The sequence below is a fragment of the Capsella rubella genome, unplaced genomic scaffold, assembly GCF_000375325.1.
Source record: "Capsella rubella cultivar Monte Gargano unplaced genomic scaffold, Caprub1_0 scaffold_4, whole genome shotgun sequence".
NCBI classification, from domain to species: domain Eukaryota; kingdom Viridiplantae; phylum Streptophyta; class Magnoliopsida; order Brassicales; family Brassicaceae; genus Capsella; species Capsella rubella.
Genome location: NW_006238920.1, coordinates 1773649 through 1844610, shown reverse-complemented (window position 1 = coordinate 1844610; position 70962 = coordinate 1773649). Strand labels below are relative to the sequence as shown.

At 32.8% G+C, this 70962-nt stretch overlaps 8 protein-coding genes, 2 long non-coding RNA genes and 1 pseudogene across 27 annotated transcripts in view; 5 read left to right on the top strand and 6 right to left on the bottom strand.

The window, feature by feature from the left end:
* The window catches only part of LOC17888217 (probable cyclic nucleotide-gated ion channel 14), a 3534-nt gene extending 1858 nt beyond the window's left edge, over nucleotides 1–1676 (bottom strand). Inside the window, exons 1-4 of the mRNA XM_006293305.2 lie at nucleotides 1386–1676; nucleotides 621–1167; nucleotides 217–429; nucleotides 1–53 (exon numbers count right to left, since the gene is read on the bottom strand). The exon at nucleotides 1–53 is cut by the window's left edge and continues 249 nt beyond it. Coding sequence (XP_006293367.1) covers nucleotides 1–53; nucleotides 217–429; nucleotides 621–1167; nucleotides 1386–1414 — 842 coding nt within the window. The 5' untranslated portion in view covers nucleotides 1415–1676. The remainder of the gene's footprint in view (nucleotides 54–216; nucleotides 430–620; nucleotides 1168–1385) is intronic.
* A 2076-nt stretch (nucleotides 1677–3752) lies between these two features.
* Nucleotides 3753–6154, bottom strand: LOC17889621 (serine/arginine-rich splicing factor RSZ22A). 2 transcript variants are annotated; one of them, XR_002834359.1, is made up of 7 exons: nucleotides 6064–6154; nucleotides 5804–5907; nucleotides 5611–5699; nucleotides 5227–5479; nucleotides 5012–5134; nucleotides 4601–4849; nucleotides 3753–4492 (listed from the first exon to the last, which is right to left on the bottom strand). XR_002834359.1 is itself a non-coding variant. In XM_023784800.1 (6 exons), exons 2-6 carry the CDS (start codon nucleotides 5890–5892, stop codon nucleotides 4813–4815), a joined length of 591 nt encoding a protein of 196 aa, XP_023640568.1. In that variant the 5' UTR covers nucleotides 5893–5907; nucleotides 6064–6154; the 3' UTR covers nucleotides 3773–4812. The 2 variants fall into 2 exon arrangements, 1 of the variants encoding a protein (XP_023640568.1); XM_023784800.1 differs by having other exon boundaries at nucleotides 3773–4849.
* A 5322-nt stretch (nucleotides 6155–11476) lies between these two features.
* Nucleotides 11477–12946, top strand: LOC17890053 (probable sarcosine oxidase). Its single transcript, XM_006294231.2, has one exon. It carries the CDS (start codon nucleotides 11572–11574, stop codon nucleotides 12820–12822), a length of 1251 nt encoding a protein of 416 aa, XP_006294293.1. The 5' UTR covers nucleotides 11477–11571; the 3' UTR covers nucleotides 12823–12946.
* Nucleotides 12947–13922: 976 nt separating this feature from the next.
* On the bottom strand, nucleotides 13923–15950 carry LOC17889047 (putative F-box/LRR-repeat protein At5g54820). The gene is made up of 3 exons (XM_006295585.2): nucleotides 15009–15950; nucleotides 14515–14688; nucleotides 13923–14424 (listed from the first exon to the last, which is right to left on the bottom strand). Exons 1-3 carry the CDS (start codon nucleotides 15948–15950, stop codon nucleotides 14131–14133), a joined length of 1410 nt encoding a protein of 469 aa, XP_006295647.1. The 3' UTR covers nucleotides 13923–14130.
* A 4008-nt stretch (nucleotides 15951–19958) lies between these two features.
* On the top strand, nucleotides 19959–21885 carry LOC17888250 (putative F-box/LRR-repeat protein At5g54820). Its single transcript, XM_023784803.1, is given in 3 exon segments — nucleotides 19959–20914; nucleotides 21177–21350; nucleotides 21441–21885. Coding segments are annotated over 3 exon segments (1416 nt in total). The 5' UTR covers nucleotides 19959–19966; the 3' UTR covers nucleotides 21735–21885.
* Nucleotides 21886–22634: 749 nt separating this feature from the next.
* Nucleotides 22635–29664, top strand: LOC111831255. Of its 17 annotated transcripts, none has more exons than XR_002834496.1 (22): nucleotides 22635–22770; nucleotides 22957–23006; nucleotides 23203–23266; nucleotides 23894–23923; nucleotides 24022–24100; nucleotides 24306–24500; nucleotides 24564–24631; nucleotides 24737–24905; nucleotides 25204–25350; nucleotides 25481–25565; nucleotides 25663–25729; nucleotides 25807–25846; nucleotides 25926–25987; nucleotides 26078–26106; nucleotides 26269–26295; nucleotides 26518–26574; nucleotides 26846–26869; nucleotides 26965–27347; nucleotides 27478–27579; nucleotides 27762–27897; nucleotides 28149–28205; nucleotides 29277–29470. It is a non-coding gene; the product is annotated as an uncharacterized LOC111831255 (long non-coding RNA). The 17 variants fall into 17 exon arrangements; XR_002834495.1 differs by having other exon boundaries at nucleotides 25803–25846; XR_002834492.1 differs by having other exon boundaries at nucleotides 25481–25846; nucleotides 26965–27020; nucleotides 27123–27181; nucleotides 27275–27347.
* A 7349-nt stretch (nucleotides 29665–37013) lies between these two features.
* LOC17889298 (probable WRKY transcription factor 17) lies at nucleotides 37014–38667 on the top strand. Its single transcript, XM_006293434.2, has 3 exons — nucleotides 37014–37747; nucleotides 38061–38189; nucleotides 38286–38667. The coding sequence occupies exons 1-3, from the start codon at nucleotides 37098–37100 to the stop codon at nucleotides 38473–38475; spliced, it is 969 nt and encodes a 322-aa protein (XP_006293496.2). The 5' UTR covers nucleotides 37014–37097; the 3' UTR covers nucleotides 38476–38667.
* Nucleotides 38668–43489: 4822 nt separating this feature from the next.
* Nucleotides 43490–44862, bottom strand: LOC111831010. The gene is made up of 2 exons (XR_002834298.1): nucleotides 44659–44862; nucleotides 43490–44189 (listed from the first exon to the last, which is right to left on the bottom strand). It is a non-coding gene; the product is annotated as an uncharacterized LOC111831010 (long non-coding RNA).
* A 6260-nt stretch (nucleotides 44863–51122) lies between these two features.
* LOC111830937 lies at nucleotides 51123–57369 on the bottom strand (annotated as a pseudogene).
* A 1532-nt stretch (nucleotides 57370–58901) lies between these two features.
* On the top strand, nucleotides 58902–60965 carry LOC17888284 (probable pectinesterase 56). The gene is made up of 3 exons (XM_006295745.2): nucleotides 58902–59128; nucleotides 59806–60070; nucleotides 60162–60965. Exons 1-3 carry the CDS (start codon nucleotides 58955–58957, stop codon nucleotides 60854–60856), a joined length of 1134 nt encoding a protein of 377 aa, XP_006295807.2. The 5' UTR covers nucleotides 58902–58954; the 3' UTR covers nucleotides 60857–60965.
* A 6127-nt stretch (nucleotides 60966–67092) lies between these two features.
* Nucleotides 67093–68107, bottom strand: LOC17887589 (GDSL esterase/lipase At2g24560). Its single transcript, XM_023785064.1, has 2 exons — nucleotides 67472–68107; nucleotides 67093–67392 (listed from the first exon to the last, which is right to left on the bottom strand). The coding sequence occupies exons 1-2, from the start codon at nucleotides 68105–68107 to the stop codon at nucleotides 67093–67095; spliced, it is 936 nt and encodes a 311-aa protein (XP_023640832.1).
* Between the last annotated feature and the right edge of the window lie 2855 nt (nucleotides 68108–70962).

Sequence of the window (70962 nt, the reverse complement as noted above, 5' to 3'; positions counted from 1 at the left end):
CAACACGTCGCTTGGCGTTCTATTGACAATAGATACCACGCCGAACCTAGAATCTACACAACACAAATGTGAAAACATAAGAAGAACATAACATAACATTAAACTGAGCCTCAAGCTCACTCCAGTTCCATAATTTCAAGAAAACATAACATAGCTACTTAGCATCTACTATATAAGCTGGTAGCCTAATACTTAATGTAGCATTAATCAACTCACATGGCTAGCAAGCATATACTGGAGGAGATTGTAAGCAGCACCGGCCCAAGCAGTGGTTGTAACAACTCCAGTTGCTTTGATAATCTCGGCGCTAAGAGGGAAAATAAGATAAAGGCGAGGAATGTATTGAACAAGAACTATGAGCACAAGAGCATTTGTTGTATGATCTGAATGCGAGCTTCTGATTGATGGCAAAATAAACCAGCTAACAATCTGCAACAATAGAGACACCATCAAACTCTTAATACAAACAAAAACTCTATAAAGAAACTAAAACCATGTGGCCCCGGTCTTCGGTCCCAACTAGTTCGTGGGTCTACCACGGATTAAGCATTGAGACCAAAGCTCAAAAGTGGCCACACGGGTAATGAAGAATCAAGATTTGCATAACTTTATATATATACCTGAGGAAGAGGCAAACAAGCGATGAGATCAACAATGAAATCTGATCTCAAGTATCTTCTAGCAATCAACTTAGGATCTTTAACAAGTTCACCACGACCAAACACTCTAGAAGTACGAGAAACATAAGCTGTTCTGAATTTGATAACAATATGCAAAACATAGAACAAATCTGCTAGTGTTCTGAAGAAAGTAATAACGATCCCAAGCTTCAAATCTGTAGTCATACAAGAAGACCGACCATTGCGTTTGACTGAAGAGAGAAAAAAGAACAAAGGGTCGACGTAAAGTGCAACAAGACACCAAAAGAGAAAAATCCTGTTCCATTGAAGCACAGCATCACCACCAGGATCTAGAATCTTGTCTCTTTCGATCTCGAAGTTCTCTGGAAACACTTTGAATCTACCAAATCTTGGGATTTTCAAACGTGTCTTGCTCTTCTTTTGTACTACTTCTGGTTTTGTAAATTGAGCCGTTGTTGATTTGAACAATGGCACTACTCGCTTCTCTCCTACTTCTATGGTTTGTTGTTTCTCGTCTCCATAGAATCTGTAATTAACAAAAAAATAAGATCAAGAACTGATCATTACAAAACAATGTACTAATGCAATTAGAAAGACTTATATAAAGATATATAAATTTAGTATAAAAGAATGTGAAAACAAAAAAACTTAAAAAGGATCAAAACTTTATTGGGATTGGCCAACTTTTTTTTATACAATCATCATATTGAGAGAACCCAAAAAAGATGAAAAAAATTCTAGAACCTGACAGTATTGTCTCTTTTGAACTCCATCTTTTGTGTAAGTTAAAGACTTGTCAAAACAAGAATCAAGAACAGATTCTATCTTCTTGTTTTAGACAATGAGAAAGGAATCAGAGTATGAGAAGAAGGTTGTGTTCATGTTTCAAGAAAATGGCAGAGAGAGAGAGAGAGAGAGAGAGAGAGAGAGAGAGGAGAGATGGGCTGTAACAGATTTATTGGGTTTGACTTTACGTGAAAGAACAAAAGATGAAGAGAGAGAGAGAAGCAGAAGAAAGAAACAGCTAATGTAATGCTGCTAGAACTAAGTCTAAAGACTAAAGAGAAGGTTAAAACGAGTGAAAGAAACAAGTTAAATTAGTATTACTAAACTTGTTTGTTGTGATTTATTTTAATGTTTTCTTGGAAATTGTAAAGAGAGAGACAGAGATGAGAACGTGGCTTCCATTAAAGCTCTTTTATATAATTTTGTTTTAAGGAGATGACCAAACAAAACAAATTCTCAAGGACAAAGACGACGCGACGACTCTTCTCTCTTAGCTAGCTCTCTTCCTCTCATACTATCTATCTCTCGTGTGTTGCGTATAGGATTCAGTATTTTTGCATTTTTATATATGATTTGTTAGAGACCATACAATGTGTATCATTTAATACCAATCACAAAATGTTAAAAAAAAAAAAAAAGAACTCTCTAGAGTGTATCATTTGAAGCTTGGGATCGTCATTTATTTTCTTCAGAATTCACTAGCAGATTTGTGAATATTAATTATGTGTATGAAGAATATTATGTGTTACTAATCCGAATGTTTAAAATTTTATTAAGGTGCTAATTGGACGATCGGATAACATCTAACGTCAAATTAATTAAGCAAAGATAATGTTTACTTACAATGTGGGTTATTTATATACCTTGCTTTGAAGAGAAATGAGTTATACCTTGGTCTTGTTTTTAAACATGGGTTAATTTATAAAAGGCCGTAGCAAATTAATGTAGCTATATTTCATTTGTTTTGTTATATAAAATGGTATTCAAAAAAATTATTTCATATATTTGATAGATTCGAGTTTTTCTACAAATTTTAGATTTATTTGATATTTTATTGTAATAAGTAATCTCTCTATTATGGCTCTGTTAGTGACTCTTCTATCGTTTGGAGTTCGATTCTTGACAACACAGACGACTCAAACTCAGTATGAAATTAATGACGAATGATTGGCGACAAAAATAATAATTAGAAATTGACGACGAAAAATACGTCAAAGGTGTTTGAAGATGAGTTTAGAATTGCAAAATGTTAGTACATTGTTCACTTTTTGTACTAATAAGAAAACAGTTAATGGCATAGGACATCATTTTTATGTATTAGCAAGCATCCCATAATATGCTTTAAGGTCTTAGTTTAAATGAACTCACCTTCTACAAATTATCTACATGACTTGTTTACTTCAAAACCTAATTATATGTTTTTTTGGTTACTACAAGCCTTATTTTTTCTTGGTGCAAAAGATTTTTTTTTTTTTAAATCTAAAAATTTATTAGTTACGATTTATTATAGAGTATAAGAAATTGATTAATTAATACATCTTTATATTATTTTTCAATTCAAAAATACTTTTGTATGGCTTCTATTATTTTTCAATTTACAAGTACTTTTAAAGTTATTAGCAGAAACATTTCTTAATAGTATATTTACAAATCCAATAACTAACTATAGATGAATATATTATAACTATCGTTCGGTTCTCGCCTTAATTTAAATGGATTGTCGCTCTTTTGTTTGAAATTCAGAAATGTTCACATTACAGAAAACAACAACTCAAGGGTTCAATATATCAAAATCAAGGTTTCTAAAGATTGTGTAGTTGAGCCACCACACAAATTATATATATATATATATATATATATATATATATATATATATATAATTACTTAGATACAATTCAGCAGTTTTATGGTTGTGCTGTGCAAACTAATATCATCGTACGTGATAGATTTATGAATAGTGTAAAGTGTTCATAATTTATGACGAACCCCACCCACCCTCACCCATCCTGCCCACGTCCAAAGTGGGACATTTCAAGTCTTCCTAAGACAAATATGCGACTATTCATTTAATTTCTCAAATTTGTTTTTAATAAATAAAATATTTCAAAGTAGCTTTTTATTACATACTCCAAGTGACTATGGTCTTTTTTTTTTTTTGTCGACCAAGTGACTATGGTCTTTGGCATGACCAAGTATCAAGTTCGAATTGCTTGAAAAAATAGATTGTGTAAGCTCAAAAGGTGAACATTTTGGTTCTGAGGTTTATATGTAATTGCTACGAAACTGAATAGGTATTCTTATCTTACGTAGTTACGTTAAAAAAAATTGCAACAGTAAAGTGATCATTACGAAATTTAAAAACACTGAACTGAACCATCTGCAGTCATACATAGCAAGACCTGAACATAGGAGAACATCAAAAATGAAAAGGCCCATCTTAAACCTAGCAGAGACATTCTACATCCTCTACATTATTATCACAGGCTGTACTGGAGACAAGTTTCTTCAAAGCCTAAAAGGAAATAAGTACCTGCCAGAGTGCATATGCAGCTCCTCAGCCAATTTAAGTTTGCGAAAAAGAATGACCAGAGAGGTTTTGAAGACAACATCAGTTTTTCAAACATAAGAGCATATAGAAGCAGAAGCAGAGTAGAGGTAAACTATAATGAAGATCCCAATGCAGGCCGATCAAGATAACCAAGAAGCCAGAAGCAGATAAGCAATGGAGCAGAAGTAGAGGTGTAAACTATTATGAGATCCAAAGCAGGCGATCAAAATGACCAGGAAGCCAGAAGCAGATAAGCAATGAAGCAGAAGAAGTTGTAAACTATAATGAAGATCCCAAAGCAGGCTGATCTAAATGACCAAGAGCCAGAAGCAGAAGTAATGATGGTAAACTATTATGACGACACCAAAGCCGATCAAAATAACCAAGAAGCCAGAAGCATATAAGCAATGAAGCAGAAGAAGTTGTAAACTATTATGAAGATCCCATAGCAGGCCAGTCAAATTAACCAAGAAGCCAGAAGCAGATAAGCAATGAAGCAGTAGAAACCCGAAGAAACCTCGACACAACAGAACATAACACATAGAAAAACAAAGAAACACATAGGTTTTTAGCATAATTCTGTTTGTCTTTTAAGAAGTTGGGTAGATATTTAAAAGTACTTTACCTAAAGGCAGATACAACTACGGCCAAACGCAAAAAGAAGCATCCCAGCAATTCAAAAGTAGCAAGCACATCAAACCCACCCCACAGCTAAAACATGTTCTCTTAGTGAAATTCACAGATACTAATCTCCCTTAAGCGTCCTCTTGACATCACAAGCATACAGTCGACTCCTGAATCCTGATCCCATTACTTGCTATCTAGACAAGTAAACACTCAGCTCCGGCTTCTACGCACATCTTTCAGACCATTACTGCAAATAAAAAAATTATCAGCCACATTCTATGGAGGAGAAATATGAATGTAAATAGAATGCCACTATCACTTAATATAAATAACAAGTACTTTGACATCACTTCAGTTTCAATGACTTATTAATCAAGATAGCATATACTCTAGAGTAAAGGGAGTTTACCCATTAGCATATGGCACCTCATCACGTGCTCTATAAGGTGGTGGTGACCTACTGTACCGACCACGAGGAGAAGGACTGCGACGCCTTGGAGGAGGAGGAGATCTTGCACGAGGGCTGTAACTCCTGCAAAAACAAAAGACTAGTTAGTTAATCAATGAGCTAGAACAATGGATTCTAGTTACAAGTCTTCAATCAGAAAGAAGAGGGACAATAACCTCCGTCCACCATAAGTTGGGCTCTTTCTGTATCTTGGAGGACTGCGACTACGGCTACGGCTGCGACGCCTCCCAGAGCCACCACGTGAGCGACACTCACGCGCAAAGTGACCAGACTCACCACACTCATAGCACTTCAAATCAGAACCACCACGGCCACGGCCACCATCACCTCCACGACCACCACCGCCTCCTCCACGACCACCACCACCACCACGGTTATGAGACTGTTCTACCCTCCACCCATTCTTGCCTAACACAACAGTACAGAGCATACATATATTAAACTCTTAAACCCCCTTAGTAACTCATACATCAGACCATCTGCACCGTAATAATTCAAAAGGATCACACTTTCTTCTAAAATAGGAAACCAATGAATACCATCTAGTTCACGGATGGCGTCACGGGCATCCCTTGAGTCTTCAAAATCAAGAAACGCGTAACCAGGTGGTCTTCTAGCAACCCAAACACTGCACAAACACCAAAAGAACAATGAAGAGTAAATTCAATATTACACACACTTCACATCAATCAAAGCCCTACAAATTAGCTTAAAGGAATCAAAATTACATACCTCCTGATCACACCATAGGTACGAAACTCATCCTCGAGTTCACGCTCAGTAACTCGCGGATCCAAATTACCCACATACACACGCGACATTATTTCCCAAGTTACCTATCAAATTCAACAACTCATAACTCAATTCTCTAAACAAGATTACCAAAATCAAAACACCAAAAACTTCAATTCAAAAGCGATGAATTCAAAAGATCAAATCTCTTGATCGAAGAACAGACGAACCAAGAATGAGACAACAGAGATCGCGATTACCTGAAGAAACTAGGAGTTGTGTGAGAAACGGCTTCTCTCTTTCTCTCTCTCTCGCTCGTCGTGGGAATTAGGGTTATCGACTCGAGATTGAAGATGGAAGTTTTTTTAAGTATGGGTCAACTTTAAAAGTCCTCAAAAATTATTCTTTGTTTTGGGCTTTATATGGGCCTCATAAGATTATGTAACAATACAGCCCAGTTAAACTTTATGTCGAATGTGCGTAACTTCAACATAAAGTTACGAACATGCTGCTGATTCGTTATTGTAGTATTGGGCTATTGTTGGGCCGTAACTGCATTAGGCTCTTCCACTAATTTATTCTAGATTTTTCGTTTTTCAAATCTCAACCGTTCATAGAGTAAAAACGGTTACGATCATTAGGATATCAATAAGGGGTTTTTTTAATTTTGTATCATAGAAATATTATAGTAGTACTAAAATTAAAAATTTAATTGGTAAAAGTATTTTAGACATGTTTTGTATCTTATATAAAAAACTTTCTTACTCATTAAACTACTTTCTACATTTAATTTAATTACAAATTTATCTAAGAAATCATCTAAGATCTCTCTATTTTTTATGGCCTTAGCCTACTCAAAGCGGGTTACACAATAAACTTCCTCTTAAAATTTAATTATCACAAGAATTTAATTCGCGGTACACCGCAAGGGTAATATTTATGTTTTAATTTTTATATGTCAGTGGAAGTTATACTATGATGGTTCGTCTCAAATGCTATTTTACTATAAAATTTTTTTATCATAGTGATATAGAACTTGATCAGCTTGAACAGAATAATTTTGGTTGTAGTTGTAGAAGTTTATGAAACAAAAAGTTTGGTTCCTAATGTTAACAAATGTTATGAATTATTAATTTAGAGGTTGTAAAAAAGTTTAGAGTTGAGAATTTATGTGCGTATATATAATTTGATAATGTACTTTTATTTGTTCTTTTTAAGGTTTTAGGCATGTTTGAACATTGGTTTTAACACGCGACGTAGGTTTTTATGTTTTTTAATTTAGGAATAATTTCAATTAATGTTAATGGCATAACAATGTAAATATGTTTAAACTCCAAGGGGTTTTTCAAATAGTGTTGCAAAAATGTTATAGTTGATGTTCGTTTAACATAATTTAGAGAGGGTTGGTTTAGGAAAAGTTGACTAACTTAGCTGAAATGTGGACTAAATGACTTTATATTTAGTTAAGTGACATTGTTAACTCTATAAATAATTAATACTACCGTTAAGATTTGAGGCTTATATTTAAAACATGAACATTGTTTTATAATGAAAGATGAATAACAATGTTTATCTTCTTTTCGTCGCCTTTGTCTACGATTAGGCGCATAACTTCAGTGATAAACCGAGACAATCATCATACTTCAAAAAAAAAATTTGGGGCCAACATTTGGAACTCAAGGTAGATTATTATTTGTAGTTTCCCTTATACACCATGCCATTAATTTAAGTGAAGTATTTATGAAATATAGTGTTCGTTTCTTTAGCAGTTTGTGCAAAATTTGGAGACTTAGTCACTAATATGGACAAGATTTTGATGAACCTGAATAGTAAGTGCCATGATATGTATAAGAAGAAAGTAAGTGAAGCAATGGTGATTTTGTAAATACAAAGGAATACCTCGAAAGCAAAACTTAAATATTAGTCAGTTTTTATGAATTTAACATAGACTGGAAAAGTTAGGTGATTTGAAATAAGAAAATAAAAAATTATTCAAAACATCACAAATACAAAAAAAAAAGTACTTTATCGAATTATGAAAATTATGTAATAATAATATTTTGAGAATGCAATCTGAAAATTAGAATAGTAATAGTAATGGAAGATTGAATAGTTTATAGTCATAAATGATGCAAAATAAACATATTTTCAAAGCTAGAATCATTTTCATGAGCTTGTAAGCTACATATTTTAGGAAAGCTAAAATTAATAATACTATCTTAAATCATAGTAATATACATCAAATTATATATGATTCATCCGTTTATGAAAAAGATTTTTGCACTTTTATCTCGTCATTGTTTTGTTGAACCAATCTTGTCACAGTCATATAACATTCTAGTTTTCAGACATTTTGCGTAGAACGCGCGCATATGGATGTTGTGAGATAATATATCTTTCCTCCTATAGTAAATTATACAATTTAGCCATTGCTGCAAAGAAAATAAATAATATAATAGGAATTCAGCAATTTATCAATAATTTAGATGAAAAAAAACTTTTTGATACTGATATCTATATTAACATTTTTGAAGTACCTTTTGGAAAATAACCTTTTATTTTGTATTATTTGCATAATAAATCCCTGCCATTTAAATAAATAACAAACTTTTAAGATAAAATTTGTAATTAAATTACACCAGAATTGCAAAATTAGAAACTAATATTTATTATATTTAACAAAATTTCCTAAATTGTCTCCCTAATAAATTGAATATCTCTCCAATATCTGTATATGAACTTATTTGTTTTAAATTTTAAATTATTACATAAAACATAAGTATAATAAAAATACAATTTTTTTTCACATATGTAGCAATTTGAATTTTTGAAAACGGACGTATATTACTCAATCAATAAAAGAAAAAACATATATGTATAACGTCCCACATCGGGTATAAAATTTTAGACAATGGTGCAGAACCATTATAAATATGACTAATATGAAACTTAAACATCCAAAATCTTGAATGAAAGATTACAACAAAAAAGGTTTTACTAAATTTTAGGGAATCCAAAATTTCAAAATCTTGATTGGTTAAAATGAGTTTTTGGAAAACAAAAACCAAAATCTCTCTCGAAATCTATAAAACGTTCAAGGTTTGTATTGTACATAAATATGATTTAACGGGTTTGAGTTTTATGTTTTTCTTACGGGTTATCTTACGGGTTAACATAACAAAAAAAATAACAAATATAACTTAAACATATTCTTTAAGTCCCGCCAGTTACAAAAAAATATCTCGCGAGTTAAGTAATAAAAATAACAATCAAAAATACAATTACACAATCTTAAACACTAAAAAGGTAATAAAATTAACAAATATAATTTAAATATATATATATTTTAGTCAAAACAATCATCCCGCGGTGTACCGCGGGTTAAAACCTAGTTTCTAATAATTGTCCACGTGCAATGTAGGATATCTAAATGTAAATATAATGTAAAATATTTGTGGAGATCATTGAAATATGGTGTATTCATTCACGTTGTTGTTGTATACTAAAACAAAAACCCTAGTCTATTTTTAAAGAAGAGGTTATTCACGACATGATCATTGTCAAACATTTAATATAAAAGAAAATTTTCATTCTCCCAAATTCCCAATTCTTTCATATCTATTTACCTAGTTAAATCACAATATTTAAAATAAACATTTACCATATAATCCAATCCATGGTTCTAGTCTGAAAAGACGTAAGGCTAATTCGTAGTTTCGAACTTTTATCCGATTTTTAAGATTAGTTTTAATGGCAGAATCTTAGAGGCAAAAACTACATTATAAAGTAAGATTCTGCCATTAAAACTGGCCTAAGACCATAATTAACAGAGGACTTTTAACTTAAATTTTTTTGTTAAGAAAAGCTTTTATCGATTAATCATGCTCTAAGTTTCACTTTTCAGATAGGTTCACTTAACAACAAAAAAACACTGACGTGACAATGTATAATATTCAGATATTAGTTTGGGATTAAACCAATAATATCCAAGCATTCCCAAAAGCAATTATATTTTATTTCTTTGTAGTTATTTATTTATGATTTAGTGCGCACCTTCCTTGAACCAAGACTCCATTCATTGAGAGGATTAGATTATTTTGTTGTGTATTATTGAGATGTCGTCTTCAAGTATCCACTTGGAGTTTGAAGTATGACGACAACAAACAATTATTCCTTTTCTCCTTTTTTCTATTGAGATGGTGACAAGTTCAATTGATGATTTTAAAGATGGCACTCAATAACGACCTATTTCCTCGAAATTGCTATATATATAAATTATTATGATCGATAAATTTTTAGACAAATTTTTATTTTAGAGAAAAAATTCAGAGCGACAAAGAAGAATTTTCTGCTTTTTTTGATAAACCGCGTTATTTTTTGTATGTTCGAAATATTCCACAAAATTAGCTTATTTGAAATAAATTAAGTAATTATTTTGTCAAAAACAGAAAGACCGATCTATAATATTGTTTTTATATAGGTCAAGAAATGAATCATGCACTACTTCTATGTTTAGTATTGACATCTTATACCAATTATAGTGTAATTAACCGACCCTCTTACAAATGACATAACATAAATCATACAAGTAAGAAACATTACTTTCGATTTTTATTCTACTTTATTCCTAAAAGATGGACAAAAGAAAAAGTGATTCAAATAGGCAACATGTATGATTTTATAATTGTTACAAGTGGTTCCAACAAATTGCTAAATATATTCCATTTTTGAGCGTCCATAATGGAAATGTTAGATTTTAGTAATTAATAAACTAATAACCAATGGATAAGAAAAGAAAAAACGAATGGTGAGAGCACTAAGAAAAAAGAGCGAGGTGACTCTTATATTTATTCCACCATATTCCCTCTAAGAATACAATATTGGTCAAGAACTTCACCATCACATTTTCATGATCTCTATATGTCATCCTTATCATCCCTTCATTTTACTTTAATTTTTGTTTTAAAGATCGTGAAATTGAAATGTCTAATATAGTGACAACCATATTAGTTTCATGACTTTATTTATTGACAAGTTTTTTTTTTTTGCATTTTATTGAAACTTAAATTTCCAACTAGTTTTATCTATATTCCATTGGCGAATAATTTTTTTTATATATATTACTCTATTATATATAAGTATAGAACACGTTTGTCTTCGCTTATCTGATCTGAAACTGAAAATATCATCATGTGTCACTCATTCATTGGTTTGTATATTTTTTTTCTTCTAACATTCGAGAACATAGAATACGTTGTTTCACCCAATAAAAAACAAAAAAAAAAATATCTTTTTACAAAAAAAAAAAAGTTTTGGAATTAATATCTTATTATTTCTGAAGAAAAAAAAATAGAGAGAATTGGAATAAATTAGGTTTATTTAGGGATCCCTAAATTATTTAAGGCTTATTTGGTAGGTAGCCAAAATTAGGTTTCTTTTGGTAGCTAGATAGCAAAAATATTGAGGTTTATTTGCAATTGTAAATAAATTAGATGTTAATTTCGCAAATATATCTTACAAATAACGTTAATTAACTAGCATGTTTTTTGCATAGTATATAACGCCGTCTTCTAGTTAATATCATATGAAAGTTCAGTAAGATAGTGACACGAGCAAAGGGGGCAGAGCTGTGTCGTGAATCTCGTGATTACAAAACTGGCTTTTTAAAGAGCAGAGGAACAATAAAAACCATATGCTTCTCTCTGACATCAAACTCAACTCTCTTCTCTATCTCCCTTTTATTTGTCTCCTTCTTCTCTCACTTCCTCATGGAATATTCCGGCGACCAAAGATTCGACGTGATTATCGTCGGAGCAGGAGTTATGGGAAGCTCTGCCGCGTACCGGCTGGCCAAGAGAGGTCATAAGACTCTCCTTTTAGAGCAGTTTGATTTCCTCCACCACCGTGGCTCTTCCCACGGCGAGTCACGTACCATACGTGCTACTTACCCGGAGGATTACTACTTCGCCATGGTTACGGAGTCGACTCGGTTATGGGCTGAGGCTCAGTCCGAGATTGGATACAAAGTTCATTTCCCAACTCAACAGTTTGACATGGGTCCTGCTGATCAGCAGAGTCTTCTCTCTGTTGTCGCTACGTGTCAAAAACACGGGTTAGCTCATCGGGTTATGGACTCTCGAGCTGTTTCCGAGCATTTCTCCGGGAGGATTAATATCCCGGAGAACTGGATCGGAGTTTCGACGGAACTTGGTGGGGTTATTAAACCCACCAAGGCCGTCTCCATGTTTCAAACGCTCGCGTTTGGACATGGAGCCGTCTTAAGAGACAACACCAAAGTTGCAAACATAAAGAGAGACGGTGAAAACGGGGAAGGGGTCATAGTATCCACGGTGAAAGGAGATAAGTTCTACGGTAAAAAATGCATTGTTACCGCGGGTGCATGGATAAGTAAGCTGGTGAAAACTGTGGCCGAGATAGATTTTCCCGTGGAGCCGCTTGAGACGACGGTTTGTTACTGGAGGATCAAAGAAGGCCACGAGGAGAAATTCACGATCGACGGGGAGTTTCCGACTTTTGCGTCATATGGAGCTCCGTACGTGTACGGAACTCCGTCCTTGGAGTATCCGGGACTGATCAAAGTGGCGGTTCACGGTGGGTACTGGTGTGATCCGGATAAGAGGCCATGGGGACCAGGAGTTAAGCTAGAGGAGCTTAAAGAGTGGATAAAGGAGAGATTTGGAGGGATGGTTGATTCGGAAGGACCCGTGGCGACTCAGCTTTGTATGTATTCGATGACCCCGGACGAGGATTTCGTGATTGATTTTCTTGGAGGGGAGTTAGGGAGAGATGTAGTGGTCGGGGGAGGGTTTTCCGGCCATGGGTTCAAGATGGCACCGGCGGTAGGGAGGATACTGGCGGATATGGCGACAGAGGGAGAGGCCAAAGGAGAAGGAGTTGATATGAAGCAGTTTAGTCTCCGGAGGTTCGAAGAGAATCCTAAAGGGAATGCAAAGGAGTATCCTGACCAAGTGATACTTGATATCCCATTGAAACATTAGAATTTGGTTACAAAATGTCAAGTCTTGAATAAAAATAAAATTTTAAATTCGTTATATATATGGTTTTAAAGTTTTTCTCAACTAGTAAAATCATAATGTGTAACGAGACAGACACTTCAGCTTTGAGAGTAAACAAACTTCAACTAGATCTTTTATTCAACACTTCATTATATTGTATGGTTTTACAAATAATGCTTCATTAAAGAAAAGAAATAAATTTCATCACGATATGTAGCAATAATATTATGATGCATTTTGACATTCAAGTAGGTACAACGTTTAGAACGTGATGGATGGATACATAGAGAAAGTATGAGTCCAAGACAAAACTACACAAAAAGTTTAAAAAGTTGAATTAGATTGAAGTGATTAGATTGCGTTGCAACTAGATTTGATGAATGTTTGTGATATATCATGGCTTAATTAAGCTAAGCACAAGCAGATCAAGAGTCACTTGGACTATGTCTTCTTCTATAGTGTAGGACTTAATTATATGCTCTTTTCTCCAAATTAGTAGAAAGATTATGTTCTACAGTTTACTTTAATTGGAGATTGCTGTAATCATCTTCTTTAATGTTTTAATACTTTGGGTTGTGAAGAAAGATACAAACAAAAGTACTTTTAAAATCAAATTTGCTAAGTTATAAAAGGACGAATTAATTGCTTACAAATGTAACTTGCAAATGATAAATAAGTTCATCTTCAATTACATTAAACTTTTGGTCTTAAACCCTTTGATACAACCGATTCTTGAAACTAATCTTGGCAATGACAAGTAAACTTATCTCTTTCGCATTATGTTCTTGAGTAAATACGAACCTTAAATTTGTTCTTTTCTTAAGTCTAACATGAAGAATAACACAAGTATAGATGTAGTCTCCCTTTTTCTTAAGTCTAAACTTAACCATAATTCATTTTCCGCGAATAAAAGTAAACTCTTTAGCAATGTACTTAGTCCTATCATGATGTACCGAGTTCTAACCTAGCAAAAAAAGCACATGAGTCACAATTTAGCTTAAAACTCCCTAAATCAAATTCCAATTTACTACAAAATCTTCACAGAAAGTAGAAACTAGGAGACACTAGCACAATAGAGAGAATTGGAATAACAAAAGTTATCATTTATTTGGGTTCACATAGATAAATTCCTCGTTCACCGAGGCTCCTAAACAGAAATCAAACAAAGCAAAGCAACGGAAGACTCACTTCCTTAATGTTCAACAAAATAAAACTCAAAAAAAATCCCAAAATAAGCAAACAAAATCCACTGGTGAACCAACTTTTGAAAAAGGTCGAACTTATCAAGCATCAAGCACAAAGAACTTGAACATGCTTCGAAATGCTTTGGAGCATCTTCGCTTTGGCGGATAGTACCGTCGCTTCACCTTCCTCCATCCCATCCGGCACATACAACTCCACCCTTTTCAGCACACCTCTAGGCTCACTGCCCTCACGAATCAAATACCTCAGTATATTCAACTCATTCACAGTACCACCAAAGTTCCTAACCACCACGAGCTTTAGTGACCTCCTTATACACTTATAAGTCACGTCTTCCATCCAAAATGTGTCTGGATTGATGCCACCATAGTTCAGAAACTTCTACAAAATATATAAACAAAATTAATCATTTGCATTTTTAAATAAACGTTACTATACTCATTTGATAAAGTGCATATATAGAAATCATACCGGGACAGGGTTTGGAGGAAGCATATCCAAAGTTACACTCTCCAAGTTAGGGCAGTTCCTTAAAAGCATCCTAATTCCATTGAACTCCTTCGTATGCAACTTTGTTCTCAAGACCAAATGTTGTGTTTCCACAGGATGGAGGTAATAGTATGGATTGTCACATTCCGGAATAGCCTTCCATAAGAAAAGAAAAAAACATATTAAAATATCAACAACACATCAAAACCTTCTAACGTAGTAACTTATAAACCTAAATATTCACACTTAGCATGATAAATATCTTTCATCTATTCTATACAACAACTATATCTTCAACATATGTTCTCTTCACTAGACTACAACAACTATATCTTCAACATATGTTCTCCTCACTAGACTACAACAACAACTACTACCATATCGCGAAGAATATTAATATACGAAGGATTCCTTAAATGAACATACAACTTACTATGAAAATGTAATCTAAAGAATATAAACACTTAAAAACATACCTGAAGGAGATAAGGACACACAGTCAAGGTTTGAGCATCTCTAAGACCATCATTGAAGTAGCCAGAGATAACTGCACCCATTATACGCGAGGTTCGATTTGGTTTGTTGTACTCAAGCTCTCCCCCAAAATCTAAATACACATTTCTTATGACCGCAGGCATTTTCTCGAAATACAAGTCAATGATTTGGCCTGTGTACTTGAAGCTGAGTATCATTGGCAGGTTGAAAGAGATATGCATGTGAAAGAAGTCGGAATTCTCAATGACTAGCTCTCTTAAGTACTGCCCGGCTATCAAAGTGATATCAACCTCCCAACATTGTTTGATACTTAGACTATAGAGGGAAGGATAATTAGATAAGAACACGTAGAGGTCTTCAAGCCTCATCCAACCAACGGATAGGCTTCTTAACAATCCCTTGGTTGTGAGTTTAGAGGGATCGAACTCACACCCGTAGATTGTTAGTGACTCAAGGCTTGTTAGACCGTAAACACATTCTGGCAATTTAAAGAAGAAAAAAAGATTTGATACATCACCGTAGCCTCTCCACGCAGGATTGGTAAAGTCAAGAACTAGCTTCTTCACACGCTTGGAGACCGCGAATTCGATTAGATCCTCGATAGCATTCGGGAAACCCAGCGGACTAGGGAAACAGAACTCGATACTTTCCACGACTTGATGATGAGGAACTCTAGAGATCCAAGTATCAATGAAGCTAAAGAAGGAGATCCAAGCGCTGTATCTTGAAAACGGATCGGTGATAGAACTGCTCACGTACTCGGATTCCTTGAATGAAATGTCCTTGATCTGGTAGCAGATATACCTCCACCTCCTGGAGATACCACTGGTTCTTACACATTCCTTGAACGACAAGTAAGAGATTATCGTAAGTAAAAGAACGTCGGGAAGACAATCGAATATGTCTTGTCCATTTGGAGCCATTGCAAGAGAAAGGTAGTGAGTTTCAAAAGAAGGAGATGTGTTTGCGAAATGATCCAAATGGCTTGAACCTGACAGAGACTGTTAGCTTCTCTATATATTCTAAAGGTCTTGATATTTTATTTTTTTGATATGGAAGGTTTTTATCACTTGTTGAATAATACTTATCACAAATGTCGTAGTAACTTTGAATAAGGGCGAACATAGAAATATATAAACCCCAAAATGGAAGTTAATCTAAATATTAGAATATGACAGTGAGAAAACAACTGTAAATCAATCCAGTGACATAGTTTTGGGTTGATACAAAATTAATGAATTTTTGACCTCATCTTATAGGATTAGGTTTGCCACATAGCCACGACTCATCTCTTCCAAGATATTATTTGGTTCTGACTTAAGTGGCCACTATTAATTTTCAAAGAATAAAGAAAATTTATTAAATATATTTAAATTTAAATATGTATTTAACATCTTATTGATACTATTATCTATGGCTCAAATGAATAATATGTTAGTCTCTTAATAGTCTCTTAATCTACGACATACAAAAGTACCCACACTATGTTAGTCTCTTAATATTCTTCTTAAAATGCTTTAGAATAAGGATGCATTTCATCTTGACTGAATCAAAAACTTTATACATTTAGCTCGTTAAAATGACCTAGTTAGAAAATATATGAGCTAGGACTTAGACCATCATTATTGGAAGCCTCTTAAGCAAATCTTAGCGATGCCCATAGCGTAATGCAATATAAATGATGAGCTTTTGGATGAAAAAGACATTCATAACAATGTGACTATTCTTTTCAATACTATATACTAAGCTTCTCCTCGATTATTTTGATATGCTACGTCGAAGCATTTTCTCGGAAAGATTATACTATAGAGTATTGAAAAGAATAGGTCACATTGTTAGTGAAAGATTATTTTCCTAAATCTCATCATTTATATTAAATTACGTTAAGTCATATGTTTTCTAGGTCGTTTATGTATGAAGTTTTCTTATTCAGTCAAGATGTGACATTGTTGGAAAGAGTTAACCTTTATAGCAGAAGGATGGAGCCAAGATATTACACGATCCGATCCTTGAATAAGTTTTGACCTATTCAAGACTTCTCACTATCGAGTTTTGTTTATCTTTGTCTTATATATAGTTATGTTCTCCGTTTTTGTTCTATTTACAAATAACTTGAGCCTAGGTAATAAGGAGGACTTGTACGTAATGATGTGAAATGTGAACCATAGATAACAATAAGAGAAAATCGGAAAAATATTCCTGTTGTTATTTTTGACATTAATACCTGAATTTTATAGTTAGAAGAAAAACAACTTATACTATTTAAATATATTTATTTTACAAAACTTTATTTTTGGTGGATTTGAAGCCACGGTATAATAGCCGTTGAAAAGGGTTACAAAATTCATAAACGACGTAACTTTTTAAAAATACTCATTTTAGTGACATTTAAGAAAATTTCTTTTAAAGTGCTTTGGTAGTAACAAATGAATTACCTAATTTGTAGAATCTCTCCACTTTTACGCAAACCCTTTTCCATCTCTGAACTAGTCTACTCCATGACCGCGGAAACAACGAATCCATCGCCGCAGTCATTTTTGTTTCCAGTGTCGGTCCTTGCATTCTAGTGGCCTAAATCATAGTTAAATAATATGATTATTTATATAAAGGTTAATGAAAAAATTTATTAAAATATTGAAATATTTTTTTAAAAAATTAGGAAACATTAGTAAATACTTTAATAATGTAAAACAATCTTAAAATCAACTTTTTTACTTTTTATCACAACAAATTCATCGTTTAACTTTTTTTTGAAGAAGTTGAATATTATAAATGATGAAATATTTGAAAATTTTATTGTTGAAAAGAGAATTAAACCAAAAATAATGAATAAATAAAAAAGAGGAAAAACATATGTGAAAGGAAAAAAAATGGAAAACAAAAAAAACTATAGATGTATAGACTCGAACACAGAAATTGCCGCTCATAGTCACATAAATAACCAACAACCCTACCTAAGAGCACCTCCAACTATGAGAGCTCTATAGTAGTTCTTGAAAAACAAGAATATTAATAAAAGAAAAGTGTCTTTAGGGTGTTAGAAAGAATATCTTAGTTGGTAAAAATCTAAGGTATTAAACGTCCAAAGAAAAATTAGATAAGATATTTTCAGGTTTTTTTTCCATAAAACTTTGACGTTGTTTACGGATTCTGTAACGCCCGTTAACAGCTTTTAAAGCATGGGTTGGCGGTTTTTTCCCGTTCATTTAGCTTTCTCAGCTTCTCCTCCCTGTCCCAAATTTTATGGCTCTGACTATAACTACACAAACTCAAAAACATAGGTTTGAATTCACCAACAATTTTAGATTAAATTATTTTTAAATCAAATATACTTTCTTCAAACAAAAATTGTTCATGTATTATAAACAAAATGGCTAGGAAAAGAATAGATGATATATTTTTATGGGTTTTTCCTGATAATAACACCAGTAAGATGTTAATAGTACACATTTTTTAACACTGCAATACTTTATTAAATAGAACCAATAACATCGTTATTCAAAGCAGAAGAGATACATTAGGAACATAGGAGAAAAAAGAAAAATTATAAATATTCAATCGTCGATATTTACCAAATTTCATTAATTTTGAATAATTTTTTTATTTTTTTTTATTTTATAAAAGTGTTTGCAATTATTTCCAGAAATAGGCCCATACTTATTATTTCCAGAAATAGGCCCATACAATAACCCATTAGGACTCGGTCTAAAACATCAAACCTAGCTAAACCAATCAAAAAACAAAACAGAACCGATTTTAGAAAACCAAATCTAACCGATTACTGCAAAACCCTAATATGCAAACGTAGAACACGTTGCAGCCGCCGTTCAGATCTGTCGATCCACGTCGGAACAGGTTCTCTGGTGTGCTTGGACGTCGCGGATAAAACGGAGGAGGTGATCAAGGATTGGTTTACCTCTTTGCCACCGTAGAGAAGTTTTAAGAAAGAGGAAGGACCCAAGTTGTTTGTTGTCGAGAAAATTTCAGGTTTGACTGTAAGATTGAAGGCAGTTGGGAGTAGATCTGGAATCTATCGATAGTGGTTTGGCTTCACCGGGCCGGAGTGGACCTCCCCCATCGAACATCAGCCTCATGAAGCCTCTAGGATCTCTAGTCCCCAGATATAACCGTCTTCTTCCTCATTCCTCGCCGTGAAGTCTTCCTCTAGCTTCCACTTTGCGCTGCTACACCACCGAAATCATGAATAATGTCTCACAAAAGCTTCTCATCTCCACTTCTCCCTTGGTTGTGCTTGGTTTGTTTAGAAGAGAAGATGCAGCAGATCATGATTGAAGTACCATGAGCCATAGAGTAATCATCATCGCTCGAATCAACGGAAGACCCCCACCGACGGTGCAAGAGATTGTGCTTAGAAGAAGAAGAGATTTGAGAGAGAAATCGCCGGGAGGTGGTCTCACGCGCCGCATGTTGATCTCACGCACCCAACTTCTCTCTTATTTTTGTTTAGGTACAAAACTAAAATCAAAGCTGAGCTAAACCGGTGTAAAAGTAACCAAACCAAAACATAGGAAGAAACAAAGTAACCAAGCCACTTAAGACAGAACCAAATAATAACTATAAGATGAGGTCAAAGATTCATTAATTTCGTATCAACCAAGCCAATGTTTCTGGACTGATTTATTACCGTTGTTTTCTCAATGTATGCTAATATGTATTTATTTTCTTAAGATTATCTTCCTTTTTTGAGATTTTTATCTTCACCCTTTAATTCAGAGTTACTAAGACACATGTAAAATTTTTATTCAACACGTCTCTCTCCCTTTATAAAAAACATTCCATATCAAAAAAAGAAAAATATCAAAGACCCTTTACAAAGATTATATAGAGAAGCTAACACAGGCTCTATCAGGTTCAAGCCATTTGGATCATTTCACAACACACATCTCTTCTTCCGAAACTCACCACAATTTCTCTTACAATGAATCCAAATGAACAAGACATGTTCCATTGTCTTCCCGACGTTCTTTTACTTACGATAATCTCTTACTTGTCGTTCAAGGAATGTGTAAGAACCAGTGGTATCTCCAGGAGGTGGAGGTATCTCTGCCATGAGCAAAAGAACATTTCCTTCAAGGAATCCGAGTACGTGAGCCGTTCTATCACCGATCGGTTCTCAAGATACGACGCATGAGTTGCCTTTTTCCGCTTCATCAATAAATGGATCTCTAGAGTTCCTCATCACCAAGCTGTGGAAAGTATCGAGTTATGTTTCTCTAATCCGGTGGGTTTCACGAATGCCATCGAGGCTCTAATCGAATTCGCGGTCTCCAAGCGTGTGAAGAAGTTAGTTCTTGATTTTTCGAACCCTGCGTGGAGAGGCCACGGTGATGTATCAAAACTTCATTACTTTTTTCCTTTGCCAGAAAGTTTTTACAGTCTAACAAGCCTTGAGTCACTAACACTTTACTGTTGTGAGTTTGATCCATCCAAACTCACAACCATGGGATTGTTACGAAGCCTATCCATTGGTTGGATGGATTTTAAAAACCTCTACGCTTACGTATCCAATCACCCTCCACTATATAGTCTAAGTATCAAACAATGTTGGGGCAAATGTTTGGGCTTGAAGGCCACTTTGATAGCCAGGCAGTTAAGAGAGCTAGTCATTGAGGATTCCAACCGTTTTGTGTTTTTCTTGCTTGAGCTTCCCAATATACACAGCTTCAAGTTCTCAGGCGAAGTTACTAAGATGGTCTTCGAAATAATGCCTGCGATCATAATTAGAAATGTCTATTTAGATTTTGGGGCAGAGCCTGTGTACGACAAACCAAGTCTAGCAACAGAAGCAAAAGGTGAAGTTATCTCTAGTTACCTCAATGATTTTAAGGCTGCTCAGACCTTGACTGTGTGTCCTTATGTCCTTCAGGTATGTTTTAAGTGTTTTATTGTAAGTTATATGTTCGTTTAAGGTTCCTTCGAATATTTAAAATTCTTTGCGATATGGTAGTACTAGTAGTTGTTGTTGTTGTTGTCTAGTGAAGAGAAAATATGTTGAAGATATGTAGTTGTGAATATTTGAACTATTTACCCACTAATAGTTACCTATGCTTGAGCTCTACTATGCAAATTCAGGTTGTTATGATGTGTTATTGATATTTTAAAACATGTTTGTTCTTTTCTTATGAAAGGCTATTCCGGAATGTCACGAACCAGACTATTACCTCCAACCTGCAGAAACACAACATTTGGTCTTGAGAACAAAGATGCATACGAAGGAATTTATTGGAATTAAGATGCTTTTAAGGAACTGCCCTAACTTGGAGACTCTAACTTTAGAAATCCTTCCTCCAAACCCTGTCCCGGTATAATTTCTATATATGCAATTTATCAAAAGAGTATAGTAACGTTTATTTAATAAAGCACATGATTAATGTTGTTTATTTATTTTGTAGAAGGTTCTGAACTATGGTGGCATCAATCCAGATACATTTTGGATGGAAGACGTGACTTATAGGTGTCTAAGGAGGTCACTAAAGCTCGTGGTGGTTAGGAACTTTGGTGGTACTGTGAATGAGTTGAATATACTGAGGTATTTGATTCGTGAGGGCGGTGAGCCTAGAGGTGTGCTGAAAAGGGTGGAGTTGTATGTGCCGGATGGGATGGAGGAAGGTGAAGCGACGGTACTATCTGCCAAAGCGAAGATCCTACAAAGCATTTCGAAGCATGTACAAGTTCTTTGTGCATGATGCTTGACAAGTTAGACCTTTTCAAAAAAGTTTGTTCACCAGTGGAGTTTGTTTGCTTTTTCTTGATGGGCCTTATCGAGTGCTTTCTTGCCCATCAAGTTATTAGGTGTTTTGCTTTCTTTTCTTCTTAATTTGTTCGGATTTTGGATAATCTTTGTTGCATTTGGCTTTTATCGTTTAGAGTCTATCGCATCTCTATAATTAGAGGTTGCGAACATCTTGTAAGATACATTGATTTGCATTTATTAAAAAACCAAAAAGAGGAAGTCTTAACTTCCCAACAAGAGCTTTGTATCGCTTCTTGGAATCGATCCCGACCTCTCTACACTCCATCTTCTCTTGCGTTTCACCATATCTCTCTGTTCTCACTCTACCATCTTCCGTCAAGTCAAAAACAGAGCCTTGCGTCCCTGTTTTATACGTCGCCCCTTCACCATTTGTTTGCTTATTGATAGGACTAAGTACGTTGCTAAAGAGTTTAAATTTTATTCGCGAAAAAATGAATTATGGCTAAGTTTAGGTAACCAGAATTTACATTATCCAAAATCTAGATGTTATGTTAGCTAAATGGTTACCTGGAAATGCGTTTGAGAAGTGTTTTGTAACAAACCCAGTCATCTTCTTGACTTGAGTAAGACGCACTGTGAAATAAATGAACATGATTGACTTTTATTACACAACCGTAGAAAGAAAGTATCGGTTATGTATGACTTTTAATTTAACCGAAGATTGGTTTGGTTTAACATGTTTTTGTGGTTTACTTTAAGTAACGACACGTCATCACTCTTCAAAAAAAACGGTCATATCTCGTGGACGTGAAACTTTATTTAAATCCAAAAAAGTATCCAATTTTGACTCAGAGAAACAAGTCTCTTCACAACGCAACGGTCATGTGGGATTCTAATATAGAATACGACGGAACTTGTCGACGAAGAAGAACCGACGACACGGCGACAGACGGCGGAGGAGGAACTCTAATCGTGAAGATAGATCAGAAGTTGAATCGTGAAGGAATTGAACCCTAACGAACATATTCGTAAGTAACGTAAATCATCTTTGATCTTCCTAGATTATGAACTTGAACCTTAAGAGTCTTTGTGATTCTTTCAGTGTTACGCTTACTTACGTTATGAACTTGAACCTTTCGGTTTTAATTCAAAGGTTTGATCGGTTCTTATATATGTTTGAATTGATCTAGGGTTTTGGTTTTGGTTTGATTCAGGCACGAAACTGTTACAGTATGTTTGGGTTCTTCTTCCTCGTGGTGATCTGGTTAGGTTTCTTCCTCCAATCCTCTTTTTTATTTTAGGGTTTGCAGAATTGACTAATCGTACAGATCTAGGGTTTTTGAGGCACAAACCTGAGAATAGAGGCATATATTTCTCTTAGTCTATTTATACACTTCTGATTGATTTTGTTCATCATCTCTTTGTGCATGTTATGTTGGTATCTTGAATTACTTTTGAAGATGAACGTGAAAGAAAGTGCTTCATGGTCTAAAACGAAGCGACAGTGGTGGAGGATACACAGAGGTTATGGATCTTTGTTAACTATTTTACTTTGCTTCCTCAATTTTCGTTTGTCACCATTCCTTAGTTCCTTGCGTGTTGTTATTTCTTTTCTTCTTTGATTCTTTGTATATTTACTTGTTTACATACATACATTCTTGATTCCTTGTTTCCTTGTTTCCCTGTTTCTCTGATTCATTGTCTTCTTGGTTGTTTCCTTTGCTTCTCTGTTTCTCTGATTCATTGTCTTCTTCCTTGTTTCCTTGCTTCTCTGTTTCTTTGTTTTCTTCCTTGTTTCCTTGCTTCTCTGTTTCTTTGATTCTTTGTCGTCGTCCTTGTTTCCTTGCTTTTCTGTTTCTTTGTTTCTTGATTGTACACTTTCATACTTTGTCTTCTTCCTTGTTTCCTTGCTTCTCTGTTTCTCTGATTCTTTATCTTCTTCCTTGATTCTCTGTTTCTTTGTTTCTTGATTGTACACTTTCATAATTGCTACTTGCTTCCTTCTTTTGTTTCGTCATCCATTGTTTCATTACCATTTACTTTCCATGTCCTTAACTTGCGTGTGCTTATTTGCTCACTAACTGTCTCAGTCTAATTTTACATATAACAAATTATGTATTTTGCTTTGATAGTTATAATAATACTTTACAGATGGAGACTCTTGAGAGCGTGATCTGTCAAGTAAAATTCCGCATCCTCATTTACTCTTTTGTGTGTATGTGGGAACAACTGTTATACGATCATTCTTCTCTCTAAATATTTTATTTGTTGGTTTTTAGTTTTCAGGGTTTGAGTACTGTGCTTTCCCCAAAATATACAGCAGTTCGATTCCATGTTATAGTTTCTATACCAAACCAGGTAACGTATAACTGTCTTAACTAGGCTTAGTCATCAATATAAAAGTCAGACAAGTTAGATTCTATAGATATGGAAAGTTAATAAGTTCTGTATTTTGTTCCTCAAATCTGAAGCGCTTAGTTAATTTTGGTATTTCGTAGTATGAATTTTGTCACTAACTGTTTCAGGAAATCATTTAAAGAATAATCCTGCTTTTGATCTGCAGATTCAGAGAAGATGAAACAAACTCCATGGTTCTAATGCTCTGTAAGTGACAGCTGAATCTTACTTTAATTCTTGTATATCTTTCTGGCCATGTGAAGTCAAAACTTGAGAAACAAAGGCTATGTTACTGCCTTGCTGGTATGGATATTGTTGGAAGTCAAAGACTTCAAAGGAGGTCTGAACAAAAGATCAAAAGGTGATACTTAAATTTTGTAGTCTTTAGAAAGGAACAAAGAGCTGACATGATCCATATTTGCAGTGTGAGTATCGTGTAGGATAAATTTATCCAAGTTTGAGGAGTTTCATCACAAATTAATGAACTAAAAGGTATTCTTTCAATTGTCCTCTCTCACCCTTAAAGATTACTAGTGTACGGTGCCACAAAGTTTTCATTCATTAGCTAAGTAATGAACATGTGATTCTGCTTGCTAGACTCTATTTCCAAGTTTGAGGAGGACAAGGAGAAGCTCTATATACGATATGAGCAACTAAGTAAGCCAACAAACTCCTTTATGAAACCACTGTTAATAAGATGACAAAGAAGCCTGAATAGGAGAGGTTCTACAAAGAAAAGCTTGCTCAGTTGGAAGAATCACTCAAGGTAAGTAATAACCTTACGTCTATTCATACTTTCTCTTTTCTTTGTATGCAAATTCTGTGGAAACTTCAGCAAACATTGTGGAAACTTCTCGGCTCCTTCCTAGAGGAAAAAAGCCTAAGATGAGTGATAGATAATTTTTCTTCATTTGAAACTAGTGAAAAGGTCTTTAGTGTTTCAATACTTTTGAAATTCACGAACATGTCCCTTTATGCTATATAGTTTAAATGAAAGATTAATTGCATTTTACTAAGATCCACTACAAGTTAACTTATCTATATCTGCTTCTTTACAATGTTAGGTTTGACTGAATGATCAAAAAGTTGCCAAGTGTTGTAGTTAAAGCTCATCATTCATTTTCTAGAGCATGTAAGCAGTTCTAGACGTTTCTAGAATAACTTCATCGTGGAGAAAAACAAGGCGATCCAACCAGCCAAGAAATCCACTTGTAAGTTGTAATTTGTTTTATTGCTCTCTTGATTATTTCTAAGTCATAGGGCAATTTAATTTTGTGTAATGTTAGTCAGTACTGGTGTATACTGCCACTGATTGCACTCTATTTCATTTGTATACTGCAGTCCCTAGCTAAGAAAGATGAAGTTCTAGAGAAAAGACAAAAAACTGCAGCAAGAAACAAATATGTGGAAAAAGCATTCGAAATCAGTAAAAACACGTTTGTCTCTTGAGGTTTTGATGGTTTATTGTGTTCTCTAACTGGAACCATATAATAGCACATACCTCTTAGACGTTTTTATTTCAGGTCTATTGCAACAGCTGAAATGGTTGTGCATTATCTTCTTTTTTCTTAAGTTGAATCCTTCTCCAAAGTATGTTTCTTCAATCTTTTGTTTTCGAGTTGTCTTCTCTTTCCTTTTTATGCAGTAACTATCTATTTCTTAGTTAGGAGGACAATGAGAGACTCTATATGTGAAAGGAACAACTAAGTAAGCAAACATTATGAGAGCACTGTTAATAAGATGGCAACATTTACTCAAAACTTAACACCTTCCCTTGTAATATCAGGAGAGATTCTACACAGAAGAGCTTCCTCAATTAGAAGATTCACTGGAAAAAAAAAGAAGCAGGTAAGTAATAGTTTTGCTTATATTCTCTCTTTTCTTTCGTTTTTTATATGACATAATGAAAATTATCGAGGTGTCTCTGGTGAATGAAAGATTAGTGTCTCTTCATATGACACTAAAAGGTAAAGGAACATGAACCTTTTATTCTCTTTTATTTTGTAGTTTGAAATGAATGTTTGATTACATTATAGCATGATCTACCACAAATTAGCTAATCTATCTGCCATTTACAATGTTGTTTTGTTATTAAAGCTTATCATTCATTTTCTGAAATCTATAAGCAGTGGGAGTAAAACAAGAGAACTCCACTTGTAAGTTGTCACTTATCTGATCTCGTGATTATTTCTGATGCATATGGTAATTTCAGTGATGGTACACTATTTCATTTGTAGACTATACTGGATTTTGCAATAAATAAATTTGTGGAACATTTTTGCATGGTAAATCTATAGACATGTTCTGGTCTTGGTTTTAATGGTTTATGGATGTATGTCATCTTATTTGGTTTTTATGGTTTATTTTCATGGATTGAGACATTGTGTTTAGTTGCAACCAGATTCGGGACTACCTCATGGATTCTTTGGAACAAGGTTTGAATACGGTGTTTTCCCCCAAAATATACAACAGCTTTGATGCGATTTCATAGTGTTTATACAAAATCAGATAAAGTATAACTGTCTTTAACTAAGCTTAGAATCAATATTAAGTCAGAGCAGTTGGCCTAAGCTAGACAAATGTATTCTAGAAATGAAGCTTGTTGAGTTTAGTTGTTCTATCTTAACTCTGAAGCACTCAGTTGATATTCATAATTTAACTTTGGTATGTAAGGATTGTGACCATATCCCTGCTTTTGATTTGCAGATTCACTTTTCTGCCCAAGAAGATGTAATAAACTCCATGGTTCTAATGCTCTGTGAGTATAGTTAGTTTGACAATTGAATCGTATCTAAATCCTTATTCCATGTATATCTTTCTGGCAGTGTGTCCACTGAGGTAAAGCCAAAGATCTATGAGTTGAAGTCAACACTTGAAAAAGGTTAATTACGAGAGGAGTGCTGCTTTACGAGAATTTGAGATTAAGTTATTATAGTAATTTGAACTCTTGAAGCTAATTTGTGCGGAAGAATTGTGAGTACAGGTTGCAAAGATGAATAATGAAGAAGAATAGATGAACTTTTCAGTAGAACAGAAGGATCAGTAAGAAAAGTTCTTGTCCCATATCAATTTTTTGAAGCAATGAAAAGTTGATAAACAAATATCAAACTTGTTTGCATATTATTGAACATGGAGATATAACTTAGAAGAAGAGGATAAAGAATCTCTCCGGATTGTTAAGGAAAAGAAAGCCAACAATGTCACTAAGGTTAGTAACTTACCTCACATGTTGCCAGTCAATAACAACAAGACATTGTTATAGACAAAGTTAGATCTCAATATCTGATTGAATGACCAATCAATTTCAAATCTTTTGTAACTTAACTATTTGTATGCAGTTTTAGACAAAGGTAGACATGTTTGCATATTATTTGAATAAGGTGATATATATGGAAGGATGTAAAAGGCTGAAGAGAAAACCGAAAAAAAAAATCATTAAGGTTAGTAACTTACCTCACATGCCTTTAGCCAGTAGTAAGAAAAATTTCTTTACGAGACAGAGAAAGGTAGCTCAATGTCAGATCCAATGACCAATCAATCTTAAATCTTTTGCGGTTGTTCTTTTCACCCTGAGAACCTGTTCTTGTTTTTTTCTTGTTATTGATGGATATTACACTTACAGGGTTGATAATGCTCGGCTTCCTTTGAGCAGTTTGGTTATTTGTGAGATATGATTTTGCTTCTCTTGGTTTCTTGATCAGTTTCCAAAATGGTATTCCATTAAGATGAAGACTTTTCTTGACATGCTTGCATATAAGGTTGGTCGTTCTAAGCTTATATGCTCCTCTCCATCTTTTCTAAATTATATGTCCTTCCACACATTGTTTTATAGTCGGGCAATATTGTGTGACTATGTCTGAAAGTAACGTTTTGCAAGAAATTCAACATTGAACCTAGAGGCCTTGAGTTTTATTGGTTCCCAAAAGATAAAATTATATGAAGGACAAGATCCAGCCAAATACAATGAAGCGTTACTTAATTGCACAAAAATCTTTTGCTTGTGTTGCAGGATGTTAATAATCTCTTGCCTTGTAACAACCCTTAAAACCATCTTGTGATGATTCAGGTACATTAATATACACTCCCTTCTATATCTATATCTTTTACTTCTTATATATGGGCTAAATGTTGCAGCGACAACGAAACTTAGACGTCACGGTAAATTAAATGACAAATCTGAAATCTCTAAACTCCATCTTTATTTTTAAGAAAAGACAGGGATAAGTTTTTATATGAACTCTCATCTTCTTTATTATTATTTTTTTTTAAAATAACTGAACATCATATTTATAACTACGCCTAATTGATAATAAGATCCAACCTAAAACCAAGTAAGAAATAAACACATAAAACTCCTAATCTCTTACAAATTAAAGTAATCCAAATGGACAATCCTAGTAATCCATAGATGAGACCTTACGTATTATCATTCAGTTTTATAGTTATTTCTCCTTGTTCAATGGATTTTTGTGTTATGAGCTTAGTAGCTAAATAGTTAAATACGATTTAGATATTTTTTTGTAGATGTTTGGTAAAAATTCTAGTTTTATCCCAACTGTTTTAATGTCTTGATCGATAATTTTTGTAAAAATCTTTAAACGACAACTATTAAGAAACGAAGGGAGTATTAAATAATGACTACTACATTTCTAAGGAGTTCTCTTAGGCCATAATTATTAATAAGTGTAACGCCCGTGACCCGTTTTGGGGGTGTCACCAGCGTGTTTCGGTTTGTTGGATCGATTTTTTTAATTGCAAAATTGTGTGGTTTTGGTTAGGGTTTAACCCTAAGTCACGTTTAAAAGAGTAAAAGTCGTGTTTTGTTGAGAGGGGACCGCTTTTATTCTTCTAAAAGGTTTCTAAGTTCTCTAGAGAGGTTTTGTGAGGTTTGAGAAGTGTTTTGAGGCTTGTTCCTGGTGTTTCTGTCCTTGGGAAGAGAGATCTCGTAGCTGTGGTGTTAGGAGAGTCCTTGGTTGCTATTATTGTGATCTGTTCGTTCTTGTTTCTGTCTTTTTGAAAGGTGAGTGCATGACTAGGCTGATCTAAGCAGTTTTGATGCATATTTTGAGTGTTTCCTCTAACTGATATTTGATTTCTGTGTTTGTATGCTTGTCTATGTGGTATGGTGTCTTGGTAGGAGTCTGGGGAGGTGATAGATCGGGCATGGAGTTCTGGAGTTGGTGGATTCGTCGATGAGAAGCGGCTGGAGCGATGTTAGGGTTTCGGTGTCGCTTGACACCAAGGGGATCGACACCAACTTTCTTTCTCGCGAGGATGGTCGCGAGTGTCGAGCGACACCAGCGGATGGTGTCGATCGACACTGCTCGTCAGAGCGGGTCATGTTGTGTTGTTTTGTGTTGCATTGGTGGTTGTTTGAGTTAATACTTGAATGTGTTCATTTCTGCTTGTGTGTATAGCCAGTGGTGGGATGATTGCCTCACATGTATTTATGAAATACTTATGCATCTCTTTCTTTGATGCAGGTAAAAGTAAAGTGTGATCCGTGGAATCATGGCGAGGAGAGGAGGATGATCTAGGCACTCATTGGTGTTTTAGATTATTGTTGGATTTGTTAGGGTGTTAGAATGGAATTTAGAAACATGTTAGGATGATCATGTTTTGGAATAATGTTTGGTTGAACTTGTTGGTTTAATAGAATTGTTTTATTGGATTTTTGGTAAAGTCTTTTGCTGGTTAATATTATTGGTTTACTTTAATGAGATTGCTTGGTTTAATTGATTTAAATTATTATGGTCGGTTTAGCTGGTTCGAATTAATTGGGTCAATCCGGTTTGCATGTTTAAAAGAAAAAAAAAATGGGATGGGTTCTTTCAATAAGTATGGTTTATTTGGAAAAAGCCTAAAATGTTTAATACATGTATTTAAGTTTGTTGTAGAAAGTCTTCGTTTATTTAACCTTTGGTTTTCGACCAAATTTTTTTTTCCAGATTCTCTACCATTTTATAGGGTCCAAAGGTGGCTTTCCCAAGTCATCTTTTTCATTATTTACTTCGGTGGAGGAGAAATATCACTAAACAACTTGAGAGATAAAAGTTGCGATAAATTGGACTATAGTCGACTAATATTAAAATATACTCACATTGCTTAAGATTTAGATTGTCACTATTCTGCAGAGGAACGATACTAGAAAAATATGCCATCATACCAAATCTCTCAAGAACTTTATCAATATAAGCATTTTGAGACAACCTTACCTACTTAAATGTTAAAATTCACGTTCTAACATGGCATAATAATGCATTCCCTTCTGAACTAGGGAAAATGACGAGGCTCCAAATTTTGAAGTGTTGGTGGGCCTGGTGCAATACTTCTTGGGCCTGGACTACTTGTTTTTCCTTAGTGGACAGCTTGTGTTTCTCGTCCACTTAAGAGTCCTTATGATCTGCTCAAATCATCTCTGCATGGTCTGCTTCTCCACCCACCAGAGCACTTGATACTTCTCCTACTCTTTCCTGTCTGCATTGGATACTTCTCCAGCATGTCCAGCTTGCTATCAGTTTAGAACCACCACTATTGGTTCGGACTCCGCCCAAGTCTGGTGAAGATTGCTAACCATATCTTTCTATGGCCTCTCCTTAGGTTGCTTTTGGTCTAGAGCAATTTGTGTTGTCTCGAAGTTTGTCTTAATGTCACATGAGAAGTGTGGATTGCGTTTTCTCTCATAGGATTGCTCGTATTAGTTTGCTTCGACATTTATCTTGGTTCTCTATCAAGTTTTGTTAAGCTTTTGTCTCTATGTTTGTTTTTCTGTTTTCTCATGTGTTTTAATTTCCAAGCTTGCTATTTAGAGGTATCTAAATATGTCCTATCCTCTTGTAACTTTTTAGTTTCTAGTTTGAATGAAGAATTTGGTACACAAAACAAAACAAAATAACATCATAATATTAGTGCTAAAAAATATATTAAAAACCCATCATATAAATAGATTTGTTAGAATCTACGAGAATCTTTAAAACTTTTGAAATCTCAAAAACTTTTGAAATCTACTAACTCTTTTAGAAATAACCTCCGAAAAAATTCTCCCCCTAGTTTCAAAACTTTGATCCTCGGATAAAACAAACAACTCACAAGTAGAACAGGTTGACTCAGAATGCATATGATATGACACAATAATACTAGATGATATATTTTATTTTGCACTGACAATATGATTACATTTTTTTTGTTAAAAGCATGATAAGATTAGGTGTGGATTTTTAGGGAATATGATATTATGTGGAGATAAGAAAAACAAATATGAGAAATGGTGGATGTTTTTATGTATTGGTCGAACCAAAAGAATCAAATCCTCAACCAAATCATCTTACGTGATACGACCACTGGCTTTGGTGTATTATTTTAAGTTCATATTGCATGAAAAGTCAAGCAATCAGATAAATACCATTTTACCTTCACGTGCTGACCAAATTGATTCAATTACTGATTCGAAGAGTTCAAACCAGTGACCACTGACCAGTCTGATGACCAGTCTAACACAAAAACTAGTGTAAAAAGCTATTTTTTGGGTTATAGGAAATTATTAAACCAATTATAAACCAATTGCGTTAACACAAGAGAAGTTAAAATTTTTGATTGCGTTAACTTTGAAAAATTTTAGTAATTTTAAAAATTAAAAATTATAGAGTAATTAGTAGTTAAAAGATGGTTTATGAGTATAAAATTCATATTTTAAAGAATATAAATCCAAAAAAAAAAAAAAAATTATTTAAAGCATTGTTTACCTATATATATATATCATGTTCTAATTTATATTAGAGATTCTAGTTTCATAATTAGAATCCTACCTCAAACCGAAAATTTCTTAGTTAACTATTAATTAGCCGGTCTAGTTATGTAAAGAATACTAATTAATTTATGTTGGATATGGGCCTCGGTCCACGAGTCTCTCTCCACTTATCTACGTTCGGCCCCGCAAAAGAGGAGTGACGTGGCAACATTCCTCACAAAACGACAAGCGATAACCAGGCTAAAGCAACGGTCCAGTCGTCGCCTGGCCATAACGATCGGTCCGCGAGAATCTAACCTAAAGCGGTGTCTTGTCACATCACTTGTCTATAAAAGGAAAAAAGTCTAATGTAAAAAGACAGAACGTACTTCGCAAGGACAGAAAGTACAGCAGAGAGCTCGGCATATAGTCTATTAGTGATGACCAGTTTTCATTCCCTTTTTATACTTTGTATTTGCTGATCTCTAATCAATAAAAGGAGCCTTCTTGTTCGACCTCTGACTTATATTTGATATTCCCCCTTGAGACAAACTCATCAATCAACAATTTACATTTTTTTATGATCATAAATTTATAATCAACTAACTAGAGTCTATTAAGTCTCGTTTCTTAGTCAAGTCTTTATTATCACTTTTGAACCAAATATTGAATACGCAGCACAACATGCAACTTAATTATAGATCATACAATCTACAAGTACTTACAACTTAAACTAGACTCAACCAAAATTCAAAGAAAAATGCTATATCCACCAGTATTTTCAGTCAAGAATATTAGATGAGTGGATAATTTTAATTATCTTCAAAAATTCTTATTTTCAAAAATTATACTATTTATTAGTAAAAAATTACAAAAAGCTTTTGATAACATACTACCATTGGACATGCTCTAAGAATATATATACTATATGTTGATAACATTAACGCAAACACTTACTAATCTCTAGTATGTTAATACATTAATAAATGATCTATCTCGTAGAGATTACATTGACTTCTACAATAAAGTAAGACCAAATCTTTTTTTTTTTTGTCTTTGGCATGAAAAAAGCCACCAATTCTTCTCGAATCATGAATAGCAATAATTATCATACATCATCATCATGGCTAATGGCTTATATATATTGTATAGTATAAAGAAATATCTACATTTTTTCTATCATCATCCCACTAACTAATAATTAAAATTTCTAAGTATAATAAAATATTTAATATCGACCGTATCATTATAAAAAGACATAGTGGTTGGAACACGTAAACAACAAATTAACTTAACGAAAAAAAGAAAATGAAAATGAAGCTTCGTTTGTACCGTATTAATTGATAGATCATGCAATTTAACTAACATGTGTAAAACGATTCAAATATGCGAACACTATAGAGAAATTTCTCAAAATACTATATTTGAAACTATTTTTTAGTATAAAATCATATAGACATCTTAGATTCTCAATAATAATTGCATTTTTTACTGCAGAAAAAATGCGGTACAATTCAAATAGTAACATAAATACATAACTATATATATATATATATATATGCAGATATTTTGACATTATTACAACACTGCTATGATGTATGGTTACATTTAGAGTCTTAGTATAAGTTAGATTAGAGCTATATTTTACTGTCAGAATTTCGATTTATTAAAAAAAAAAAAAAAAAATACCAAACGGAAATCATCCACATTTTGTTTATTTTGTAGTTATATAAATTATATATTTGTTAAAAAAGATTTTAAAAAATAAATAAAAAAGGATGTAAAAGTTTATAAAATGAGAAGAAACGAAATCATAAAAAAAGGAGACGTGCACGACAATCATATATAAGTCGGTTAGGTCAACGATTCCCATGTCTATGATTTATAATGCATCCCGTTGACACAAATAAAAAAATGTTACATCTTGAGCTCTGTTTTGCACACAAAACACGTCATATATATATATATACAATATTGAATATACTGTTCTTGGTTTTAAAGAATTGAGCTAACTAAGTCTGATTCTAATTAGTTTAGTTGATTTTTTTTTTTTTTTTTTTGAAAAAGATTGATTTTTTTCTTCAAGTGTCACAATTTTAAAATCTTTGAATAAGCATGGAAGTGAAGTTTAAAAGGACTACTTTATTTTTCGTATTTTTAGTTCGGTTAGTATGTTTTCTGCCAAGTAAAATAAAAATCTTAACATTATAATATACTAAAAAAATTATATAAATATGTAATGGTATATCTTTAGAAAAAAAAAGTTATAGTATATTAGCAAAGACTTAAGTCACGTATATGTATTTAGCACATTTTATTAGTGACACATAACCATTAAAAATAAATATTTATTACTAGTAACCATTTCATTTAAGGGAATGTTAAAATTTCCATTTTAGTGATTAGTAATGATAAAAAATGATACAATATTTAGGTTTTAATTTGTAAACAAGATGTCTCGTTTTGACAATTATCAATCATAAAAATGAAATCAAAACTATTATTCATAGTTTTTCTTACAGTATTTTTTCTTATAGTTTTATACTATTTTGTAACAAACTTTTCGTAAAATAAAAACTTTTGTTGAAATGATGAAACTCTATGATCTATCAAATATCTATTGACGATGGAATAAAGCTACAAAATTTGCTCTTTTACAAATCATTTAATTTCCTCCACTCCTTTTTTTTTTTTTCATCAACCGAAAAAAAATCAGCTCAGATGAGCCAATGTAGAGGACAGTTGTTTACAAACTTAACAAGAGACGGCATGATGCGAACATTTCGCGGCAAAGAATCCGCCTTCACATTCAAATTACGAGAAATAAGAGAGAGCGAAAAAGATGAAAATTCTTCCCTATCGGCGATAATATCCTCCAAATAAATAGAAAACGCTGGCCAGTCGGTTGGAGAAGACACCATCTTAACCAAGTCTGAACAGTCCGTGAGGAATAAAACATCTCTGTGGTTGTGTCCTATCATACAACGCATCGCCTATACAAGGGCTTCTACTTCGGCATGAATGGGGGAGAGGCTACGTCGGAGATTGGAGGCACCCATTGTCACGGAGGAATCTGGGACGTGTTGGCAATACCATCCCAATCCTGCAAACTCATCTGTATTCTTCCAGGAGCCGTCAATAAATCATCTGTATCCTGTAACCCAAGACGGGGGAGGAACAATCCGGATTCGTCGTCCTATTTCAGTATCCGTCAATGTTCGAGTAATTTCCTCCACTCCTAATTCAATTGGATTGAAATTTTTTTTTAAAAACTTTATCTCTCCAATAAACCAAACAAACAAAAAAAAAAAGCTTGTGGACAGGTGACAATTTATGAGTCAGCCAAACGCCACGTGTCGAAATCTCAATTGCCGTAGTAAAGGATTTTGTTTTAGGTTCTCACAAAATATAAAAAGCTAAAAAGAGAATAAATAACAAAGAGTCAACTCCACAGTTCACAGATCCACCGTTGGATCCAACTTTTGCTAATCAACGGTCCAGATCATAGTTAACCGGAATCATCCGGTTACCGAGGTGGTCAATAGTTTTTAGGGTCCATGTGATTCACTTTTATTTTAGTCAGCTTTTGTTTTCCTACTTTGTCGTTATTCTTCTTATATGTTATGTATCGCTGTTCTCAACTAATTTAAAGACTTGTAAGAGACTTTTATATATACTAATGAGATTTAGTCAACGATTGTCGCTGTTAATCTCCCTATTAATGATTCTTAATTGTTCCACAATCTGTGTTGATTAATTAAGTAAATTAAAAGTCAAGAAATTATTTGTTTTCTTTTTACTAATTTCCCAGTCAAGACGTTTTCTAGAAGGCTTATATGACTATGAGGTTAAGTTGTTTATATGTAAATAGTTTCTTAATTTCTGTAGTAACTTTTCTTTAATGTTTATAGTTTACTGATAAGTTTTTTTTAACCCTATAGTATTAGTAAACAGTAGTACTTTTTAATACAATTTTGTTAAATTTGACAAAAATAACTAAGAATTGTTTTCGAGAAAATTTTGTTATTTTAGTTATTTTTGATCTAAAAATTGATGTTTTGCATATAATATCGTAATTTTGAGTAATTGAGTTATATTAAATATATATATATATATATATAAGTAATATTTTAAATATATAGTTATATTTTGAGAATTTTGGGTATCAATTCAGTTCGAGTTCAATTTCGGTTATGGATTTGGTTTGGTTATTCTTTCTGATTCGAAGTATTTTTGCCTAGGGCTAGTATTAAATGGTATTGATATATTGTAGTTGAACAAAATGTAGTTGGATGCAAAAGGTAAAGTAAAAGTCAAATGTTTATTATTTTTATATCTGTAACTACTTCTAAACTTTGTTCTATAAGAATTACATGTTGTTCATATATTTAATTTTGTCAATGCACTTCAAAAATAATAATAGTTCTAGAAGGAAATTGAGATAATATAATACATGCCGAAAACATGAGTGTTTTATTTGTATAGGCATATAATATTTACAAATTGTATATGTTTATTGACAATAAAATAAAATACAAAAAAAAGAACATGAATAACACCTAAAACCTTGTCTGAATTCAAAATTAAATAAAATACAAATAAAACGGAAGAAACATAAAATATATAATCAAAAGTCAAAATCTCCAAAAGAATTATAATATCAACTAGCTCATTTTTGTTTTTATCTAATATAACAGCTAAAATACAGCCCAATTGTTCATACAAATAATGAAAAAATCAATACCTTCAATTTTAAATTTGTTGACTTGAACTTGAAGACAAAATATAGCTAATAAAAAGTAAAAATAAAAATGAGAAAAAAAGTTGTGAATTTTCTTCAAATACCATCTCTTTTTTATTTGACTTTTTATTTCTTTGAAATTAAAAATTCCTTTTTTTTCTAACCCTTTATTTTGTTCACATTCAAGTTTACGCACTGATTGATAGGACCCAACACAACACAACACAACAAGGAGACCAAACTTTGATTGCTTTATTCCATAGAAGTCTTCAACTTAATCTCAACCGTTAGATTACAAAAGAAACAACAAAAAACACCGATTTGACTAAACTCCACCCATATGACCTACTCAACCGGTCACCCGGTCACACCTCAATAACCCCATATATCACGCCATTCTTCCTTGGTTCCATTACACTTTTCGATCTCTCTTCTTCTCTCATTCATCAAAATATAGAAAACTTCACATTTCTTCAGATCTTCTTCTCATCATGACCGTTGATATCATGCGTATACCTAAGATGGAAGATCAAACGGCTATACAAGAAGCTGCTTCACAAGGCTTACAAAGCATGGAACACTTGATCCGTATCCTCTCTAACCCTCCTCAAGAACGTAGTAACGTTGACTGCTCTGAAATCACTGATTTCACCGTTTCTAAGTTCAAGAAAGTCATCTCTCTTCTTAACCGTACCGGTCACGCCCGGTTTAGACGTGGTCCGGTTCATTCCCCTCCTCCTCCTCCTCCTCCTCCACCGGCTCCGGTTCCGGTTCCAGTTCAGATCTCTGCTCCGGTTAGTTTCGTTCAGTCAAACCAACAAAGCGTGACGTTAGATTTCACTAGACCAAGCTCCTTTGGCGCTAAAACAAAGAGCTGCTCTGAGGTGGTTGAGTTCGCTAAGGAGAGCTTTAGTGTATCTTCTAATAACTCTTCTTTCATGTCTTCCGCTATCACCGGTGACGGAAGCGTCTCTAAAGGTTCTTCGATCTTTCTAGCTCCGGCGAATCCATTGCCTTCTTCAGCTAAACCGCCGCTTTCTGGTCTTCCTTATAGAAAAAGATGCTTTGAACATGATCACTCCGAGAACTTTTCCGGCAAGATCTCTGGCTCCGGCAACGGCAAGTGCCACTGCAAGAAAAGGTACTGTTACTACATCCATAAATAAACTAATCATTTCTATTAATCGATTTGGTTTAATACTACTTGAACCGGTTCGGTACGGTCTAAACTAATCGGTCAACGTACTTACTTAAAGACTTAAAAGTCAACGACAGTAACTTAAACTAAAAGGCACGCATGACAAAGACTAGTTAGTGGTGCTGTCGTGTAGTGAAGCTTTAAGTTATAAAAGTCTTTGTTTGACTTTTGACTTTTTACATTAAACTTGATGGCACGTTCACGTTAGCAAAATAAGCGCACGTTAAACTAATTACGATTATTTTTGACTAAACAGCCGGAAAAATCGGATGAAGAGGACGGTGAGAGTTCCGGCGATAAGTGCAAAGATCGCCGATATACCACCGGACGAGTACTCATGGAGGAAGTACGGACAAAAACCGATCAAAGGCTCACCACATCCACGGTAACTATCGTACACCATCATCACTATACCTATCCACCGTTGGTTTGTTTGACTTTAAAGTAAGATCTAACGGTTGTGATTGATTTGACTTATCAGGGGTTATTACAAGTGTAGTTCGTTTAGAGGATGTCCAGCGAGGAAACACGTGGAACGAGCATTAGATGATTCAACGATGCTGATTGTGACTTACGAAGGAGAGCACCGTCATAACCAGTCCGCGATGCAGGAGAATATGATGATGGCTACTACTCCTAGCGTGAGCGGTTTGGTATTTGGTTCGGTTTGAAAGAAAATTTTAGTTTGGTAGATTTTGTAATATTTTGAGATAATATAGGGGTTGGTTTTGTAATTTTTAATTTCCCTAAACTAAATTAGATTTATTTGAAATGTATTTTTTTAATCTTATAACTACCGAGAAAGAAATTGACAGAAAAATTCTTACTACAAAAAAAAAAGTGTATTTTTCTTTCTTTCATAATTACTCCTACTTGTTTGATATAGAGAAGTAATTGACGTATACATGTGTATTTTAATTACTTATTTAATGATATGGTTAGTAATTAGTTACCATTACTCTTTGTTTGATTTAGTTATTAATTGTGATGGTTGATTTAGTGGAGGGTTAGACTTTTTAGAATGGGGTTGTTAATGCAATGTTTGACTATTAGGTTTTAGAAAGTCAAAAAAGAAGATTTTCCAATGAGTTGTTGGGAGATATTGGATATGGAGGTTGAACAATGAATTGTGAAGTGAATTAATGCAGATTTGAGGGTCAATGAAATTATTATGATGTTGAAAGACAAATAATTTGAGTGAGAAAGAATAATAAACTTCTTTCGTACTCCCTTTTTATTTAATGTTTAAGGTTTTTATATACACATAAACTTGTGTTCGATGTCGTATTGATCTTTTAGTATTAAATGTTAAGCTTATGGACAAATTAACCGGCTATAGATTTATTGATACAAAGAAATTGTGAATTACTCTTAGTGAAACCAAAAAATTACGTTTGACAAGATAAAATTTGAAAACTACAAAACGACATCGCATATTTACAATACACATAAACTTGTGTTCGATGTCGTATTGATCTTTTAGTATTAAAAGTTAATCTTAACAACACAAAATTGAATCAGGCCAAACGTCGTCGTATAAATAATTCTATTCGACGTCGTTTGGCATGTTACCTAGGTTAACTTGGCTCTATAAAAGGATCATACTCACAGTTTTTAATGTATTCATCATCTACGCCGTATTGTTTCACTCTACAAAACATAGCAAAAACAACCCCATAAAAATTTGGGATTACTCGACCACATCAATGAAGAAACTTAGAACCCGACTAAATTCTAATGCAAAAGGTATGTCCTGATAAAACATAGATATCTTGAGATCTTTTACATTCATTCGATTTTATTTGAATTTTTTAAATATTTGCATAACTTTTTGGTTTTCTATATTACTCAATACTTGTTCATGATTTCGTTAATTGTTTGATTGCTTGATGTTTATACTTTGTCTCACGAGTTTTTAGTGAAAAGATAAAAGAGTTCATTTGTGGTAAAAATCATCTAAAGTTTATATAAAGCATCATAAAAAATCACTAAATAAATTATATCATCTTTTGAGGTTGAAAATTATCCGAGATCTATGACCATCCAATCAGAAAGATGATATATGAAAGTTCTTGGTCTAGATCAAAATATTTTGATTTTTGTAATACATGATATTCAGATCCGACTTGGATCTATTATCAAATTTATTTTTCTTAAAGTTTATATATGTCTGATAAATCTAATTTTTAAAATATTAATTATGTTGTCATTGATCATTTTTCTAATTTATAAATATTTTTAACGTAACAAATTAATAAATTTTTGATAAATTTTTGATGTAATTTACGAGGAAGATTTTAGGGATTGAGTTTGGGAAGACATAATACAAAATTTGAAGTGAGATTGTGAAATCGTTCCCTCTTCTTATATAATAGATATATTTTTTTTTAAATGGAAAATAAAATATGTATTCAAAAGTATGGTTTGTCATTAGTAGGTGTTTGCATAGTATCTTTTTATCTACATCCAACGTTAAAGTTTAATGCCAGGATTGCTTTTACGCTTTCTCGCCGTAACAACTGTACACAATAGTGAAAGAATCATACTTTGGGGAATAATAAAGATTAGAGACAGATTAGAGAGTGTCTAAAGAACTAATTAACAATGTATGAGGAAGATTTGGAGAACTAATTATTTACATTATTTTCTTCAGATTCGTTCTCCATATCTTACTCATACATTGTTAATTAGTTCGTTAAACACTCTCAAATAGATTAGAGAGAGAGAGTCTCTAATCTCTATTATCGCCAAAGGTCGATTCATTCACTATAGTTTACTGTTGTTTTGGGGAGAAAGCGTAAAAGCAATCTGGCGTTAGAGTCGTTGGACATAGAATCTACTATTCAGAAAATGGCAAATCCTGCCACCAAATGAAACTTTAGTTTCGTGTTTTAAGACTTTGATCTTGTTTTATATTAAAACCATAATAATGTTTTGTGTTTTTGTTTTGTAGTGTCGACAGAAGACTATGGACTTTGTTGCACCATGTAAGGCCATCAAGAAAAATAATAAGACTTGTCCTATTAAGTTTTGTTACAATTGCTTATCAAACGGGTTCGTTATTTATTTTGTTTTGACAACAAGACGTATATATATATATATATATATATATACCTGAATATAATGAACATCAGTTGAATATAATGAATCAATCCAAAGAACTGAAATTAGAAATTAAATGATTTTTTTTAATTATATCAAAAAAACACTTAACGTTTAAATTTAAGGGATTAAATACATACGAATATAACCACAACCACCTTAATGCGTTTCCTCAGACACTAATTTGTTTTGTTCTGCATCTAAATTGCCCATCAATAAATGTCGTTAGTTTTGTACTTTTGCTACTCATTACAAGTAAAACGCTAATTAGAAATCAAATCATATATATATAAAAGTAAGGTTACACTCTCTACTTATTGGTGGAAAAATATTTAAAGCTTTAATTTTTTTTTTAAAAAAAAAAAAAAATGTTTATAACAATCATTTAATACAAAATTTAATTACACTATAAGTTATAATCAAATGGCAAAGAAAATGAAATGACTTAATCATATATCATTCAACAAATTTTATAAGCCTTATTGGTGGAAAATTATTTAAAATCATACATATAAAAGTAAGGTTTCACTCTCTTTATTGTTCCATTTTGTATTTATTTTTAAAATAGAATATTTATTTTTAACCAAAAAAGCACATTTAATCATATACATTAATTCATACTTTAAATTCACACTTTACTACTAAAATGAAACTGAAAATTATATAAATTTTCAAAGACTATTGGTTTTCTTTATTGAATTCCAATTAAACACACTATAAATTATAATTATAACTCCTCTAATTTAATTATTTTAAAAATGTAACTTACATCACTTCTTATCATATAAATAGCCATTCTCACATCCTTCTCTACCATATCTCATATCTTCATTATTCTCTTTGTTTTTTTTTAAAAACTCATTTAAAATATCATTGTAAGAGTTTGATTAATTATTTAGTTTAAACTTTTGTTTTCAATTTTATTTATTTTTGTTTTTATGTATTTCTTTATGTCTTCATTGTTTTTTTTATATTTTTAAATGTAATACACATGTATAATAATATTTAATGGTTATAAGAAAATCAAGTTAAAGAAACCATCTTCATTCTTTTACTTTGGATGTTTGTTTCTTTCTCACATATTCATGTATATTTAATTTATTTTCAAAAGTATGTAATTTTTTAACAAAATAAACTTTTTGTTATATAATTATCAAATCAATTTGTAAGAAATTCTTTTAAGAATAATGATCATATTCTTTTAAGAATAATGATTTTACAAAAAACTGAGAGTTTGGTAATTCTCTCAATATTATTCCTATTTTTATCATTAACAATATTATTGTTTTATCAAAAAATACTTATAAGTACTAAAGAAAATTACTATCAAAGCTTTGGTTGGATTAAACTAAAAAAGACTAAGTATTTGTTATGATACTCTCATACGGTCAAGAATCTTGACTCAAGATAATAAGTATTTATTACTGATATGTATTGATGTCAACAATGTAACCAAAGTACGATAGCATTTGTATTTGAGAGCTGCGACTTCTCACGTTACATGGCTTTTTCCTTTAACCTATCCAATATATAAATCTTCAAGTACTCAAGCTAAATTCTTTCTTTTGATGTTAAAATAATGAAAATATGACAAAAGTTTACTTGGATTGTAGAAGATAATAACCCACATCAAAGAACTGAAATTAGATTTTTATTATTCTTAAAAAGACACTTAACTTTTAACTATAAAGGGTTAAATCCGTAGAATTATAAACCACAACCACCTTAATGTGTCCTTACTAATTTCTTTTGTTCTCATCAATAAATGTCAACATATGAAAAAATCAAATGAAATTGTGAATGAGAGAGATACCAAGTTCGGAAAATGATCGAGAAGGAACTTAGTTAGAGATGTTAATGATGGGTAAACTCTTTAACTCATCATGTTTATTGATAATATAAACATGATGAGTAAACTCTTTTGAATGCACGTAGTTAGAGATGTTAATGATGGGTAACATGCTTTGATTTCGGGCCTGAGGGGATGTATGAGTTTCGGCACAGAACCTCTTTGATTATTTTTTAAAAAAATCTAGTGAGTACCCGGGACTTAGTTATAATTTCGGGTTTGGGTACCTGTTTCTATACAGTAAATAAAAATGGGCTTTAAATGGGACATTCTCATTTATAACATGTTTTATATGGGTTTTATCCTATTGGGTTCTGGGTACCCGCGGTTTTTTTTGTTATATTTTCTATTTTTTCATTTTTTTAATTTCTCTTTATTTTTATTTTTTTGTGTACTGATTAACATCATTATAAAGTTAATAAAGTCAGATGTAGTTGAGAAGAAAAAAAAATCAATTTTTGAACAAAGAAAAGTATATATCAATAAACATGATCAATTCATTTCATTTGAAATATTTTTTATTTTGGTAAAAAACGGTAAAAGCCGGAGTCAACACCGGTCAACGCCAGAGTTAGTTAACCGGTGTACCAGAATTTTATGTTTATGGTGTTGACTACGTGTTGACTACATAACGTTGTATAGTTGATGCATGCCATGCAATACATATAGTTCGTGTGGTTGAGTGTACAATATGATACTTGGCATGTGTGACTATTTATCTATAGATGGTTGGCTAAACATTCTTCCGAAAAAATAATACACATTCATCTGCATTTGCATCCTCCATTCACCTTATACACATCCTAAACATTCATCTAATTTAAACAAACATCATATCCTACACATTCACCCTACACAAACATCCACATTCTGTAATATCTTTAAACAAAGCATACATCCACGTCCACATCTAATTTAAACGCACCGAAATGCTTCAGAGTGAACTACTCTCCGAAGGGCCACCACACTATTTATCCCGAGTTTGAAATGCTTGAAATGCTTTCCGACTAATGTTAGGGGTTAAGTCGCCTGCATTTCTAACTACCAGATAAACCGACCCATTGACAGACTTCCCACACATCGAACCTACGTTAGTTCCTTCCAACCGTTCTCCTTTACCACCACGGCTGGGCATCCTACACATTTTTATCTCATATATACAAGCATACGTCACACACCATACCTATACATCTTTTACGAGCTGACATACTCTACACATCATCACACATGCACTCTACACATCATAACACATACATCTTATCAAGTTATCATCATTTATATCTTACAAGCATTCTTCACACCCACAAGCACTCCCTTTCTTTGACATTTAGTCTGCACTTTCTCAAAGGATATGAATGTGAGTGAGATCATATATAACTCCATTTTGGCCTTTTCGTTACACACTCCTTTTGAATTTGTGTTCATCATCAACATCTGCAAAACGAGATAAAATATAATCCATTACAATCGCTTCAGAGAATTATGTACAAATTAATTGAGCAAGTATCATTTAATTCAAAAAAAACAAATATATGTAATAATACTTGTAACTACATCATGTATAACGCCCATTTTTAATCCTTATTTAGAAAGAATTATTAAGACAAACAGAGCAATAACTGTTATTTTTTTTCCTATGTACTAATAAAACAATATAATTTTATAAGTTCTTTTAACATCTATGTAACTCTCTGGGGAAGAAACAGAGCATGAATAAAAATGAAAGTTCAAAGCGACAAATGAAATAAGTCATAGTTTGTTTTCTTTTTTAAGACAAAATTTCAAGAGTGATCTGAACCAAACAACAAACCATGCACGAGAGATTTACTAAAACATAGAGCCTAAGATTTCTTAGATTCTCGTTGTTGTTTAAACAAGTAAGACCATAAAAAATAGTTGTTACCTTAAAAAAGTAGGGGTGATGTCTCTTATGACTCTATTGCTAGCCGCTCTCGCTTGGGGGATGAGAAGTTCAGATATAAACTTGAGTTGTAGAAGTAGAGAACAACAGGTCAGAAGATTCTAAACAGAGATTTTTAAAGAAAGAAAAAAAAAACAGAGATTTTTAAAGAAAGAGAAAAACAGAGATTTTGAGAGTAAGAAGAACCTTTCGATGTCTGAATGAAGGAAGACGGAGGTGTTCTACTATAGTCTATTTATAGAGATTATTTCCAACGGTCAAATAAGTTACCGTTTGGGTGAATACAAAATTAATATTAAAAAAAAAAAGTTACCGTTTGGTAGTTACGTATCTTCATAATTAAAATTAATTCATAACGGTCAGATTTAGATATGTTTACCGTTGGGATGAATAATAATAAAAAAAGAAGATACTGTTTGGTAACGTTCAAATTTACTAGTTTCTACAACACTGATCTTACTGGTGATTACATAAAGTAACTAACCATGTAGAATCTTATGCGCATTATATATGCTTTGCATTGTTAAAGAGTATATTACCAAAGTAATTAAAGCTTAAGAGTCTGAACAAATTTTGTATATACAAGAAAACAGTTGATATATTCTTTGGAGTATATATATATATTTGTACACAGAAATATAATAGAAAATATTCACGAAAAATTTGTTCTCACTACTAAGAGACTCTTTTACAAAAGAATAATCTCACATCAAACCATTTCTGATTAAGCAAGTAATATAATCTACGAAACTCAAATCAATAACCATCTCTTTTCGACTTTACCACTATATTTCAAGTTGTGGGTTAGTAATGTCATATTTTTTTGAATCAAACGCATAGGCCACGCAAGCAACGAAACATATTCATATTAGCCTCAAACAAAGACTATACATAAAACCAACAAAATCAAAGTTAGAACTTCAAAAGCATAAACCGCTCAAGCAACATAACCAAGTTATAGGATTTTTAGACCCACACAAATACACAAAGTCAAGTAAGTAAAAATCATGCGACAACTAAAAAATTCAAGCCATCATATCGCTTCATAGGATAACCCACAGAACATTAAATATTGGGCTTCACCACTTAAGCTGCGAAATATATCTTTTTTTTTTTCTTTCTGAAAGACATGGGAACACCATAAATTTTTAGACCATGAGAATTTGTCATACTATATCCGCAATACGTTTTCAGAAAATCTCAAGTACGAAAACATAGACCCACTAGGACTTTGTTGATATGAAGATTCACCACCAACGATTTTAATCTACGAAAGTGTTTTAAGTTAAGTGATTAAAAAGAGTTTCATTATATGAACAATGCGCAAACCTATGATGACGTAGTATGTTTCCCTCTACATAAGCAAAACACTTTTGTTAAAACTTCACCAAACAACAAAGCTTTTCAACCCCAGCTCTTGAAACTCTTATTGATCTGAGGAAAAAAAGGAAAAGAAAGATGACTAAAACAATGAGAATATCGAATGAATCTTGTGATTCTCGATCTCATTAGAAATATATCTTAAGGAAAATAATATACTGACCGAGAGATTAGGAATGTATTTTAATCGAACTTATCCAATTGAACCTAAACCGATTCAAATCGAACCACAATTGATGTAAAACCCGCTTGGTAAAAAAAAATTCCAACTCTAGTGGTTTAGTATGGTTTTATATCGAACCAATATGTTTAAGGTGTAAAATAAAGGGGGATTTGCACAACTAACCTTTTTATGATACCATTTTCTACAAGTACATTCTCTAGGTGTCCATTTTCAAAAATACCCTTTTCAATATACAAAATGACTAAATTACCCTCCTTTATGATAACCATGATGACGAAAATAATATTTTTTCTAACAAAAAGAATATTTCTTCCAGTAAAAAGAATGTTCCTTCCAACAAAAAGAATATTCCTTCCGAAAATTTTCCCGCCAAAAATTTCCGACAAACATTTTTCCGCCAAAAATTTCCGACAAACATTTTTCCGCAAAAAAAATTCCGATAAAAATTTTCCCGCCAAAAAAAAATTTCCGCCAAAATTTTTCCGCAATTCCTTAAAAAATCTTTTAAAAAACCTTGTAAATAATTATAAATCCCTTAAAAAATCCTTTAAAAACCCTTGTAAATCTTTTAAAAGTCATCCAAAACCTTTCAAAACTTGAGTAAACCTTTTAAAACCATTGTAAATCATTTTATAACATTTATAAACACTTGTAAATCCCTTTAAACCCCTTATAACCGTGATAAATCATTTAATAAAAACTTTTGTAAACTTCTAAAACCCTTTAAACCCCTTGTAAATCCTTAAAAACCATCTTAAAGAACTTGTAATACCATTAAAAACTTTTGTAAACCCTTCAAAAACCTTTGTAAACTTCTAAAATCCTTTAAAACCCCTTGTAAATCCTTTAGAAACACTTGTAAATCCTTTTAAAAACACTTGTATTGTAAATCCTTTTTAAAAACCTTTAAAACTCCTTGTAAATTTTTAAAATCTTTTTAAAATCTTTGTAAATCCTATTAAAACTGTTATAAACTTAAAAACTTTTAAAATCCATTTTAAAATCATTTAAAAACCATTCAAAAACCTTTGTAAGCTTCTAAAACCCTTTAAAACTATTATAAATCTTTTAAAAACCATTTAAAAACTCTTGTAAATCCCTTTAAAACCTCTTGTAAACCCTTTAAAAGACCCTTTAAAAAATCTTGTAAACCCTTTAAAAAAATTTGGCGGGAAAATTTTTTAAAAATATTTTTTTTTTTGCGGGAATTTTTTTTGGCGGGAAAAGTTTCTCGGAAAATTTTTTGGAAATTTTTTTGGCGGGAAAATTTAACCGGAAAAGTTTTTGGAGGGAAAATTTTGGGAGAAAATTTTTGGAAGGAATATTCATTCCCTTAGGAATGGGAAAGAATATTCTTTTAACTAGGGGTAAAATGACCATTAAAATTTAAAAGAGGGCAAAAATGAAAATGACAAAAAAGGTTATTGGTATCAATTTCTCTAAAATAAAAGTGTAAATTTAATTTTTTTTTTTTTTTTTTTGCTATGTTTATCTTACATAGCCGTAAACATTCCTTCACGAAGATAGCCGTGCCCAATGCACGAAAACCAATTCTCATTTGTCAACAAAAAAAACTTGAGTATCTAGAAAATTGCACATGAATTATGAGTTACTTTGACTTTGAGCTGGATTTAAATCTCTCCATTCATTGTTTTCATTTTTACAAACATACAGAAAAAATTCTGGTTTGATGACCCAAATAAGAGGAAGAACTATAGAATTAGTCTTTGGTATAAGTATAGAAGAAATACTCTAGAAGAATCATTTCAGGCAAGACCAGGACTAATTCCAGAAGATCAATGGAAAGAATTTATGGAAATGCAGTTCACAGATAAGGCTAAGCTAAAACCTATAAAACATAATGCTATATATGTTTATAGTTTGTATGTATATCACATATAAATAATTGTATACTGCTATGTATTACTATTATACTTATAGAAAATGAGAGAGTGTAATATTAATAGTCGAACCAATCATAAAATGCCACATGCACTTGGAAAAAAGAGTTTAGCAAGAAAGGCTAATAAAATGGTATGTTTAGTTATATATATATATATACACTGCATTAATTAGTACTTAAGGTTCTATCAATCCTGTAAAACTGTTGCAATGATACATTTTTTAGGAAGAGGAGACAGGCATAGAACCAAATCGAGCTGAACTTTTTATTGCATCACGGACTAGGTCAGATGGAAGTCTAGTATGCAACGAAGCAAGAACCAATGTGGTAAAAATTATTTCTGTTTTATAGCTTCTATTGATATGTGTTCAACTTTCTCGGTATTTTCTACTTGTGTAAATTCAGTTTAAGAACCTTGTCAGCTTTATAATTGATGGTTCTCTGTTTCAAGTCTTCTTGCTCACTTTTTTCCACATTGAATTAGTTTATATCACGTATTTCTTGTTTCTTTGGAGTATTGTGCTTTGAATAGTTTGTAAATCCTTTACATTGTTTTTGAAGGATAAGCTTTCCCAAGTAATGGCTCAAAATATTCAAGATGAAACCTCCATGAAGAGTACTGATTCTAGACCATATGATGCATATGAACAAGTGTTTGGTTCTGAGCACTTAGGACGGGTTCGATGTGGTGGACGTGGGGTGCACCGTCCAAGTATCTTTCAAATCAAGAATCCATGACGTCTAATGCTGAACTTTTAGCACTACAAGAAAACACGTCGATTCCCTTCGAAAATTCCTACAAATATATTGGTAGAAAAAATTTCTTTCGGAAAAACTTCGCATTTATGACGAAAACGGCAAGTGGTAGGAAAAAAAAAAGGAAATTTAACTACAAGTAAATGTGTCAGAAAGTGAAGAAGGACAATTAAGCTGATACACTCATGTATTTTTTTTTTCTACCTGTGATCAGCTCTCACATTCTCTTTTGTACTCTCCATTTACGTCTTACAATCTTCACGAGAGAAGCTGGCGAGGTAAATGGCGTTCCTGTTCACTTCACTTGTATATCTCTCTTTCTTAAACCTAATACTTGAAAATTTTGTTGTAGGTTTGTAAGAGAGACGGTAGTATAGAGCAGCAACACAAATGTTGGAGAATTTGGCAAGGTGGAGTGAGTCATAGTGAAAGTTTCCTCGGACGGTTTCCTGACTTGCGCTCACCTACTTATCCGGAGGATCCGAGTTTGACTCTGACAGTCCCTGAAGATGACGATGATGAAACCCCGGAGTAATGAGAACATTTATATGATTTTGGTTGTTTTTATTATTTGGATGTTTACCACTTGGTTTGTATCAACAATTGGAATGTTTTTATATAGAAGTTTTTGTTATTTTCTTCGTCTTAAATATTTATTTTCTCAATTTAAAAAATTAATAATCGATTTTAGTAATAATGAAATAAATCGCTGCATGAATATTATTTAGTATTTCCTACCACAAATGTTTGAAGGAATATCGAAGGAAAGGTGAAGGAATTATTGTAGGAAAGTAGAAGGAATAATTTCGTAGAAAAAAATCTTTGTAGGAAAAGTAAGAGAAATAGTTTCGTAGGAAATTTGAAGGAAAGCCTTTCCTACGCATAATTGGAAGGAAATCGGTCAAAAATACCCTTCGCTTTTCCTACTAATAAACTTACGAGTTTTCCTTCGGCGCATTTTTGGTAGAAAATTTTTCTACCAATATCTTATCATTTTCGATTTCCTACGGGCGATTTCCTATCATTTTTTTTGTAGGAATATCGTAAGAAACAGTTGTTTCCTACCATTTTTTGACGTTAGTGGCCGTAGGAAATCAGCGTTTTTCTTGTAGTGTAGATATAAAGACCCGTATGAAAGGACTTGAAGATAAGCTAGATATTGTGGAAAATGCTCTTTTTGCTCTTGCAAAATAAAAAAACAATCATCTGGTACCAACAGTGACCAGGTAACAAAAGTATAACTAGCTTTGCGTAACATTTCAACTTTGTAATTTATCTATAATTTCAGGAAAGTGGCATTTCAAAGAATGAAACTTGAATTGAAGAAGGAACTAATGTGATTTGGATTCAGCTTGAAACTGGTACGTTGCATCTTTGTTCATTGTATAGTTGTATAGTTCTATTTCTTTTAAGAACCTCGGACTGGTTTAGAACAAACTAGTGTTACTTTTTAAGACCGAGTTGTAGTTACGTAATGAAAAGGTAGTGTTGTTATAGTCTTGAAGGCTAAACTGTAGTTATGGAATGAAAAAGTAGTATATAATATAGAAAACTGAGTGTATTGATTGCTTACTACTGTGTTTATTGATTACATAGAATAACTGAGACTACTTTGTTTTTATTTCAGTTCAGATATGCTTAAGAAGAGGTGCCTAGGAGATCTACATAGAAATTGGATGAGAAAAACTGTGACTACTGTGTTTTTATTTCAGTTTAAATATGCTTCTGAAGAAGTGCTTAGGAGATCTACATAGAAGCTGAGACTACTATGATTTTTTATATCAAACAGTATTTTTGTATATTCTCTTTTACTTTCTAAACATATTATATTGTTGTATTTTAATATTTGAGTTTTGAATGAATTAATTGTCTTTTTTCCAATTACAATTTTAATTTTATTTAATTAAAAATATATACTGTATCACGTCGGCTCTAAAGTGACGTAAATGTAAAGTGTTTTAAGTCTTTTATTTGACTAACGCTAAAACAAGAAGAAGAATGACGTTTAGATTTCTAACGTTAGGTTAACGTCTGTTCTTCAAGTGAAGCAAAAAAAATTTACGTTATCCCTTGTTACGTCACTTACAAAAGTGACATTATATTGTTAGTGTCACTTTAATACTGACGCTATGGCATTTTGAAACTGACTTTAAAACCCTTGTTTTTTTTTGTAGTGCCTGATATATATAGTTCCACATGAATGAACATATTAGCTAGTATTAATCAGTTGTTCAATACCATCGCATAATGTAACTTGCTGAACAAGAAAGAGATTGTATGTCTATACCGTATTTGCTAGGGTTTTGCATCATGTCCATCATAGGGTCATAGACATTTGAGTAAATTAAGGATCTTGCTTCCATTATTAGATGCTTCGATCTGAGTCTCGGTTCTCTTGCTCCAGGCAAAATCTTAAACCGTTTCGGAACTTAGCAGTCATTTGATTTGGTAAACAACCCATTGGTGGTAAACCTCCGACCAAAAAATATCGGCAACCTAAACTGTAAAGATTTTAGCAAGGAAGGTTTAAAAAAACCCTAAAGCTATATGAACTAAACCCTAAAAACATTAATGCATTACCCGCACGAAATTGTCAAGCTTCTTAATTAAGCACAAAATCTTGGTAACCAGAAATGTTAGGAAACTCAAGACGCCTTGAAGGAATATCATAATAATTCAAGATAAAATCGTTAGGACCAGCACTTATAATCACCAAAGCATTGTTTACGATCTCCATAGCTTTCTTGTCTCCCACGATACTTTTATTAGACTACTTAATATATATACATTATATAGAAAATAATGTTATACTAAGTTTCCTTTCGCTTATGTCTAACTATACTTGTATATAAACAATCTTGTACACATTAGTTCAAGGTTAATGAGAAATATACACTTTACTTCAATACTCTTAATATGGTATCAGAGCAAACATGCTTTTCTCATTCATCTTCTTCCGCAATTCATCTTCTTCGTTAGAGATTTGAGCTTCGATCTTCAGCGATGAGCTTCTCTTTCTCTTCTTCGGCTATTCAATTCGTTTCTCTTCTATTCATTCTTTTTCACTTCTTCTCTTTCGCCGTTTTTTGTTCGCTTTTCTTGATTTTCGCCTAAATCTTCAGATCGGTCTGTTGGATCTTCGATTACTTTGTTTAATCCTCATCCCAACCAATTCTGAGCTTCACAATGGCGTCAATTGCTTCGAATCCTACAAGTTCTACAAATCCTGAATCGAATCGTCAGTCTTCGGATCAGTACGAGAATCCTTATTTTCTTCATTCATCGGATCATGCTGGGATGATTCTTGTTTCCGATCGCCTTAGTTCTGGATCAGACTTTCATACATGGCGTCGATCTATGCGTATGGCTCTCAACGTACGGAACAAGCTTGGTTTTATCGATGGAAGTATTCCAAAGCCTCCAGATGATCATCGCGATGCTGGTTCATGGTCACGCTGTAATGACATGGTATCTACTTGGCTTATGAACTCTGTTTCTAAGAAAATAGGTCAGAGTTTATTGTTTGTATCTACTGCTGAAGGAATTTGGAAGAGTTTGATGTCACGTTTTAAACAAGATGACGCACCTAGATTTTTCCAAATTGAACAGCGTTTGAATTCTATACAACAAGGTTCTATGGATATTACAGCGTATTATACTGAATTGGTTACTCTCTGGGAAGAGTACAAAAACTTTGTTGAGTTGCCTTTATGCACTTGTGGTAGATGTGAGTGCAATGCTGCAGATCTTTGGGAGAAACTTCAGCAGCGAGGGCGAGTAACCAAATTCTTGATGGGTTTAAATGAGTCTTTTGAGCAGACAAGAAGGCATATCTTGATGCTTAAGCCAATTCCCTCAATTGAAGATGTGTTTAACATGGTGGCACAAGATGAAAGACAGAAGACTATTGCTCCTTTATCCAAGTTAGAAAATGTTGCTTTTCAGAGCTCTGGTCCTGTTGATACAAGCTACTTCAGTGGCAATACTGAGAATCAGGATAATGGCTATTATTCTGGACCTAATGAGAACACTGCTTATGCTGTTTACAGGCCAAGTCAACGACCTTATTGTACACATTGTGGTCGATCTAGTCACACTATACAAAAGTGTTATAAGCTGAATGGTTATCCACCGGGTCATAAATTTTCTCAACAGAATCAAAGGCCTTCTTCTCAAGGTGTTCAAAACCAACAGTTTTATCAATCTCGGGGTCCGACTTCACAGCCAACACGACCTCAGTATCAGTCACAGAACCAGCTCCAATATGCTCAACCAAGAGCAATAGCTAATGCTGTTACAGGATCTATTCCATATATGCCACCACCTGCTTTAACAGCTACAAATCTTGATCTGACTCAGTTCACTAATGATCAAGTTCAGACTTTGATTCAACAACTAAACACTCATCTCAGGATTCCAGAGCAGCCGTCTCCTTATTATACTCCTACAGCTACTATTACAGAACATGGAGCCATGGCTGCAACTTCTTCTGCTGGTATTGTTTCAATTGATTTCCCTTCTTCTAGTTTGCGATTTGAAAATCACACCTTCAATTTTCAACATCACTGCTTATCCTCTCTTTATTCTTTTCTTCCCACTGGTAGTTGGATAATTGACACTGGTGCTACTAGTCATGTGTGTTCTGACTTAGCTTTGTTTAGTGAAACTTTTCCTGTCACAGGTGTAACAGTCTCACTCCCAAATGGCATTAGAGTCCCCATTAGTCACACAGGCACAGTGCATATTTCATCCACATTAGTGTTGCATAATGTTCTCTATGTTGCTAATTTTAAGTTCAATTTGCTTAGTGTCAGTTCCTTATTGCATTATGCTAAATGTTCTGCACATTTCTATACTGATTCATGTTTCATTCAGGACCATACTCGGGACTTGATGATTGCTAGAGGCACTCAAGTTCATGGTTTATACATACTGGATGCTCACAATAACACCTCTCATGCTTCATCATTTTGTGGATCCTTGCTAGTTGATGGACATCTGTGGCATCAACGCCTAGGACATCCATCTTCTGCCAAGTTACAACATCTTTCTGGTACAATACCTATGTCTAAATCATCTATAGATCATTGTGAAATATGTCCATTAGCTAAACAAAAGAAATTACCATTTGTTTCTCATAACAATCTCTCTGCTTTACCTTTTGATCTCATTCATTTAGACATTTGGGGTCCTTTTTCAGTAGAATCTATAGAAGGTTATAAGTACTTCCTTACTATTGTTGATGATTGTACAAGAGTAACATGGATCTATATGCTTAGAAATAAAAGTGATGTCAGTTCTGTTTTTCCTGCTTTTGTTCAACATATTAAAACTCAATTCAATACTGTTATTAAAGCAATTCGTAGTGACAATGCACCAGAACTTGCTTTCACTAAGTTTCTTAACGAACATGGCATTTTCCATTATTTCTCATGTGCATATACACCACAACAGAATTCTGTTGTGGAACGCAAGCATCAACACTTGCTTAATGTTGCTCGTGCTTTACTCTTTCAATCTAATCTACCTTTGGTTTATTGGAGTGATTTTATACATACTGATGTCTTCTTAATCAATCGCACACCTTCTTTAGTTCTAGATAAGATTAGTCCATATGAAAAGTTATTCAAAAAGAAACCGGATTATAGTTTCTTGAAATCTTTTGGTTGTTTGTGCTATGTTTCAACACTTGTTAAGGATAGAACAAAATTTACACCTAGGGCTGAACCATGTGTGTTTCTTGGATATCCCCCTGGTTACAAAGGTTATAAAATTCTAAATCTAGATACAAATGCTATTTCAATTTCTCGGAATATTGTCTTTCATGAACAGATTTTTCCATTTAAAAATGCATTGCCAACTGTTTCTGATAATGATTTGTTTCATAAAACAATATTACCTGTTTCTGTGCCTATTGATCTTGATATTGTTGATTCATGTTTACCAATTCCTTTCATACCTGCATCTGTACAACCTTCTCATGCATCATCTGCATCACACTCTAGTGCTACATCAATACCACCAGAGACTGTTCCAGTTGTTACAGGACAGGTAGCACTACCCAAAGATAGGCCAAAACGACATGCCAAGGTACCTAGTTACTTATCTGATTATCATTGTAACCTCATTCAACATTCTTTTCATCCTTCTATTCCTTCTTCTTCTTCTTTTTCTACTTCTTTGCCCTATCCTATTGAATCTGTTCTTACCTACAATAAACTTCACCCTCCCTATCAGTCCTTTGTCCTCTCTTGTTCAATTGAAACAGAACCTCAGAACTTCAACCAAGCTATGGCTCATCCACATTTTCCAAAGGCGATGGATTTGGAGATATCTGCTCTTGAATCAACAGGGACATGGACAGTTGAATCTTTACCTCCTGGTAAGACTGCTATAGGCTGTAAATGGGTTTACACAATCAAGTATAATCCGGATGGTTCGATAGAACGTTATAAAGCTAGGTTGGTAGCTAAAGGATATACTCAGATGGAAGGAATAGATTACATAGAGACCTTTTCTCCTGTAGTGAAGTTAGCTAGTGTGAAGACTGTTTTAGCATTAGCATCTATACAAGGCTGGTCTCTTACACAGATGGATGTTACAAATGCATTTCTACATGGCACACTAGATGAGGAGATTTACATGAGTTTACCACAGGGTTATACTCCTACAAATGGTGTTTTACCTCCCAATCCTGTTTGTAAACTTCATAAGAGTCTCTATGGACTGAAGCAAGCTTCTCGTCAATGGTATCATTGTTTTTCAACAGTGATCTTGACTGCTGGTTTCATTCAATCCCCAGTCGATAATACTTTCTTTGTCAAAGTATCAGGTTCTGCATTTATTGCTTTACTTGTATACGTTGATGACATTATGATTGCTTCTAACAATGATTTTGAGCTCCAAGCCCTGAAGAAGGTTTTACATGGTGCTTTCAAGATCAAAGATATGGGTCCTCCAAAATACTTTCTTGGACTTGAGATTGCAAGGAATTCAAATGGGATATCTATTTGCCAGAGAAAATATGCATTGGATATACTTGAAGCAACTGGGATGCTAGCCTGTAAACCAAGCTCAGTACCAATGGATCCAATTGTCCATCTTAGCAAGGATACATGTGAACTTTTAGACAACCCCTCTTCATATCGAGAACTCATTGGTCGGCTTCTCTATCTCACCATTACCAGGCCAGATATTACCTTTGCGGTGAACAATCTGAGCCAGTTCTTATCTTGTCCTACTGATAAGCATATGGAAGCTGCTCACCGTGTTTTGAGTTACTTGAAGAGTAATCCTGGTCAGGGTTTATTCTATGCTGCTGATTCAGAATTATGCCTCAACGGATTTGCTGATGCTAGTTATGGAACTTGTCCTGATACAAGAAGATTTGTAACTGGTTTTTGTGTCTACTTGGGCAAATCTTTGATTAACTGGAAGTCAAAGAAGCAGCAAACAGTAAGTCGCAGCAGTACTGAAGCGGAGTATCGTGGAATGGCTCTTGCTACTTGTGAACTTTTATGGATGGCTCAGTTACTTAAGGACCTGAAGATCACAGTTCAGAAAACAGCCAAGCTATTCTGTGATAACAAATCTGCCATTCACATTGCGACGAATCCAGTATTTCACGAGAGGACCAAGCATATAGAGATTGATTGTCACACCGTAAGAGATCAAGTCAAGAATGGTTTCATGAAGCTGTTCCATGTTACAAGCTCCAATCAACATGCTGACATATTGACGAAAGCTCTTCATCCGGGTCCTCATCATTCTATACTTAGTCATATGTCCATTTCAAGTCTCTACTCACCTACTCCTATTTTGGTTCCAGAGACTTGAGGGGGGTGTATTAGACTACTTAATATATATACATTATATAGAAAATAATGTTAGACTAAGTTTCCTTTCGCTTATGTCTAACTATACTTGTATATAAACAATCTTGTACACATTAGTTCAAGGTTAATGAGAAATATACACTTTACTTCAATACTCTTAATATATGTATATATATTAAGTAGTCTAATAACTTTTAAGACGAGCAATGTAATTCTTGAACATCTTTGGTTGTTCCGAGACGGGGATCGCTTTAGTAGAGAGACTGGTACGGTCATCGTAACCCGCACCAGCTGATATGCGAAACAGACTCCGGTTACAATATCTTGGTCGGAGAGATTCGGTTGTAAGAAAGAAGATGTTTAGCTTTGAAGATTGTTTGTGAGTGGTAGTTGTTGTTGCCTGTATCAACTGTTTGAATCGCCGAAGATTAGTATTAGCGGGAAATAGCGGTTTCTCTGTCGCGTTTGTGGCTGCGTTGCAGGACATTGATGGTTTTGCTTTTGTAAGTCGACATTGTTGTTGTTGTTGTTGTTTTTTTTGGTTGATTTTTGTTGTTTCTTGTGTTTTGATGAATTTATAAGGTTTGATGGTCAACACTTTTCTTGTTGGATCGACCTTGCTGGATTTCAAGTTTGTTTGTTTGTTTGTTTTTTCATTTTGCTTAAAAATAAAAACAAAAGTCAGGAGATTTGAGTTTAATAGTCTAAATAAAGATATCAAATGACTGACAAACAAAACAATATGGTCAAAAGAAAATATATAGCGGTTTTAAAAATTTATTAGGTGAAAAAATTAAACTTGACTTGACTCCTAAATTTCAAACTCTAAACTCTAATTATGAAATTACGACTCTAATTGACTTGACTCTAAACAAACTTGCCTAAGTTAATCACTAAACTTAACTCTAATTACGTTCTTGTATTTGCTAACCAGTTTTAGTGTATAATAAGTTTAGTTGTTTGTAACATAGTTATAGGGGTAGTAGACTTTCTAGTATATATCACTTTTGATATTCAATATCACCAAAGTGTATAATATCACTTCGGTTCAATATTGAATATTGAATCAATATTCAATACATATTCAATATTGAACTAAAGTGTACAATATCACCAAACCGTTTAGTTTGGTTCCATATCACTTTGATATTCAATATCACCAAAGTGACTGGCCAGCAAACTTAATTCATACTCCTAATCGGTAATATTTGCGAAAATATATTATTAGAAAAGAGAAGAAGAACAAAATTCATTCATTCTTGTCCGCTTAATTCTTTCCTTTCAATCTTAAAACAAAATTGACATTTGAACCAAAATTTAAAAATGGAAATTACGTATTGCATGCGCTTTTATAAAATGATTCCACCAGTTAGAAATTATAAATGAACTCAATTAAATAAAATTAATTTTTAATTAATTATGTTTTCTCTTTGTGGTATAAATTTTCTTCTACAAATTCGACTACCAAACGTCATTAATTTATGTTATTTCTCTATGCATGCACTTTATTATACTTAAATTAATTAATATGTAACACGTATGGAAATATCTGTCGTTAACCATTTTAAACTTCAAAACTATTATATTGATTGCTTTTTTATTCATGCACGTATATAAGTCTTCCCATATATATTACATTATTTTGATAAACCGTTGGTTCTTCTCACGAACTAATCTATCATATGATAGTCATCATGCTATATACAGTATTTACTTACACATATATTCGGAGAGTTAGATAGTAGCCAAATTAAAGTGGAATCAAAACTCCCAATTAATTTTACTTGTAATCTAAAAGAGTTAAAAAAATGAGAACTAAAATTATATTACAAAGTTCATTGAACATGTTGTTTCAAAAAAAAAAAAAGAAGATATCCTCTTTACGACATTTACAGTGTTGTTGTTTAGGGCAGTGTAGGCTGTGCAGTGCAGCTAACTCTCTTAATTATTCTTGGACCTATTTACCTAACTATACTAGAATCAAGAAACTATGGAACTAAATGGCCAGTTGCAATGTTGAAAACGTTTGTTTCCTTAAAACACCATGGTTTTGACAGAGACATATTTCTCTTCCTACAATGAAATCTAAGTGAACTCGAGCTATAAATTCAGATGAATTGAAGCAAATTACATATCTCATATCATAATTATTACTTGACTTCTCCAGTTTTCTCACTCAAAATTACTCAAGCATTTTTCTATTCTCTTTAATTATTACTAATGGCGCTGCATAACACAAGTTTATCAGCTTTTTACCTACTTATTTTATCTTTCTTCACTCTAGTAACAATTTCTTTCACGATGAATGGAAACGACGAACTCCAAACGGCTAGGGATGGCTTTCCCTTGTGGATGAATAATGTTGACAAGAAAATCATAGGAGCTACTCCCAAGGTAACTGTTTCAAAGACCCTAATATATTTGTGTTATATGATTTTGATATATAATGAAATCCACAAAAAAAAAAATTTGTTTAGTTACCCATAAACCAGAACGATTTATATATCCAAACATACATCAAATTATTTTGGTTTTATTTTAAACATTTATTCTTAGTTAAAAGATTGGTATAATTTCACTTAAACACTACTTAATTGTGATTGCAAAATTTGACAGTTCAACATCACCAGTTTTTTAATTCCAGGAATTTTCCACTCAAAGGTTTATTAAATAATACATTTAAATAATTACGATTGCTGAACTTTTTTTTTTTGGAATTGAAGTGCTTAAATACATTTTGGAGTTACTTAGACAACTTATTTGCCAAGTAAGGCTATATCTTCTCAAATAGGACAAAACATAAAAACAAAAAAGAAACTCAAAGAACTTCTAAATTAGTGTAAGTGTATGAATCAAGTCACATAGTTGATGTACATAAGCATTGGGGTTGATGTATGCACATTACGCTTTTTATGCATTTTTTATTTTCGTTAAAGGCTACTATATCTAAAAAATAGTAGATTTTCTAACTCTAAAATAAAATAATTGTGACAAGCTAAACAAAACTTCTAATACTGCCCAAATATTATTCAGTTTCTTATGTTTTTTTCTTTATAATAACATATCTACAGGTTCTAAAGATGAACGCCGACATAGTAGTTGCTAAAGACGGGACCGGAAATTATACGACGTTAAAAGAAGCGGTCGATGCCGTACCTGACAACAACAAGAAAAGATTTATCATTTATTTGAAAAGAGGAGTTTACAAGGAAACAATTGAAATTGGGGAAATGAAGACAAATTTAATGCTCATAGGCGATGGTAGAGACATATCCCTTCTTACTGGCAGTTTAAACTTCAAGGATGGATACACCATCTTGAAATCTGCCACGCTTGGTAAAAACATATTTTTTATTTTATTAGTAGAATATTATGTTTTTTTCTATATATATCATGGTCAAATAAAAATTATTAATATAAATTTCAGCGACTTGCGCTAACGGATTTATAGCGCTAGACCTTTGGTTCCAAAACACGGCTGGACCGACTAAGAATCAGGCGGTTGCTCTCCGCGTGAATGCCGATCTTTCAGTCATATATCGGTGTCGAATAGATGGCTACCAAGACACACTTTTTGCTGAGCAACACCGACAATTCTATCGTGATTGTTACATCACAGGTACTATAGATTTTATCTTTGGAGATGCTGCAGCAGTGTTCCAAAATTGTGAGATTGTGGCGCGAAAGCCTTTGAGCGGACAGAGTAACGTTCTGACGGCTCAGGGACGCATTAAGCCGACAAGAAACTCTGGCTTCTCGCTTCAAAGGTGTAATATAACAGCGAGTTTGGATCTATCCCCGGTCAAAGGAACAGTAAAATCATTCTTAGGACGTCCATGGAAGAATTTCTCCAGAGTGGTAATAATGCAGTCTTTCATAGGCGATTTTATTGATCCGGCTGGGTGGACTCCTATGGACCACGATGTTGGACGTTTATCGACGTTATTCTATGGTGAATACGAGAATAAGGGTCTTGGAGCAGACACTAGAAGAAGGGTTAAATGGCAAGGATACAAATTGATTACTGATCCGAAGGAGGCATTGGAATTCACAGTGACTAGTCTTATTAACGGTGAGTTGTGGCTCAATTCTACCGGTGTGCCTTACGAGGAAGGACTATAAATACTTATGTTATGTTATGTTAGTAAATAAATGTAAATAATTTGTGTGATAAAAACTGGTAAAAATATAAATACTGTATTGTATATTATGTTATTCGCCAACCTAAAAATGAGAGTTTATACATGAAAGAAATATATACAGTGTACTTTTAGATACTAGCATATCAAAACTACCAAAAGAAAGGAAAATATTTAATGCCTTTTCTATAACAGCATCAAGTTGATTGTGGAGAGATGTCGTCATCATACAAATTATGTAGAAAAATGAACAAATATCCATTACAATTATTACATAGCATTTAGTCCTTAATCCCACTTTTGCTAGAACATCAACAGAGTTAATACTATTGTATAATCTAGTTAATTAAATTTTTAAGAGTTTCACATGTATTAAAAAATTTCTGATATAACAACAACTTTATTTTGTAAATGTTAGATATCTAAGTGTTTTTTTCAAGAAATAAAATAGTTTAAGGATAAGTTGAGAAAAATTAACAATAAAAAATATGTTTGTTATTTTTCTCTTCTGTCAAAATTATATAATGTTTGTAAGCTAATAATGTTTTTTTTTTTAAAATACTATCATCTTTTCTCTTGGGTCAAAAGTTAACATATCTAAACTACCAAAAGAAAACATTGAAAAAATCATTAAGATTATGGTACATAATCCATTAGCATTTATCTTCTTTATTTTTTTGGGTCAAAGACTATAACATTGAAAACTCATCTTACTATGGTACATAAATTATTAGCATTTAATTATAAAGATATGTTTCAGCCTATATAAATCTCGTTTAAGTTCTCAAACATATGAAACAGAAAAATGGTTACATTTGTTAAAAATTTGGTTCTCATTGTGGTATTACTTCTTGTTGTTTCATCATATGCAAGATTTAGTATTATGGTTACAAAAGGAGTGATCAACTCTATCTGCACCAAAGATAAAGATCTTTCTTCACACTGTTTTGAGGTTCTAAAACCATCCTCTGAAATTGAAAAATTAGATCTATTTGGTCTCACCAAATATTTGATCAATTATCAAACTCGGAATATATCAAATACGCTAAAGCAATTGAAATTGTTCGCGGACAACACAACTGATTTTCGTACTCATAATATGTATCTAGATTGTATTGAAGTTTATAATGGTGCATTGTATAATAATCAATTTTCTCTTAAAGATTTGGCAGCCAAAGACTATAATGGTTTAAACGATAGACTCGGTGGTGTCACAACACAGATGTATGAGTGTAGTGATGAATTAGTAACAATCAAGCCAATACCTCAGTCCCTTATCATGAAGTGTAATTTTATAAGTGATCTATCAAGCATTATGTTAGTGATACTCGAATATTTCATAAGAAAGAATTAAGTAAAATGTAATATAAAATTATAATAAATTATTAATAATATTGTTGTGGTATGGCATATGCCTTATATATTGGCCTTTGGTGCTTTAAATACCTATTGTGCAAGAAAAAAAGAGTTTTGATTTTACCCAAATAAATGAAGGGGTTGTATACACTTCTTTAGATAGTACTCCCTATGTTCCCAAAAAGATATTTTCTAGTTTTTCTACACATATTAAGAAAACATCTACGACTTGATGATAATTGCATTATTTTCTGTGATTCACAGATTTTTAGAATTCTAAACCAATAATATATAGTTATTCTTTTTGAAATTTGTCAATCGTAATTAATAATACATTGATATCTTAAAATAATTATTTTTCCAAATAAATTTTATCTTCTAGAAAAATCATCCTTTTTAAGAACAGATGGAATGTATAACACATATTGGTACTTTGTACAATAAGAAAAATATAGATCCTATAAAACTACACAAAATAGCAAATGTTTATCTCTTTTTTTCTGACAAATGCTACTAAAAATGAAAATTGTGCTGTTTATCCTATATGGGAAATTAACACCGAAAATCAAAAGTTTTTGACTATTGTATTGAATACGAATGAAAATTATAAAGCTACCATAAATGTATGATTATGAAAAGGATAAACAACTGTATATTAGGTAGTAAAATTTTGGTTTTTTCTATTGGTCACAAGAGTCATATAATATATACATTTGACAAAACAGAAGTACAACAAGGAATTGAAATTAAAAGGTTTTGCTTAAACCAATGATTAAGACATTAAATCGGATTTTAATTTCAACCTCTTATCCAAAAACACGGATGCTCTGCTTAGCTTAGCTCATAGACGGTCTCTACGGCCAACAAGACGTAATTAAAATCTTTTACATGCAAAACCTGCTACTAGTGTTTTTTCGATCGGTTTGATTTAGTTTTTGTATAAATTCACTTAGCGTAAGATATTTATATGTTGATATAGATTCATATTAATGGAAAGAGCTCTGAATATCGCGTTTTGAGTTTGCGAATTTCTGCTTTGCAGGTGTTTGTGGACAACATTGACTTTCTCAAGGAACTGGAGTGAGAGGAGATTGGAGAAAGGAGAAGAGAGGCAACAAATGCGCGACAATGGCTTATGAGGGAGACAAGAAGGGGGGCCTTGTTGTGTTACATCAGTTTGGGGTTTTGATATAATATCTCTCAGTGCTGAGTATATTGTTCAAAACCCCATGTTGTTTCTTGGTATATGATTTCCACTTAACATCAATTGCCATTAAATAAGATGATAAATGCATTTATAAACAAAAAAAATACATCTATCCAAACTATACAATGTATATTGGCTCTTTGGGGACATGTGAAAAAAATTAACATTTGTAAAGCAAATTTAATTATAGAATTTTTGTATTTTTTTTCAAATCTTGTGCCTGGTTGAAGTTATAAGGTATAAGGATCCTTACACTAAAAGACCACCCACTTTGAAATCAATTTTTGAATGTCATTCTTTTTTCTTCTTCAATTATGTTTGTATTAGGATTTTTGTTTACGAGAGAAGCTACAAAAATGTATGTAAAAGCTTATGGACAAATTAACCGGCTATAGATTTATTGATACAAAGAAATTGTGAATTACTCTTAGTGAAACCAAAAAATTACGTTTGACAAGATAAACATTGAAAACTACAAAACGACATCGTATATATAAAATACACAGTTACAGTGGCGGAGCAAGGATTTGTATTTATGGGGTTAAATTGCATAAATAATAAAATAGGGGTCAATTTCTTTAGTGTATTAGGGTCAATTTTCATATTATAGCTAAAAATTAACAAAGAGTTAACAAATCATTCATGATCTCGTTAATTGTTTGATTGCTTGATGTTTATACTTTGTCTCACGAGTTTTTAGTGAAAAGATAAAAGAGTTCATATGTGGTAAAAATCATCTAAAGTTTATATAAAGAATCATAAAAAATCACTGGATAAATGATATCATCTTTTGAGGTTGAAAATTATCCGAGATCTATGACCATCCAATCAGAAAGATGATATATGAAAGTTCTAGGTCTAGATCAAAATATTTTGATCTTTGTAATACATGATATTCAGATCCGACTTGAATCTATTATCAAATTTATTTTTCTTAAAGTATATATATGTCTGATAAATCTAATTTTTAAAATATTAATTATGTTGTCATTGATCATTTTTCTAATTTATAAATATTTTTAACGTAACAAATTAATAAATTTTTGATAAATTTTTGATGTAATTTACAGGGCAGATTTTAGGGATTGAGTTTGGGAAGACATAATGCAAAATTTGAAGTGAGATCGTTCCCTCTTCTTATATAATAGATATATTTTTTTAAATGGAAAATAAAATATGTATTCAAAAGTGTGGTTTATCATTAGTAGGTGTTTGCAGAGTATCTTTTTATCTACGTCCAACGTTAAAGTTTAACGCCAGGATTGCTTTTACGCTTTCTCGCCATAACAACTGTACACAATAGTGAAAGAATCATACTTTGGGGAATAATAAAGATTAGAGACTCTCTTATCTATTAGAAAGTGTCTAAAGAACTAATTAACAATGTATGGGGAAGATTTGGAGAACTAATTATTTACATTATTTTCTTTAGATTCGTTCTCCATATCTTACTCATACATTGTTAATTAGTTCTTTAAACACTCTCTAATAGATTAGAGAGAGAGAGTCTCTAATCTCTATTATCGCCAAAGGTCGATTCTTTCACTAAAGTTTACTGTTGTTTTGGGGAGAAAGCGTAAAAGCAATCTGGCGTTAAAGTCGTTGGACGTAGAATCTACGATTCAAAAAATGGCAAATCCTGCCACCAGGTGAAACTTTAGTTTCGTGTTTTAAGACTTTGATCTTGTTTTGTATTAAAACCATAATAATGTTTTGTGTTTTTGTTTTGTAGTGTCAGACAGAAGACTATGGACTTTGTTGCACCATGCAAGGCCATCAAAAAAAAACACAAGACTTGTCCTATTAAGTTTTGTTACAATTGCTTATCAAACGGGTTTGTTATTTTATTTTATTTTGACAACAAGACGTATATATATGCCTGAATATAATGAATTCAGCAGCGGAATATAATGAATCAATCCAAAGAACTGAAATTAGAAATTAAAAGATTTTTTTAATTATATCAAAAAACCACTTAACGTTTAAATTTAAGGGATTAAATACATACGAATATAACCACAACCACCTTAATGCGTTTCCTCAGACACTAATTTGTTATGTTCTGCATCTAAAGTGCCCATCAGTAAGTATTTATTACTGATATGTATTGATAACAACAATGTAACCAAAGTACGATAGCATTTGTATTTGAGAGCTGCGACTTCTCACGTTACATGGCTTTTTCCTTTAACCTATCCAATATATAAATCTTCAAGTACTCAAGCTAAATTCTTTCTTTTGATGTTAAAATAATGAAAATATGACAAAAGTTTACTTGGATTGTAGAAGATAGCATGTGAAGATAATAAACCAAATCAAAGAACTGAAATTCGATTTTTAAAAGATTTTTAATATTCTAAAAAGACAACTTAACTTTTAACTATAAAGGATTAAATCCATAGGAATATAAACCACAACCACCTTAATGTCAACATATGGAACTCTGTATAAACTTAATTTGGTATTATTATTAATCTACTATATATGCATTTTACATTTTGTTGACTATATGTATAACTCTATATAAACTTATTTTGGTATTATTATTAATCTAATATTTATGCATTTTACATTTTGTTGACTATATATTTTTTTGCATTTATATTTTATTGACTATACATGTTTTCTATAGAAATTTGACCAAATTTTATCTCCAAAAGGAACATATTAAATTTTACTTAGAAATATATCTTAAGGAAAATAATATCTTGACCGAGAAATTAGGAATGTAATTTAATCGAACTTATCCAATTGAACTTAAACCAATTGAAATCGAACCACAATTGACACTGCTTGGTACCAAATCTCCAACTCTAATAGTTTGGTATGGTTTAGATCGAATCAAATCAATGAACCAATATGTTTAAAGTGTAAATTTAAAAGATTTTAATTCTGATGAAAAAGAAAATTTCCTCTCTGCGTACGTCCTGGCATGCATTGTGGATTTTAGTCGTAACGAGGAAAATAAAATTTCCTTTCTACATCCTCGCATGCATTGCGTATTTACGGCTATGTTTATCTTACATAGCCATAAACATCCCGTCAAGAAGATGGCCCAATGCTCACAAACCAATCCTCCTTCTTCATTCTATTTTGGAATACTATTTGCGCTGTGCATGGCTCCTAATGGCTTTGCTCTATTCTCGTTTTAAATGCTATGGCAATATGGATGAGGAACAGCTACACGACGGACTCACTATTAAGTCCTAGAATCGAGTAAAACTATATATTTTTAGTTGTTTTCTTTATTTTATTTTTGGTCGAGAGTTGTTTTTCTTTATTTACGTGTTCTTCTTCTATATTTGGCCAAGATACAATACTAATTTGATTGCGAAAAGATTTGTTTTTTCTCATTTTGTCAACAAAACGGAAACTGATGAGTATCCAAAAAATTGCACATAGAATTATGAGTTAAGGCTTAAACCACCCACGGATCTGAGTATCTAGTAAACTGCCCATGTAATTGTAGGTAGCTTCCGAGGGATGAATCGAGTCAAAGAACATAAACTCCGAGTGGTTTTTACACGTTGGAGAGAAAGCATTACACATGAAGCCTGTCTCCACATGCCCTGTTCCACAACATCCTATCTTCGTCTCTTTAAACCCTGTTATAGTTCCCACATGAATGAACATATTAGTATAATCAGTGTTTGATACTAAGCTAACTTGGTGAACAAGGAAGAGATTGTATGTATACCATATTTACTAGGGTTTTGCATCATGTCCATCATAGGGTCATAAACATTTGAGTAAAGGATCTTGCTTCCATTATTAGATGCTTCGATCTGAGGTAATAGCTTCTGAAGTTTCTGATTGTACAAGACAGAGTCTCGGTTCTCTTGTTCCAAGCAGAACCTTATACCGTTTCGGAACTTAGCAGTCATTTGAATCGGTAAACAACCCATTGGTGGTAAACCTCCGACCAAAAAGTTTCGGCAGCCTAAACTGTAAAGCTCCTACACACATACCGGAAAAAGACGGTTAAAAAAACCCTAAAGCATTTGAACTAAACCCTAAAAATATTTAATGCATTACCTGCACGAAATTGTCAAGCTTCTTAAGAACAAAGTCTTGGTAACTAGAAATGTTAGGAAAATCAAGACGCCTTGTAGGAATATCGTAATAATTCAAGATAAAATCGTTAGGACCAGCACTTATAATCACCAAAGCATTGTTTACGATCTCCATAGCTTTCTTGTCTCCCACGATACTTTTGAGACGAGCAATGTAATTCTTGAACATCTTTGGTTGTTCCGAGACGGGGATCGCTTTGGTAGAGAGACTGGTGCGGTCATCGTAACCCGCACCAGCTGATGCAAAACAGACTCCGGTTACAATATCTTGGTCGGGGAGATTCGGTTGTAAGAAAGGAGGAACAAACTGTTTGATGTTGAGTTTTGTCGCGATTATGTCGGAGAAGATTTTGCCGTTTGTGAATCTTCCACTAGCTTTGTGGTCTGGGAGATCAATTCCATAAGGAAGATGTTTAGCTTTGAAGATCGTTTGTGAGTGGTAGTTGTTGTTCCCTGTATCAACCGTTGAATCGCCGAAGATTAGAATCGCGGGAAATAGCGGTTGCGTTGTAGCGTTTGCGTTTGTGGCTGCGTTGCAGGACGAGAGTAGTGTTGCTGCTATGAAGAGAGTGAAGGTCTTGGTTTTATAAGTCGACATTGTTGTTTTTTTCTTTTACTTTTTCTTTCTTTTTTGTTGATTTTTGTTGTTTCTTGTGTTTTGGTGAATTTATAAGGTTTGTGATGGTCAAAAAAATTTAGTTGGACCTTGCTGGATTTCTAGTTTGTTTGTTTGTTTTTTTATTTTTGCTTTAAAATAAAGATAAAATTCAGGAGATTTTAGTTTTATAGTCTAAATTAAGATATCAATGACTTGGAAAAACAAACAATATGGTCAAAAGAAAATATCTAGCTAGCGGTTTACCAAAATTGATAAGGTGAAAAATTAAAATCACATAAGCAAACAAACTTGACTTGACTCTAAACTCTAATTATGAAATTCTGACTTGACTCTAAACAAACTTGCCTAAGTACTAATGACTACACTAAACTCTAATGATGTTCTTGTTTTTGGTAACCAGGTTTAGTGTATAGTTTTCTTTGTATAAAATCCAATATTTGATGCTAGAATAAACCAAATCATGTACTTGGGAAGTGAAACGTTATCATATTGGGATGCGTCTTGGATACAAACCTCTTTGGCTCCAGAAGTTGCTAAAAGAGTTCGAGATGATCAGGTTTCACATTTCATTTGAGTAATAACCTAATAGGCTATTTTTGTTTGATTGTCGAAGAGTTAAAAAATAATTGATATCACGGGTCTCTGTCTAGTTCTCTCGTATCTTTGGCATCACTCTCTGAAGCATACATGAGTCTTCTGCGACTTCTCTCACAAAACAAATATTCTTGTTGCCGACACTCTCAATGTCGGCCCTCAATATAAATAAAGTGGGTGATGGTTGAGTTTGGGCCTCCATATGTTTTTCCTAAGGGCCGAAAACTTTATTATCTGTTGGAGTGTGTTATAATGGACGTCATACGAATGACTTCGTGGTTCAAAATGGACATCATCCGAGTGGAACAAGATCCTAAGAGCATGGTGATTTTGGGGTATTTAAGTTGGATCCTAAAAATATAAAAATGTGGATTAATTGATTTTGAGATCCAATTTTTGACACTTATTTGTTAAAAGTGTCTTATTTAACACATTTTTGTTGGATTTAGACACTCATTTGTTTAGAAAATTAAATTAATTATTTTGCACATCAATTAAAAGTGTCACCAATGAACATGCTCTAAACCGATCGTGTTTAAGGATAACCCACTTCAAAGTTATTTTACTTCGAACCTAAATAAAAAACATCATGCACAAATGCCTCGTTGTCTAACTCTAACACACGGTGTTTTCCGTAGCAACGAAAATAATGGGCGAATTCATTAAAAACATCAACAATTGCTCTAAGTTTTGTCAACAAAATAGACAAATGTATCCTAGAAACCCTTTTGACATGCAAAAATTAAAACTGAAATTTACATTTTATCCCCAAATAAAAACCGTATAGGTGCAAATTTGTATAATTAATCATGTAAATTTTACTTTATTTTTAAAACTCAAGATAAATTTCTATATCCATGGAAGGATCTATAAGACTAATGTAGTCAAGGAGATAAAGTTTATGTACCTTCTAAATTTTCAAATATACTCATACTCATGTAGCCAAGGTCAGGAGAAAAGCTGTGCAATTCTATGTTTGGAAAGAATCGATCCCCGATCTAAACCAATATAATGATTATTTCACCATACTACATCTCTGGTTATCATTTACATTTTCATTTCTTGAAAACTCTTTTCTTTTTTAAGTTAATAACACAATTATGCACAATACAAATGACATTTTTGTGCCATTCCAGTGTTTTAAAAACGAAATCTTTTTGCTTTTTTTTTTGGTTACATATATAACTAACATATACAATTATTGATTTTGTAACAAACATACATAATAAATTAGGAAATGAAGATCCTCCCCAATAGCACCAATACTTATCTACTCACTAACAAACAACAACACAGCTACTCACATATTCGATTTATTACATTTATACAAGTCAAACCTACCAATTCTTTTCAATATCACCATCGTCAAGATCTTAAGTCTAACAACAAAAAATTATCAAAACACTAAACATTATGAGCTAAACCAATTTTGCTAATTAATCTAATATTAACACGAAGACAAAAAAAAAAACTTAAATAATCTAATTTCATAGTCCAATATTAAACATTATTTTAATTCATTGCCAGAGGTAAAGCAAAACAGGAAGATACCCTTTAGACACAATCAATAGACTTTAACTTAACTACATTTCATAAACAAGATTATCACTTAAAAAGAGATAAGGTTAAATTAGATTTATCTTATTGGTCTAATCATATCCTCCTCCATAATATAATCTCAACATTAACTCACGAATGTAACAAAAACATTAAAAGTTTTTAGGATTGGATCATACAATTTAATCTCATGTGCTAATAATAATTTGATCTTAATCCCTTCTTTATTTTAATCTTAACATGGATGACTCAGCAAAGTAATTAGCTTATTAATATAAAAATTAAATTCATATTCGCAATTTTGAACCAGTCAAAGCTCTTGCTTCCCCACTAATCCAGCATTAAGCACTCTTTCTTCTATTTTTTTCATTATAATATCATTAACGATAATTATTTAAATTTAATTGTACTAAAAAGTAAACGAGATAAGGTTTAATTTGTCCACTTGTACTAAACTAATCATTTCAGATACAGTACTTAATTTATATATTTCTAGTACTTTCCAAATAAAACCATAAAAGTAATCAATTCACGAATATTTTTTTTTTGTAATACCACACAAAATCAGCATCTTTTATTTCCAACACAAAATTTGATAATCAACTATTCAAGATTTTTGTTTTCCTTTTTTAACATATTTTATAAAATCTTAAACATTAAATATATAATAAGTAGTAAATGAG

Coding starts and splice junctions, on each gene's coding strand:
- LOC17889047 (XM_006295585.2), bottom strand. CDS start 15,950: ATGGCTCCAAATGGACAAGACATATTCGATTGTCTTCCCGACGTTCTT. Junction 14,689..15,008: donor TGTGTCCTTATCTCCTTCAG/GTATGTTTTTAA, acceptor TTCTTATGGAAG/GCTATTCCGGAATGTGACAA. Junction 14,425..14,514: donor TTCCTCCAAACCCTGTCCCG/GTATGATTTCTA, acceptor TATATTTTGTAG/AAGTTTCTGAACTATGGTGG.
- LOC17890053 (XM_006294231.2), top strand. CDS start 11,572: ATGGAATATTCCGGCGACCAAAGATTCGACGTGATTATCGTCGGAGCA.
- LOC17887589 (XM_023785064.1), bottom strand. CDS start 68,107: ATGTCGACTTATAAAACCAAGACCTTCACTCTCTTCATAGCAGCAACA. Junction 67,393..67,471: donor AGCTTGACAATTTCGTGCAG/GTAATGCATTAA, acceptor GTATGTGTGTAG/GAGCTTTACAGTTTAGGCTG.
- LOC17889298 (XM_006293434.2), top strand. CDS start 37,098: ATGACCGTTGATATCATGCGTATACCTAAGATGGAAGATCAAACGGCT. Junction 37,748..38,060: donor AAGTGCCACTGCAAGAAAAG/GTACTGTTACTA, acceptor TTGACTAAACAG/CCGGAAAAATCGGATGAAGA. Junction 38,190..38,285: donor AAAGGCTCACCACATCCACG/GTAACTATCGTA, acceptor TTGACTTATCAG/GGGTTATTACAAGTGTAGTT.
- LOC17889621 (XM_023784800.1), bottom strand. CDS start 5,892: ATGTCGCGTGTGTATGTGGGTAATTTGGATCCGCGAGTTACTGAGCGT. Junction 5,700..5,803: donor ACCTATGGTGTGATCAGGAG/GTATGTAATTTT, acceptor GTGTTTGTGCAG/TGTTTGGGTTGCTAGAAGAC. Junction 4,850..5,011: donor GAGGTGCCATATGCTAATGG/GTAAACTCCCTT, acceptor TTTTATTTGCAG/TAATGGTCTGAAAGATGTGC.
- LOC17888284 (XM_006295745.2), top strand. CDS start 58,955: ATGGCGCTGCATAACACAAGTTTATCAGCTTTTTACCTACTTATTTTA. Junction 59,129..59,805: donor TCATAGGAGCTACTCCCAAG/GTAACTGTTTCA, acceptor ACATATCTACAG/GTTCTAAAGATGAACGCCGA. Junction 60,071..60,161: donor CTTGAAATCTGCCACGCTTG/GTAAAAACATAT, acceptor TATAAATTTCAG/CGACTTGCGCTAACGGATTT.